This window comes from Canis lupus, chromosome 15 (assembly GCF_011100685.1).
Source record: "Canis lupus familiaris isolate Mischka breed German Shepherd chromosome 15, alternate assembly UU_Cfam_GSD_1.0, whole genome shotgun sequence".
Classification (NCBI taxonomy): Eukaryota; Metazoa; Chordata; class Mammalia; order Carnivora; family Canidae; genus Canis; species Canis lupus.
In genome coordinates, this window is record NC_049236.1 from 4,206,571 (window position 1) to 4,277,483 (window position 70,913).

At 47.0% G+C, this 70,913-nt stretch overlaps 5 long non-coding RNA genes across 8 annotated transcripts; 3 read left to right on the forward strand and 2 right to left on the reverse strand.

Annotated features, from left to right (window-relative positions):
* Positions 1–10,916: 10,916 nt before the first annotated feature.
* LOC102151429 lies at positions 10,917–23,201 on the reverse strand. Of its 4 annotated transcripts, XR_005370137.1 has the most exons (7): positions 23,141–23,201; positions 22,548–22,639; positions 21,987–22,100; positions 20,605–20,707; positions 18,319–18,648; positions 16,614–17,793; positions 10,917–12,003 (listed from the first exon to the last, which is right to left on the reverse strand). It is a non-coding gene; the product is annotated as an uncharacterized LOC102151429 (long non-coding RNA). The 4 variants fall into 4 exon arrangements; XR_005370138.1 differs by lacking the exons at positions 20,605–20,707; positions 21,987–22,100 and having other exon boundaries at positions 16,614–17,073; positions 17,320–17,793; XR_005370135.1 differs by lacking the exons at positions 20,605–20,707; positions 21,987–22,100 and having other exon boundaries at positions 16,733–17,793.
* Positions 23,202–23,287: 86 nt separating this feature from the next.
* LOC119869391 lies at positions 23,288–31,037 on the reverse strand. The gene is made up of 3 exons (XR_005370132.1): positions 30,660–31,037; positions 30,139–30,223; positions 23,288–23,353 (listed from the first exon to the last, which is right to left on the reverse strand). It is a non-coding gene; the product is annotated as an uncharacterized LOC119869391 (long non-coding RNA).
* Positions 31,038–32,226: 1,189 nt separating this feature from the next.
* On the forward strand, positions 32,227–42,216 carry LOC111098952. Its single transcript, XR_005370133.1, has 2 exons — positions 32,227–34,025; positions 41,309–42,216. It is a non-coding gene; the product is annotated as an uncharacterized LOC111098952 (long non-coding RNA).
* Positions 42,217–54,658: 12,442 nt separating this feature from the next.
* Positions 54,659–61,455, forward strand: LOC119869384. The gene is made up of 4 exons (XR_005369884.1): positions 54,659–54,860; positions 59,745–59,811; positions 60,173–60,277; positions 61,357–61,455. It is a non-coding gene; the product is annotated as an uncharacterized LOC119869384 (long non-coding RNA).
* Positions 61,456–62,874: 1,419 nt separating this feature from the next.
* Positions 62,875–68,728, forward strand: LOC102151582. The gene is made up of 2 exons (XR_005369885.1): positions 62,875–62,972; positions 68,462–68,728. It is a non-coding gene; the product is annotated as an uncharacterized LOC102151582 (long non-coding RNA).
* The last annotated feature ends 2,185 nt before the right edge of the window (positions 68,729–70,913 follow it).

Here is a 70,913-nt window from a genome sequence, read left to right on the forward strand (position 1 = left end):
AGTCGGTTAAAAATGGTCTCTGTAGGTTTGGTTTTTGCCTCTGTGGTTGGTCCTGCGGGGTGGAGGGGCACGCAGCTGTGAGAGGAGAGGAACATTGGTGGTGGTGGTGGGGGGTGTTTCTTGTTTAAAAGGGCTTGACTTCGAAATGTCAAATCCTAAACTTCAGCCCTTGGCCCTCTTTTATTCTGTTTCTCTCCTTAAGAGACAATCCAACCCTTGGCTTTAAATACCATCGATATGCTGAAGACCTCAGAATGTTTATCTGGTCCTTTCCTGTGTACCCAGCTCTGGGATCCTGCAATGGTCCCCCACTCCGTGTCTCTACGTGGATGTCTCACAGGCATCTCAAAACTTACAGGCTCAAAATAAAGCTCTGGTTTTTTTGTTTTGTTTTGTTTTGTTTTTTTCCCTCTACCAAACCATGGCCTTCTCTGAGATGCCCCCAGTGATAGCATGCTCATTAGATAGCACTATCCATACGCTTGCTCCACCTGCAAACCCAAGAGTCATTCTGGATTCTTCTTTCCCTCCCTTCTCATAGCAACGGGCAAGTCCAACAGACACCACCTGTAAACTATATCGCCTTTCTAGCTCTTTCTCTCCAAAGTCATTGATATTCCTGTGGCCCTGGCTGTCCTCATCCTCTCCTGAGGCCCCTTGCTAGTTTATCTGCTTCTTGTCTTGGCTCTCCATGGTCCATTATCTACCCAGCAGTCATAGGGATCCTTTGAAAAATAAACAGTTGCACCCCACTCTCCTGCTTATAACCCTCTAGGGGGGCTTGAGGATAAACTCCAAGCCCCTTGTGGTGGCCTCAGGGCCTCATGGGCTCTGGCCCGGCCTACCATTCTGCCCCGATTTCTGCTGTTCCTCTTATTCTCTGGGTTCCTTGAGCTCAGCACACTTATTCCTGTCTTAGACATTTTGCCCTGTGGTTTCTTCACCCTGTAAGACTCCCCCCACCTGTTCCTAACCTGGCTGGAATCCTTCAGATGTTACTTACCTCTTTGGTGAGGACTTGCCAAGGCAGCTGAGCCTAGGCAGGGAGAGAGGAGATGGAAGCCCCTCTCCTTCCTTGAAGAGAGCTGTGGTCTGTCTCCAAACAAATCTCGTGCAAGATGGAATTCTCACCGGACACCCAGGAGCTGAGAGGAAAGGAGGGTGGAATGCCCACTGCTCCTACAGGCCAAGAGCAGCCTGCCATGGCTTTAAGCTCAGTGGTGGGTAGTGAGCCCCCGAGCAGTCTGTGATTACAACCCACTGAACAGACTTTGTCTTGTGACTTGGGGTCCCAGTCCCTGGACAGAAAGCATTGCCATGTGTTGATTTTTACCATTCTTTTTAAGAACTTTCCAAAAACTCTTCCCTGGTTCCCAATCAGACTGTTTCCTGCCACAGAGTTCCTAAAGCGCGTGGGCTCTGATCTTCCTGAGGACAGGAAATGTGCCTTCCTTTTTCTCCTCCATGCTTAGCCCTGTGCTTGGCACATGCCAGGCATTCCATAAGGGAGTAGCAAAGGTCTGCTGGTTGCATGCATGATTGTCCTGTGGCCATAAGGACTTGCCTTGCCTTCATGGACTTGTTTCTTCCCCAGACTGTTAGACACTGAGTGCACTGAGGTCTAGACAAGGGTCCTACCCACCTTTCTGTGCTTCCTCACTGAACATTTAGTGAGCTCTCAGCACATTTCTGTAGAACTGAATTCACCACTGATGGGACTGATCCACAGTCATCTCAGTTTAATGAAAAGGACCCACGGAGATTAACGCCAGGTGCCCGGCTCCCAAAAACCTGACGTCCCAGTGAATAAGGGTGGTGTGTTCTTCTGACATTTTGGGAGGAACAAAGGGGACAGCTAATATGGGACTGAAGTCTCCTTTGGGGTTTTCCTCTGGAGAAAAGAGAGTTTTCCCCTTTTACTGAAGATGCCAAATGAGGCCTGGCATGAAACATGGATTCATATGTTTTTTTGTGTGCAAACAATATATCCATTATAGAACAGTTTTATATTTCCTCATCTGACTTGAAAGGGTGGCGCTTTGTATAAACCACATTGTTTGAGCTGAAAATTGTATTCTACAGATTTCATTTTGATAAGAGAATTCTGGCTTTGTTGCTAACCAACATTTTAAGAAGTCACATAAAGAAGCAATGCCTTGAAAATGCATTTTCTTAGCATGCTAATTCTGGTAGGTATCACCATTCTCCACGGTTATTTAACTTGTTGCATCCAAAACGTTCTTTGTTTCACCAGAAGCATGCACTGGAAAAGGCAATGGTCTTGGCATAAATACCATTTCCCCTCTTTTGTGGTACCTTCTATGAGTGTGTCACACAGACTGTGTCAGTGATGTCAGGTCATCACCATCACCACCATCGCCATTATCATCATCATCATCACCATCATCACCACCATCATATCATCATCATCATTCAAAATCATTGAGACCTTTCTATGTGCCAGGCATCTTGCTAAGCAATCCATATGTGTTTTCTTGTTTAATCCTCACAACAGAGCTTTAGGGGGCACATCCCGTTATTATCATCTCTATTTCACAGATGCAAAATGGAGCTCAGCGGGATTAAACAGCTCGCCCAAGGTTGATAAAGTCTCCTGGGCAATGCAAAGCCTATACTCTTGAGCACTGCACAATACACAATACAGTGATGAACGGCCCCCCCCCATTCCCTGGGGGCTTTTGATCTTCCGAATTAGCTTTGAAAGACATCTTGGCATGATGGAAAGAGCATCCATGTTCAAGTCAGGCAGACCTCAGTCCTAGCCCCAAAGCATTACTATTTATCAGTTAAATGTCCTTGGGCAAGTTGTTTCATTTATCTGAGCTTCATTCTCCTTGTCCTTAAAAGGAAGTAAGAATAAATATTTGTAAAGTACTGAGCAAGTGCCTGCCATACAGTAGTTGCTCAGTAATAATATTTGAATAGTTATTGGTCACTCACCATGCTTGATAACTAAGAACTGAGACTTAAAGCCAGATTAAGAACTTTATCTTCATAGATGATCTCATGAGATCCTCAAAACAGCTCCACGAGATCAGTACTTTCATTTTACCTTCATTGTGAAGATGGATAAATTGTGGCTTAGAGAATTTAAGTTACTCAACAGATACTGATTTTGGGGTCAGATGAAGCTGCATGTGAAACATAACTCTTTCAATTAAACATTTCTTGGAGAAATCCCTTTATCGGTCTGAAGCTCAGTGGGCACACCTAATATATGGATTACCACCTCATTAGGGGGTGGTAGAAATGGAGTGACGTAGGATAGCTAATAAAGATGTTCATTTTTCTCCCCTTTTCTCTCATAGACTCCCTGCTGCATCACTTTCCTCCAAATTCTCATAATATGTTGGTTTCTCTTATGACCCATGTTACCAAGCGCATGCACTATTGTATACAACCTCCTAAGAGGTAGAGGCTCTGTCGTCTTTGTCTTTGGGTCCCTCGCCACATCTCCCACAGAAACTGGCTCATTGCAGGTGTTAACAAACGAATGTGTAAATAAATGAAATAAATGAACGTGTGAATAAAGGAATAAGGTGGCTCCCCCAACGGGAGGCTCCATGGTTGAGCCTTTGATGTGGTGTCATTGGAAGCTTCGTTTGAACTGGCAGCTTTGGCTCATCACAAGGGCAGCGCAGTGGACAGCAACCTGTCTCTTCTTTGCCACAGCTGTCCCCTTACAGCAAGGGGAAGTTCTAGCCAGTTGCTCTCTGATATGAAAGCAGTCATAAAGCCTGGGAGTCCATGTGCCAGAGGAGAAATGATTCACAGTCATTGCACTGTGTAGGAAGGACGAACTGGGAGGCAAACTGCTAGCATGCTCCAGGGTTTGCCTCTCGGTAATGTGAGCTTTGCAGTCTGGCCAGGAGTGAGCTTTTTACCATAAACATTCAGGGCATGCTGCTTATGTTTTAAAAGTGACGTGTTTTAATTTCCAGCCAAAAATACTATATGTTTGGATTGCAGTTTCTCAAGTTGCTAAAAAATTATTCAGAGGAGATGAAAACCTGCCATGCGGTAGAGGAAGCAGCCTGATGTTTAATGCAAAGGCTAAATCAGTTCTCTGGGAAGCACAGCCTTCTCTTTGGGCTAGGCCGTGAAAGTGGACACTGCAGACCTAGGACATTTTCAGTATCCCATGAATTGGTGTCATCTATGGCAAACTTGGGTTCTTTAGGGCAAAAACATCAGAACAACTGGTTTGGAGTTGTTTTCATTCGTTAGGAGTGTAACAGAGAAAATAGGCTAGGATAAGCTGCAGCAACAAACAACTCCCAGAGTCTAATGTCTTATGGCAGCAAGTGGTATTTTCTTGCTCAACTACACATTGCTTATGGGTCAATGAGAAGCTCTTCTTCATGTTTCCTCATAAGAGACCTTGCCAGCTTGATAGAGCAGCCACCATCTTGAACGTCCTCACCGCAGGGCAGAGTTCTGGATGACTCATGGTGGCTGCCAAACAGCTAAGTGCTCTGGCCCAGAAACAGCATGTGTCATCTCTGCTGTCCACTCATTGACCGGGACCGGCCACTTGGCTACATCCAGCCTCAAGAAGCCAGGAAATGGCAATACTATCCTCTCTTGCAAGGAGAAGCTCATGTCAGCAAGCAGCACCAACAAGTTCCATGCTGGGTATTAGTGCACATGAAACCATTGAGAGAAGAGATGAGAGAAATCATAATCATATCTCAGGGGAAGAGAAAACTTGACTCTTAGGTTTTTATAAAATCCATTCTGAGCAGGATACAAGATTTTTTCCCCTCTCTCTCCTTTAACTTCTGAGGAATTGTTTATAAATTCTCTCTGTACTTGAAAAACAACTAAGCCATTAGAGTTGAGATAGATTCTCTGGTGTGTGTGTTTAAGTGTGTGTGTGTGTGTGTGTGTGTGGTGTGTGATACAGTATAGTGTAGACAGTAGGCCAGAGACAGAAAAGTGCTTTATTCTACTGTGTTATGAAACCTTCCCTGAGCCACCCAAGGGCTTAGAAGTTGTTGGGAAGGTGGAGAATGTGCAATGTTCATTCAGTTCTCAGGCTTGGTCTTGAACAGGCTCAGTGTAGATCTTCTAAAACAGAATTCAACAGACCTTCTAGTTGGAAATTGCCTTCTTTCTTCAAGTATTTCAGTGGTGCTGGTTTTCAAGATGATTTCTAGGTTAGACTTTGAGGCAGGCAGGCTCATGCACTGTGCTCTCCCTTCTCAGGAAGAAGAGCTCCGAGGCCAGGTGACCTAAGAAATAATGACAGCGAAAAAAACCATGACCCCTCCCATCTGTCCCTACTTAAGCTCAAATTGGGTCCTCCCAACAAATCTCTACAATAGGTTGAGCATTATTGTCCTCATTCTTCAGAGGACATACCTGAGGCCTGGAGGGATAAGCTCATTTGCTCAAGGTTGCCTGATTAGTAAGGAGCCGAGTCAGGATTTAAACTGGACACGAGTGCCAGTGCTCTTTCCTTTGTGGTCTCCATAGGAACGAGATGCCTATGGTCCCAAGTTCACTGTTATGAGAAAAATTCATATGTTGAAGCCCTAACTCCTAATGGGATGGTATTAGGAGGTGGGGCCTTTGGAAAGAAATCAGATTTAGATAAAATCCATGAGGCTAGAGCCCTCATAATGGGGTTAGTACCTAATAAGAGGAGGAGAGAGATCAGAGCCCTTTTCTCTCTTTACCCTGTAAGCACACAATGAGAAAGCATCTGTCTGTAAGCCAGGAAAAGAGCTCTCACTAGGAACTGAACCCACTAGGACCTTGATCTGGGACTTCGTAGTCTCCAGAACAACAAGAAAGAAATGTCTGCTCTTGAAGCCATTCAATCCATGGTATCTTGTTATAATAGCCCAAGCAGACTAGGACATTCACAAAGTCATAAGCCTTATTAACAAGCTAAATCTTGGGTGCATGTACCAGCTTTTGAGATAACCTCTATCCTCTTCATCCCGCGTTCTTCTATACTGAGATGCCAGTAAAAGTAACACTGGTCTTTATGGGCCTTCACCGACTAGTCCCCAGAGGAAGAGTGATTTATTTGATGGGCAAGTTTCAGAGAAAAAACTGCGCATGCTCAGCTTAGCCATCTCTGTATTTTCTTGGATCTGTGTTCGAGGAGGACACATTCAGGACCTAGTACCAGGTAGGAAGTCTCCTGGGGGTAGGCCCTGCCCCGTGTGGCAGGCATATTGCGGTCAGCCCATTTACTGGATGGGTAAATTGATACCTGAAGTGAGGTGCTGGGAAGCCCACTGTGGCCATAAGTTTAAAGCCACATTCTTTAAATCACCTTCAAAGATGATATTTTGAAAATCCATCGGTGTCCCATGTCTTAGGTCTTGGTTGGTTCCAAACTTCATTAGGGAAGACAGAAAAGGGTGGGGATTAATAATCATTCCAAAAAATCTGACTTAAGAAAATGATCAGTCACATATGAGTGGATGAAGGTTAGTGTTGGATTCCCCAGGCCTTCTGTTTTCTTGCTTTCTTAAGATTGAAAAATGCTGGCTGATTTCCAGGGCTCTGGGAAAAGGCCTGTGTTTTGTTTATGTCTGAATTCCTCATGCTTAATACAGTTTCTGGTCTGTAATAGGCCCATAATAAGTGTTTGTGGAATAAATAAAGTCCACTGTTGGCTCAAGAGGCTAGGTCAGGGCAATGGACAGAGAACATGAGCTGGCTTGGAAATCTTGACACCTGGGTTTTGGAGACTTGGCAAGAGACTAAGACAGCAGCTCCTACGCCCACTCTATGTGCAAGGAGCCACGAAGACCCAATGCACCAACAGACCCTGGTGACAGGCCCGACCCATGCAGGTTTGGCTCAAGTTCAGGCCTATCCTGGTTGGGGGTGGGGGACTCCTTATCAAAGAAACCTTGGTCTAGGGCCCTATTCTGGTCTTGTCAGTAGAGCTGCATCTGGGGCCTGAAGCATGATTCTCCCCACAAAGTCTCTGTCTGATGGGTCCTGGGATTCACGTGACCTGGCCTACCAGGCCTGAAGCCCAAGACTCTCTGGTCAAAGACCTAATTCCTAAAGAAATCTAAAAAATGCGCATCTGTATTTGTTTGAATGCATCCACGCACATTCCGTGTGCATGTGAAAGACATGCATGTACGAACTATGTCAGCATGTTTTTTTCATCCTTCCCTGCAAATCTAAGCCTGTAGGCTTCACTTTTCTTAAAAGTGGTGGCCGTGTTGGGTTTGTGCACAGGATCTGGCATTTGATTAGACTCGGTTCCCAGCTACACATACACACATGTGCATGCATTTCCCCAGCCTATAGCACTCTGGGGTTTTTAGATGCAATCCCATTAGGAGTAATTAACTTGTCCTTCACTGGCTCTGGCGTTGGCCTCTTATTTTAGGATTCCTTGCCTCTTGATTATCCCCAATCCCTCAAATTATTTCTGGATGCCTTACATGTGCCCAAGAACAAATTTTGTCGCTTGAGTATGGTGTCCACCTGTCTCTTCCCTCCCTGCTGTCCACTGCTAGAGGGGTTGGTGACTGAAGCTTTCTGAGCTCAGAGCAGAGTGCCTGACATATAATAGGCACAGTAGGGTTCTTCTGAGAACCAGAACCCGTAGTTGGGTATTCATATATATTAGAAATATATTCATTTCTTCTAAAAAAGATTTATTATAAGAAATTGCCCATGTTACTAAGAAAGCTGAGAAGTCTCCTGAGACCTGTGGGTGGCAAGCTGGGGAGACCCAGGAGAGCCAGCGGTAAAAGTTGCAGTCTGAAGGCAAAAGACCAAAGTCCAGCTCAAGCAGGCAGGCAGGTGAAATTCCGTCTCACTCAGCCTTTTTTGTTCTACTCAGGTAATTGGAGGAGGCCCTCCCATATTAGGGAGGGCAATTTGCTTTGCTCATTCCCCCAAACACTCTCATAGACATACCGGGGATAATATTTGACCAAGTGGAGATGCCTGAGTGGCTCAGCGTTTGAGTGTCTGTCTGCCTTTCGCCCAGGGCGAGATCCTAGTCGGGAATCGAGTCCCACATCGGGCTCCTTGCAGAGAACCTGCTTCCCCCTCTGCCTGTGTCTCTGCTTCTCTCTCTCTCTCTCTCTGTCTCTCATGAATAAATAAAATCTTTGGGGAAAAAAGGAAAAACCTATTTGATCAAGTGTCTGGGCACCTGGTGGCCCAGTCAACTTGACACATAAAATTAATAGTCACAATAGGCAGTCAGTAAATATCATTTAATTAATTAACTAGTTAATATATTAAAGAGTGAAAATATTGCTCCAAGGTTGTTTATCACCACAGGTGCTGCTGATGGTCCTAACGTTGTGCTGGACCAGCCTCACACCGTCCAGAAGCTGATAAGGGGAGGGGGATAGTCTCTCCCTGCCAGTCTCATATCAGAGCATATAGGCCAGCTGGGTGGTTTGTGACGAGCCCTCAGAGGGCTGCCCTGGGCTCCCACCGCCTCACTTAGACCCTCTCCGCACACGGTGCTAGCTTTCTGGTACTGCCCATCCCTCTGGGACTAAAACCTTCAGGGATGAGGCCTGGCTGGGCCCACAGATACAAGCCTGGCCCGGAGACACTGTCCTCCTGAATCCCCTCCCCTCCCCCCACCCCACCCCTCCTTGCCGATCCATCCCTTGCAGGGCTCTGTAATGAGCCCCTTCCACATTAAACTTGTGCTGACCCCTCCCCCCCAAGCTTTCCATAGACACATGTGGAACATGTGAACCCAACACCAGCGAGTCTTTCGGCCTCCAGATCATTTCGCCTGATACTTGTGTCTGCATTTGCTTCAGCACTCCCGAGGTATTTGTGGGCTCTCATCGGAAACCACACCATCAGGCATGTGGGGCTGTTCCCCAGCCTCCAGAAATGGGGGTGAGGTGCTATAGACCAGATGCTCGTGAGCCCCCCAAATTCATAGGTTGAAACCCACCCCCCAATGTGGTGGTATTTGGAGGTGGGCCTTGGAGGCGATTAGATTAGTGGGATTAGATTCCCTAAAGGGGAAACTCCAGGGAGTTCCCTCGCCCTGTCCACCATGTGAAGGGCGACAGGCCGTCTAGGAACCAGGAGGCAGGCTCTCAGTGGACTCTAAATCCCCTGGTGCCTTGATCTTGGACTTCCCAGCCTCCAAACCGGGAGAAATAAATTTCTGTTGTTTTTACACCACTCAGTCTGTGGTATTTTGTTACAGCAGCACCACCTGAGACAGGGTGTTCCTCTGAAGGATGACACTCTGGCCCATGACAGAAAGAGGCAGGATCTGGGGCCTCTGGGGATCCTTTAGCGCTCCCTGTACCTCAAGGCTTGAGTTTACTTTCCATCTTCACCACGTGCTAAATCTTTGAACCTCTGTTTACGTGTGTCCAGAGTAGGGACGCTTGGTCCTGCCTAAGATGGCACGTCTCATTGCTAACTAGCCCTGGCACTAATACCAGCAGTCCCGCTATGATAATAAGAATTATTCTCGATAGCATTTGTAGAGCACTCCTATATGCCAAGTGCTAAGCACTTGACATGGGTTATCTCATTTAAGCCTCTCAGGAACTCTGAAATAGATGCTTTTATTATTCCTATTTTGTCCCTTGTCCCTATGGACAAGGAAGCTGACGCACAGAGAGGTTACGTAACAGCTGAGTGGTGATTCAAGTTGAGACGGTCTGGCTCCAAGGCCTGAGCATTTAAATGTGTCATTTGCGTTCTCTCTCTCTCTCTCCTCTTTCTTCCACCTCTCGGTTCTAGGTTTGCTCTTTTAAACCCCAGAGGCAGCAAATTGAACACCAATAAAAAATAAATTGACAAAAATAAATAAATAAATAAATAAATAAAAGTAAACCCCATAGGCCAATCTTCTCGTTCTCTCCCATGACACTTTTCAGAGTTTTACAAACAGCAGTCATGTCCCCAGATCAATCACCTTTCCGTTTTTAAGAGCTTCAGCCCAGAACCTTCCTCTATTCTTCCCAGATGTGGCTTCCACCACTCCCCGTCAAACTTGTCATCCTCTTCTAGGGCTCTCGCTGCTTATGCCCCTTTCAAATGTAGTGTCCAAAGGGGAGTAGAGGCTCAGGTGACAGATAGGAATAGGACTCTCCCACCCCTTATGTGGGACACTGGGAGACTTGTGTTAATACAGCCTAGGAGCATCTGAGAACTCACATCTAGAATGCAGGCTCATTCTTAGCTCCAAGTCCGTGAAAATCCCCACTGGGAATTTTCTCATTGGCTATGGCTGCTAAGACTCTACTCCCCTGTCTTGTACTTGAGCACTTGTCTTTTTGCAACCTGAGAGCCAGACCTGACAATGGTGTCTATTAAGAATCTTCAACAATGACAGTCCCACTAGGGATTAGACTCACAAATCACAGCAAAGCTTTCCCAGACATCCTGTTTGGAAGCGAATGGTAGTTTTGCACTGGCTTTAGTTGGCAAAGTCATCGGCTTTGTCAATCTCATAAAGCAAAGAGATGCAGAGGAAAAAGATGAGATTTGGAGTCAGAAGACCCGGGTTCTAGTCCCAGGTTTGAGCCGGTTAAACTAGTGACATTTGGCAGGATGCTTCACCTCTCTCTCTATTGGCACATGACCCCATTAACAGGTTAAATTTGCAGGGTCTCAAGATGCACAAACCCTGTACCTAACTCCTGGGATTGAATCCTGCTGTGTGACCTCAGGTTACCTAATCTTTCTTTGACTTGGTTTCCTCCTCATCAAAGTGGGAATACTATTAGCACCTACGTAAGAGCTGTTTTGAGGATCAGCAGAGTTAACAGATGTAAAGCACCGGATCATTACCTGGTATGTAGGAGAAGCAGCATTAAATCACCGCTTATGTTTATTATTTCACAACAATAATAATAGTACAGTAATTGTGCAAGATAAAAGTTCAGTGAGAGTGAACTGTTTTCTGTGTCCATATACTTGTTTATTTATTGAAATTAAATAGCTCAACGTATATGTAATAGGACATGTGACATAACGTATGACCAGAGAACATGAGTCCAATTCTGGGAGTTACACATAAAAAACAAAAACCCCAAAAGCTATTTAGAAGCATATGTGATTGATCAGAGTCACTTTTGTTTGTTTGGGTTTTTCCCCTGCTCACACCTCTCCCTCACTAGGTAAGATTTGCGAGAGACGAGAATATAGAGAGCTATTGCCTTGCCAGGGCAGAGCTTAGGGAAGGCAAGTCTTGTGGGATTTTCCTGCATGGGGGGGAGCAGTTGGCAAGGTGTTGGTGCAGAGAGACAGGAGAGAGGAGGAGGGCTGAGGGAGCCTCCCAGAATTCCCTTTGCTCCAGCAGGGCATCTGGAAGACATTGGGACAGCTGGCCTTGGGGGGCTTGTGGTCCAGGCAAGGAGTGTGCAAAAGTGACCAGTGTGGACAGGATGTGACAATGGCCAACCAGAGACCTCCCGCCTACTGATGGCTTGACAGTTTGCAAGCCCCCAGTACCTGATTTGAACATGATTATACTTCTGCCACAAAGGGGAATAGAGCTGGGACTAGGAGTTAAACTCACTAATAGGAAAATTAAGAAAATAGCATCTCTCAAGTACCTGAGTTTGTTAAGTGAAATGTATACTACTAGTGTGCTCAGTGTAAGCAAAAAGGTTAGAAATTGCTGGCAAATCAAAAAAGAAAAAAAAAATTTAAACCACCCATGATTCAAAATAATTTAAATCACCCACAAACTGCTAATATTTACACACGCACACACACGTGCACACACGCACACACACACACTGATCAGATACCTAGAAGGTCCAGAATCTGACTTATTTTACATTAACAATATTTCTAGGATTTAGATTCTTGACTTCATAGGAACATGGTAATAGAAAAATATATTAGGGTGGAAGATACAGTATACAGTGTGTGGTAAGAACTAAATGCAAAGAACTTTTGATTTAATATAATTATGTCCTGTGACTGTATTGAAGTATTGATTGCAAATACCATCGTGTTGTATCTGCTGAAAATGTCTCTTTTTACCTGAAAATGGAAAAACAATTACATAAATTGTAATAACGCATTACATTACTAAGTACATTACTACTTAGTCATGTAAATGCAAAACTGCATGTTCTTATGAATTTTCACACTAAAAATCAGAATTAGCAACATATTCTTGAGAACATCCTATGATGATAAAAATGTACATTACGTTTTTATTTGCTGGGAAATCCTTCCTGACCTCTGGGTGGAGTTGTGGCAAAAATCACTTGTCAGCAGGATTTTCTGTAACAACTTTTGAGAAACCGCAGCTCTTTTGAAAATCCCCTTCCGTGGTAACCCCTTGCTCCTGGGACACTTTCCTTTCACATTTCCTGCCACTTGGATCTGGAGACCCTTCAACAGGGTGCTAAGGGACCCTCGTCCCAGAAGACAGGATCCTTACTACACTAAGTGGCTTCTTTCCATCTACCTGTGGTGACCTGCTCCGCCCCGTCCAAGCTAGCCTGTCGCATACAGGCCACTCACCAGTCTCCAGGCACCAGTAACTTGCTCATTCATTATTACAGCAGGAGGATTTTAAAAGGTGATTGTAAAATCGTAAAAAAACAAAAAACAAAAAACCTTTTAAAATGAAACCTTCTGTTCTAAGATTGTAGATCTTTCAGTGTTTAGATGCTTCTAGTTTTAGACTCATAGATAACAAATGTTTTACCATCTCTAATATATGTGTATCATAGAGAATACATATATTTTTTCTTTTGTAAACTGATTTTATAACTAAAGAGTATAGCATCCACTTTTTTAAAATATAGCAATATTGTCTTTCTAACTGGTCGCATGGGACTCCATTTATATGAAACCACCAGAGTTTATTTAACCAATCACCTACTGTTGAATATTGTTTCCAGTTCTCATTACCCCCCACCCCCAATTGCAATGAATATCCCTGAACATGTGACTTTGCATGCTATTTGGATTATTTGCTTAGATAACATTTTAAGAAGAGAAGTGGAGGAACCAAATGGTATGTATATTTAAAAAATTATGCCACTTAACTGCTAAATTGTCCCTCAGAGGGGTGATACCAGTTTGCACTTAATCCAGCAGGGCGTGAGAGTATTTCCTTTTTTCTTTGTTTTTCTTTCTTTTTTTTAAGATACAATTTTACTCTTATTTATTATTTTTTTAAAGTTTTTATTTTAATCACCCAGTGCTCATCCCAAGCGTACTCCTTAATCCCCGTTACCTATTTCACTCATCCCCGCCCCCCTCTGGTAACCAACAGTTCATTCTCTATAGCTAAGAGTTTGTTTCTTGGTTTGTATCTCTGTCTCTCTTTTTCCCCTCTTTGCTCATTTGTTTTGTTTCTTAAGTTCCACATATGAATGAAATCACAAATTTGTCTTTCTCTAACAGGCTAACTTCGCTGAACATCGTACTCTACTCCATTCATGTCATTGCAAATGGCAAGATTTCATTTGTTTTTATGACTGATAGTCTGATATATTGAGATTATATATATATATATATATATATATATAATATTATATATGTATATAGTCTGTCAATGGACATGGGCTGCTTCCACAGTTTAGCTATTGTAAATAATTGCTGCTATAAACATAAGGGGGCATGTATCCCTTTGAATTGGTGTTTTTGTATTCTTTGGCCAAATACCCAGTAGGGCAATTGCTGGGTCATAGGGTAGCTCTATTTTTAACTTTTTGAGGAATCTCCATACTGTTTTCCAGAGTGGCTGCACCAGCTTGCATTCCCACCAGCAGTGCACAAGGGCTCTCCTTTCTCTGCATCCTCACCAACAACACCTCTTATGTTTCTTGTGTTGTAGACTTTAGCCATTCTGACAGGTGTGAGGTGGTCAATCTCACTGTAGTTTTGATTTGCATGTCCCTGATGATCAGTGATGTTGAGCATCTTCTCATGTGTCTGCTGGCCGTCTGGATGTCTTCTTTGGAGAAATGTCTGTTCGTATCTTCTGAGACATTTTTAATTGGATTATTTGTTTTTCGGGTGTTGAGTTTTATAAGTCCTTTATATGTTTTGGATACTAACCCTTTATCAGATATGTCATTTGCAAATATCTTCTCCTATTCTGTAGGCTGCCTTTTAGGTTTGTTGCTTGTTTGAGTGTGAGTTTTCATCCACCTTCCCCAATCCTGAGTGCTGCTATTCCTTCTACTCCTTGCTGTGTTGATAGGGAAACATCAAGGTATGACACTCTTGATATAAATTTGTGTTTATTAATTTCTCTTTCTTCTAGTTTAAGAAATGCCTCCTTGTGTCTTTTTTTTTTACCTCCTTGTGTCTTTAGCTCATTTCTTTTCAATAGGGATGCTACTTATTTTCATTTATACAAATGTATGGATATAGGCTTCTTAATTGTCAAATGGGTTTCTTTTTTTTTTTTTTTTCAAATGGGTTTCAAATGTTTTCTGGTTTGTTGTATATTCTTTAATTGTATTTATATTGTGTTTTTGAGATTTTAAATTCTTTTAAAGAATTTTATTAGCTAAAACTTTACTATTTTTTTCACTTACAAATTTGGGGGCAGTTTTGTCATGTTTACTTGGCAAATATATAAAAAGTTTAGAATGATAACTCTGAGCTTCATAAACTTCAACCTCTCCTAAACACTGTGTACCTTAGTTAGGATGTTCTCATTTGCAAGCAAGAGAACTGACTTGCACATTAAAGAGGACCCCTTGACTCACATAAATGAGAAACCAATGGGTAGGTCGTGTAGGCTCCAGAGCTCCACTTCTGTTTCTCAGCTTTTCCCTCACCTCTGTACTCTTCCATGTGTTGGTTCCACTCTCAGGCTGGCTTTCCTCCCCATTGCAAGATGAAAGCCAAGGGAACAGGTGTCTCACTCTTTCTTGCTTATATTTCCAAAGGAAGAAAGAATAACCCTCCTCGCAATGACCAAGGAGAGTCCTAGAGTTTCTCTCTGATTAGATCACCTGAACCAATCTGTGCATACCTGTGGGTGACATGTGCTGATTGGCTGAAGTCTGGTATATGAACCAATCACCATGGAAGGGGATAAGGTGATCCAGATTAACTTAGACCAATCACCCTTGGAGATAAGGGTGGAGTCAAATCTCAGACTATTTCACAATGGAGGATGGGTGGGCTAGATGTTGGAGTGATGATTGTGATGTCTACTTAGTTTGATTCTCCACCCTGGGTGGAGATTGGATATGATTTAGTTATAGGGACTATGGGTTTTGGAGTCAGGCAAACCTAGGTTTGAATCCTGGCTTTATCCAACTTTGACTTCAGGAGTGATAATGCTAACCCCAGTAAGTGTTGTTAAGAGGAGATAAAGATCTTGGGTATGGAAGCCCTGGACAGTGTGCCTGACCCAATGTAATAGCTTTAAAATGGCAGCTATCGACAATGTCCACACTAGCCAAACTATGGAAGGATCTCAGATATCCACCAACAGATGAATCGATAAAGAAGATGTGGTATATGTATATACAATAGAATATTACTCATCCATCAAAAGTTAAAATCTTACCATTTGCAACAACATGGATGAACTAGAGGGTATTATGCTAAGCAAAATAAGTCAATCAGAGAAAGACAACTATCATATGATTTCACTCATATGTGGAATTTAAGAAACAAAACAGAGGATCATGGAGAAGAGAGGGGAAAATAAAATGAGATGAAATCAGAGAGAGAGAGACAAACCATAAGAGACTCTTCACTATAGGAAACAAACTGAGGGTCACTGGAGGGGAGATGGGTGGGGGAGGAGATAACTGGGTGATGGGCATTAAGCAGGGCACCTGATGTAATGAACGCTGGGTGTTATATGCAGCTGATGAATCTCTGACCTCTACCTCTAAAACTAATAATACAATATATGTTAATTAATTGAATTTAAATAAAAAAAAAAAATAGCAGCTAACAACATTTTTGTTTCCTGATTGTCACCAGCTTGAGGGCAGAGAATGAGTACATCTTTGAGGCCTCAGAACTCAGTCAGGTGCTTGGCATGGAGTAGGTCTTTAGAAAAATGAGTGTTTGATTAATGGGTCAACAGGTGTAACTTCTCTTACTTGGGAGGCCGCCACCAACAGAACCCTTCTGTCTCAGGTGTTGTGACCCCCGTGCTGTTTCAGAGTGGAGGGTCCTTCAAGGTTCTATGTCCTTAGAGGTTACAGGAAAAACAGCTCTGGGTGTGAGTAGACTCCTATACAGGGAATGGGTGTAATAACATCCACCTCACAAGGTTATGGTGGAAAGTGAATGAATTAATACAAGTAAAGGGCTTACAACAGTGCCGGGCTCATGGTGGTGAGCCCGGAGGAAGGGCTAGCCATTCATGTCATTACCAAGGGGCAATGGTCATTAAGGACACAGACTCAAGCCTGGGTTCAAATCTCTGATCTGCCACATTCTGTCCACAAGACTTTGAGCAAATCACTTAATCCCCATGTGCTTCCATTTTAGAATCCTTAAAATCAAGGTAATGAGAATAAGATCTATCTCACAGGGTTATGAAAATTAAATGAGTGAAGATGTCTAAAGCAATTCAAAGGGTGCATCTAGTAAACGCTACATATTTAAAACATTTTTTTTACTACTAAAATTGTTTTTCTAAGTATAGCTACCTTGGAAGTGTTCTCCCCAGGGATTAAAGTGCCTCTGATAACCAAGGCCTGTTGAGTGAAGGAGAGCCCTCATTATGTGAGGCTCAGGGGACTGACCGCGAGGGCGGGATGCTCCCCACCTGCTCTGGGTTTCCAGGATGGAGTCTGAGCCGTAACACGTGAGTCCTGATTTGCCATCAGTGTTGCTCGGGTAGTTTCTCTCTCTCCTTCATGTCTCATCCGCCCAGTTGCAAAAGAGTTAGTTGAAGCCAAGGTTTCTTTCAGCCCACCAGGCCTCAAGGCTGTGGCCAAGTTCCCTCCAGGGAAATCGACTGTGGAACACAGGCTGGGGGTGAGCCAAGTCCTAATGCGGTGTCCTTTGAAGGCGAGCCCAGCTTCACCATTTCAAATGCAATATGCTTATTGCTGGTCTGATTTTTATTGGGAAAAAGCAGTGGTGTACTTTCCAGGTCCCTGGGGTCTGAATTAAAATAAAGGAAGTACTTTAAAAAATCAAATCCAAATAGCAGGACTTGGAAGCATGCTGTTAAGCAAGGGTATCACAGACCTCAGAAGCTGCTTCCACACCAGGCCCTGAGACAAAGCCCTGAGGTAATTGCATTCGGAGTTCCCAAAGGCATTGGTAATGGGGGCAAGCTTCTTCTAGAGTCCTGTCTGCATAGCAAAGCAGATCAATTACAAAAGCTACAGCTTATGGGGTACCTACCAAGTGCCGAGTCCTGTGCCGTATAATACACGTCGGTAAGACGGCCACTGTCTTCATTTTGTAGGTGAGGAAACTGAAGATCAGCTTTTTTTTTTTTTTTTTTTTAAAGCAAACAAAATCTTTCCTATATTTACACAAGCAGTAAGTGGCAGAGGTGAGATCTGATCCCAGGGAACTTTTTTTTATATATACCAAAATCTATGTGCTTTCCATTAGGCTAGAGTTTTTTAGATTGCCAACTGAGACAGTAGAGAATCATGAAATCACTTCAGTGGGTTGCAACCAGAGTTGTAAAAAAATGAAATAGTGTAGGATGGAAAATACAACTAGCACTGCACGGGTAAATATAATTAGCATTTAGGGGCACCTGGGTGGCTCATTCGGTTAGGTGTTCAACTCTTGATCTCTACTCAGGTCTTGATCTCACAGTCATGAGTTTGAGCCCCGTGTTGGGCTCCACACTGGGTGTGAAACCTACTTAAAAAAAAAAAGATAATTAATGTTTAATGAAAGACACACACACACACAAACATATGTGTGTAGATATATACATGTGCATAACTATAACATATATGTATGTTCTGGTTGATGATCCCAAAAAGATTTGCTATCGTGGGCCACAGTCAAAAACTTTGAGAAAGCCACGGCTCTAGGACATAACTGCTTTCCAGGTAGGAAGAGCTAACATTTCCTATGATTTTGCTGTGTTTTTGGATTATTTTACATACATGGGCATAATGTGATACTACAAGGCAGACATTCTTGCATCATTTCCTGTTTGCAGATGAGAAGGCTGGGGTTCACAGAGATTAGTCTGCCCAAAGTCACAAAGTCAACAAGCAGCAAAACCTGAATTTGAACTGGATTGCCTGGTGTTTGCATGCCAAGGAGGCCTCTTGGCCAGCAGCACGACACAGTCAAGATGACAGGTCCCGGGAAGTCTGATGCCCATTGGAGCAGCTGGCTCTGTTACCATGTTCTATGGTCTCCATCTCTTACCTCTCTCTGTTTTCATTAGCGGAACAGGCTTGCAGATCTCTATTGAATCCGTAGCTTCAAATTTCTCTCATCCTCCTATATTTTAAATTAATTAACCTCCTAATTATTTAGACATTCATTCACCAACTTGTGTGCAATTCAAATCTATTACACTTCAGGGGATGTGTCTATATCGTGTGTATTCTGCTGCGAATCCCACGCGGTCAGAAGAGAAGTGGAGGGGGAGATTTGTAGAATCAATTTTTAAAAATTCCAATGCATTTCTGAGGCATCTGAAGTGTTGATGAGATAGCCGGGGTTCTTGGGTGCTTGACTTTTAAATTCACATTTCTGAAAAGCGAGATACAAAATTGATTATACAGTATGATCTCAACTGTGTTAAAAATGTATATAGAAAGGATTGGAAGGAGGTGGAAGAGGTGGTTGCCTCTGAGTGGTGGGGTGATGGGTGATCTGATTTTCTACTTTCGCTTTTTTCTCCCCTTCTCATCTCTTGCAGTTGCGAAGGAGCATGGCTTTAAAAATTCACCAAATTAAAACTTAATTTCCTAGGTAGAACATGGAGTTGTATGTAGTTTTAAGAAATGAGTGTAGTTTATAAGTCCAATGTATCGTGCTTTTGGTACAAATTAGGAAGTATCAGAGCAGCTCCCTAGTAGGGTTCAAGGCACGTGGCATGGCGCGTGACATGGTGATGCTGCCGATGTGGCTGCTACCTACACTTTTCCTATGGCTTCACTGATTTGAGGGACAGCTAGGCCAGAGCTTAGATCCTATACCTGACAGTCCCATGGCTAGGGTTAGGACCAGCTACTCCAGAGCAAGCCATTATGGAATCTGACTTCCCACCACGTGGTGCCCTTGCCCCAAGGCTGACCTCTTATCCTGTTCATCTTTGTATTTTTTAAGGCCATGTGTGGGACCTGGCCCAAGAGGGGCAATAGATATTTGAGGAATGAATGTATGTGTTCTTCAACATCTATAGTGAGCACTCATTTGAGGCTCAGGTCAATTTAGAAAGATTTTGTGGGTCTGATTTCTGTATTTATTTTCAATGCGATTGAGTAACTCAGGAAAATAAGAGAGTAGCTTCTTCCAGTGGTTCTCCCGAGCTGCCTTTTGGGGAGATGCCAGTCTCCCTCCAGACCAATGGGCAGGAGGCAGAGTAATGGGGTAGTTAAGCAAATGGACTTTGGATTTAGAATGTCTTTGGTTTCCTAATTTTAAAAAAGGTACTAGTGCTTTACTACCAAGGGTTGGTTAGAAGTTTAAATGAGATAAAGCATGGGAATCTTTTAGAGCAATGCCTGGCACAGCTAAGTGCTCAAAAAATTGTGGATGATGATGATGATGACGATGATGATAATGGTGGCCAGATGATTTCTGGGGGTTCGATGCTGTGATTGGCAGGGCCTGAGTCCCCCCTACAGTGGAGGTGGTGATGACACCTGAGCCCAATGAACTGAGAATTGAGGAGGAGTGGCTTTCTGGGGAAAACCAGCAGGGCCACACCTGAAGATGGATGAAATGGTTGTGGGGGTGGGGCTGGGGATTGGATATGCAAGTTCATTCTTGTGGAAAGAAGAGAACATGGAATTTCAAAGCAGCAGCAGATCAATCTTTGAGTTCCCACTCTTCCATGTCCTGCCTAAGTGAGTCACTTAGAATTCTGAGCCTCGGAACCTTCTGATCAGGCTCCTCATCCACCAGTGGCCCCGTCTTCTAGAGTCTTCACTCTAATTCCTTACCCTGGTGTACAAGGCTTTTCCCCATCCGAGCCTGGGTCTCCCTCCTTCACATGGAGTCATTTTCAATTTCCATAATGTTTCTTGAATTTCACACCCCTGTGCCTTTGTATACACCGGTTCTTTCAACTAGAATTCATATTTACTCTTTGTACACTAGGAGTCCCTGCTCTTTCTTTGAGGTAATGATGCTTCACACTTATGGAGGACTTGCTATATGCCAGGTGTGCTTTTAAGCACTTTGCATAGGTTATGTATTTAATACTCACAGCCAAACTAGGAGCTAGGTTATCCTTATTTTATGGATGGGGAAACTGAGGCAAAGATCATTTAAGTAATTTGCCCAAGTTCACACAACTAGTAGGCTACAGAACTGAGTCTCAAACCCATATAATATAGCTGTAGAATGTCCTCTTTAGGCACCAACTGCACTGCCTGGCTGGCTTTAAAACATTGTTGAAAGTCAAGGCCAGTCACAGGAGACCCCCATTTGGCTCCCAGACCCTCCATCAGAAGGGAGCAACAAATTTCAATTATTGACCTTAACTCTGAGTGAAAACTTCCATCCAACGGCAGCAATACATCGACTGAACCGAAAGAGGATCATGTTTGTCATGCAGCCTTGTCTGCTTGGACTGTCCTACCTGAAATGCACAATGAGTCAATATGTTTTCATAATCTTGGAATTATCTTGTGGTAAGCACATTGCATTATATCACAAATGCATTACAATCAGATGTTAAGTACAAACACCTCAAATATACCAGAATTCTGTAACTTCGAATTTATATATTGATTTTAATATACCATAGCCTTAAAAATAGAAGTGATGTGGGCCTTTGGGACTCTGGGAGAGCCCTGTTTAAATGATTCTCTGCCTTACTCATTCCTCTTCACCACAATAGCAAGGTGGGCATTTCTAAGTTGCTACTTAACATGTCATATTGGGCTTGATTTTCTGGAGTGCCTAAAGGTGTAGACTTGACAAACAGACTGCTTGGGTTCAAATCCTGCCTCTGACATTTACTAGCTGAGAGAATGGGGAAGGTAGTTAACCTTTCCGGACCTCAGTTTTATTATCAGTAAAATAAGGATGATTGCCATGCCTACTTCATAAAACTGTTGTGAGGATTAAATGAGTTATTACTAATGAGGTGCTCAGGTGGTGCCTGGCATATAGAAGAGCTCAGACATATTAGCTGTTATTAGGACGAGCATGATGATGTCTGCTTTTCTCTCTTGGAGTTGTACTCTTTGAGAGCAAGAGCTGCATTTTATTTTTCTCTGTATCCACAGAGCATCCCAAGAGTTGGGCCCAGAATAGGTGCTCCCAAAATGTCTGTGAAAGAAATGAATGAATACCTCTGTAAAAGTGGGCCGACTGTACCTAGACCCCAGTGTTATGGGGAAGATCAAAAGAAAGAAACCATATTAAAATACCCTATAAATTGTTAAGTATGGGAAGGATGTTCCTTTCCTCTCTTATTCCATCTTTTTTCCATTCTTCCAGGCTCAGGCCTCCTTGACAATTGTAATTACCTAATTCACAGGGCTGCAAAGGGACAGCACTGGATGGTCAGTGCTAACCAACTATTGCCCAACAGGTGGGTGCTGACTAATCACTACCAGGTGGGCAGGAGCTGGCCAATCTCTAGCCTGGGTGGATTATTCTGATGAGTTATTAGTGCAAATGGATGCTGACCAGTGCCTTTGAGATGAGGGCATCTGAAGCAGTGAGACCCAGACTCAGACCTGCCTATGACTCACTTGGTGCCTCCAGGGAGGCCCAGGCCCTGTGCTCAGGACCTGGGGGCCCCCAGGAGTGAAGGGACCTGGTTTCCCCTCAGCCTGGGGCTTGGCCATACTTGAGTTGAGGTTGCCTCTAAGGAGGAGGGGTTGCCAAGGAGACTGGCATTCTCTTACCCAGTGTGATTTGTGGGAGTTATCACCCTGCTTCATCTTCATTAAAAGCCTAATTTTGTCACAGTGTCACTGGCACTCCCATTCCTCTTCTGTTTATGGTATCTTGGGCTTCCCCTGCCCAAGAAGGGAGATAGAAATCACCAGATTGTTTGGTCCTGTTTAGCCCAGAACCGAGTTCTGTGTGGAGGTGAATCCCTGTTAGATCTGGTCCTGATCCATGATGTGCTGGAGCCGGGAGGGGCTAGAGGAGCATGGGTTAGCCTTCACCGTGGACCATGAATTCCTGGGGTGCTTGTTTATTGTACCCTCTTGAGTTATGTTTCTTTTCTTTTTTTTTTTTTAAGATTTTATTTATTTGAAAGAGAGAGAATGAGAGAGAAAACGAGAGGGGGGAGGGTCAGAGGAAGAAGCAGACTCCCTGCTAAGCAAGTAGCCCAATGCAGGGTTTGATCCTGGGACCCCGGGATCATGACCAGAACCAAAGGCAGAGGCTTGACCGACTGAGCCACCCAGGCGCCCCTTGAGCTATGTTTCTAACTATATCTGTCTGCCTCCTCTTACCTGCTCTTTCTCTCATGGTGGGTGGTGTTCACAGCTCCATTTTCTTTGTCCTGGAGACAATGTCAGCAGGGATCCACAGCTGGCATCAGATCCTGCTTAGGAAACAAACCTGTGAGATCCCACCAGCTCTGATAAACCTGGTTGGGTTGGAGGGTACTTGTGGCCCCCCTGTGGCTTGGGAAAAGTCTGTTTCAATTTGTGACCTCCCTTCTGACTTGCCCCCCCCAACATCTTGTTTTGTTTGTTTGTTTATTCAAATCTCAGAGAATTGTTTGGAATAGTTTATCCCTTGGGTTACTGGTTCTGAGAACCCACTGCAAGCCTGGGGTGGGCACTCAGCTTGAGAGGGTGAAGGGACAGACTGCCCCTGCGAGCCTGGAGGCTGCTGTCTAGAGGGAGAGACAGTGACAACACACAGGTTCTAGCAAAGAGCTAGAGGAACAAATAGTTTGTTAGGAGAATCCCGGACAGAGTGACTATTGCGGAAGAAAGAGCTAGAAGTTGGGGAGACTGTGCAGGGATAGACATCTGTGAACTACACTTTGAAAGACAAGGAGAATTTGAATAAGAAAAGAATGGGAAGTAGAGCTTACCAGAATAATAATTTTTAAAAACAGGAAGAAGGGGTGCCTGGGTGGCTTAGCTGGTTGAGCATCTGCTTTCGACTCAGGTCATGATCTCAGGGTCCTGGGGTGGAGCCCCACATTGGGGTCTCTGCTCAGCAGGAAGTCTGCTTCTCCCTCTGCCTCTGCCTGCCGCTCCCCTGCTTGTGCTCTCTCTCTTTCTCTCACTTGCTCATTTTCTCTCTTAAATAAATAAACAAACAAACAAACAGAAGGAAGGAAGGAAGGACAATTATGGGCTCTTCTCATCATTATTTGCAAAGTACAGTGTTTGGCATGCTGATGGATTCAGCAGCACCAGGCTGGGTCCCTATCTTTGAGGACAGGTTGAGGAAGAAGGGGCGACGGCTTGACACAGGGCCAGCCGTGCTGGTGCTATAATCATGGCACAAATGAAATATTTTGGGACCATGGAGAAGGGAGATGATCACATGTCACAAGATAGTTGGCATTTGGCTCAATTTCTCTTTTTAGTTTCTGCTTAGTTCATGATTTCCTGGAAAATGCCATCCCCCTCCCCTTCCTCCATCCCCCAATCTTCCTACCACCATCTTTGCTACAAATGGATCGGAAGGCAATTAGTCCATCTCACGCTGAGGATAATAGCTACCACTTATGGACTGGCTGTTGTACGTGGTCCCTTATTAAACCCTCCGTTCCATGGCATTGGCTATCTATTGCCGCATAACGAGCTACCCCCCACCCCCATTCAGTGGTCTGAAGCCATAACTTATTCCCTCCTAGTTTCTGGTTGGGAATCTGCAGGTGGCTTCCCTGAGGCCTCCAGCTCAGGTGTCTCACAAGCTCTGGTTAGAGGTTGGCCAGACTGTAGTCATACTAAGGCTTGACTTGGAGAGGGGACTGCTTCCAAGTTCATGGATAGGGTTGTTGGCAGGATTCTTGGCCGCCCTCCGTTCCTTGTCCTGTGCACAGCTCCGCAGGGCAGCCCACACAAGGGGGAAGAGCCAGGGAGGGGAGGCAAGCAAGACCTAACTGTGACCTGATCTCAGAAGCCACATGCCATCACTTCTCCCATAGTCTCTTCATTAGAGTCAAGTCACTTGGTACAGCTTCTGCTCAAGAGAAGAACGTTACCCCAGGGCGTGAGCACCTACAGGTTGGGCTCTTTGGGAGCCGTTTTAGAAACTCACTACCACAACCGATCGCTATGGCAGAGGCTCTCTCCATTTTTGGTAAAGGAACCTGAAACTCCGAGGCCTTGCTCAGGCCCACACACTGAATGGCAGAACCAGAATCTGGACAGTCTTTCTCCAAAGCCTGCCTCATCCCGCTGTATCCCGCTGCCTCCTGTGGCTGGCTAACATCTCCTGGGACCAACTAGCTGACATCCTGCCCCCAGCATCACCTGTTCAGGTGGCTCCATTGACAGCTGCCCAGTCTCATACTGGGGCTTAGACTTGCCACAAGCCCGCATGGCTTTCCAATCCTCCCTGACCCTGAAGGTATTTCTTTCCATTCCGGTTTTAGACAGCAGTGAGGTACAGGAAAGGCCAAATATTCAATGCCCCCTGAGCAGCTCCTTTCCTGAAAGCCTCTGCACTAACTGCCCAGGGTCTTGTTGAAAGCACTTGAGTGAGAACATGCACCTTGCAGTAATGTACTTTTTCCACAGATGATTAATCAGGAGCGTCCCCGGATGGTTTGGCACAGATGGAGGGAAGGGAGAGAGCCAGATCGTAAATCCAAATAAATTTATAGCCTCACCATCCATCCCATTATTATATCAGGCAGGCTGTGTTTCCTTTTAGAGCTTGAAGATCTAGAAGAGGTTTTGCATATTGAGCGCTCAGTACCGAGAGATGAAACCCACCAGGCAGGCTTTGGATGGAGGGAGGGTAACCAAGGGGACATTGTTAGGGATGAACTTTCAGGATCTCGCCTTGGTGGAAAGCGCAGCCTTCTTTACAGAAGGTTCATGTGAGACTCTTAAGGCACTTCACATGGCTGCCTTAATGTACTCCTTCCTTGCTTCCTATCTTTGCTCCGTTTTGAATCTACTGTCTCTCTATCTGCGTTTGTCCTGATGCACCTTGTCCATGGTAGGTAGCTGGTAGCTTTCATTTCCGGGAACATGTAACTGTCTCCTACATGAACCTAAAGAGCCATCTTTCCATCAGTTCCAGCTCAGCTATTTCTCTTCCCCGAAGCCTGGCCTGATAGAACCAGCTCTCTGTCCCTGCAGCTGTTCAGATCCTTTGTGCTTTAGTTGGACTATCTGACCAGGAGGTGTTGTGCATTGATTTGCTATTTCGCATCTAAGGCTTTAAAATTATTGAAGAGATGTCCTGATGAGACGGTGGTAGTTCTGCATCTGTTCTTGGTCCTTGCCCTGCTTTCTGGGTTTGCTCTGCATGGACCTTGCACCCTCTTGTTAGCTTTGTTTTCCTCTGTGTGCAAGGTAGAGAGCAGTAAACCATCTCCATGTCAGGATGAGTGAAGAAGACAGACCAGTTTCTTGGTAAAAGGGACATTGGAACCAGATCTCAGTGTAAAAGTTGTGCTGTTTCCAGTACTGTCACTTTTGTAGGATGGTGAAAAAAAAAAAACAAAAAAACACTTACTTTGCTCTGCTGCTTCCTTGCTACCTTCTGAACCTAACTTTGCTTATCTCTATAATGAGACTATTTATTACTGTCCTGCTTACCTCACAGGGGTAAGGTGGGAATCACAAGAAATAGTGGATAGAAACCACCCTATGATATGATGTTCATGGTGATATAACACCATAGGGTTGTTAGCAGTGGCTCATTCATAAAGCACTGTATACTATAGGATTATAGTATCACCCCCATTTATACAAGTGTCAAGTATTGCCACTTTATTTTCACATTTGTTCAGAAGAGTACATTAAAATCCATTGTCTCTCAGAGTATAAAAAGCATGTAAGGGGATGCCTGGGTGGCTCAGTGGTTAAGTGTCTGCTTTTGGCTCAGGTTGTGACCCGGGGGTCCTGAGATCGAGTCCCACAGGGAGCCTGCTTCTCCCTCTGCCTGTGTGTCTGCCTCTCTCTGTGTGTCTTTCATGAATAAATAAGCAAAATCTTAAAAATATGTATAAAAAGCATGTAAGACTTTGATAAGGGTTCCAAGACCATCCAGTGGGGAAAGCACGGTCGGTTCAACAAATGGTGCTGGGAAAACTGGACAGCCACTGCAAAAGAATGAAGTCATATCCTTACCTTATGCCATATGCAAAATTAACTCAAAATGGGCTAGAGACCTAAGTATAAGACCTAGAACTATAGAACATTTTGACGAAACCCCAGAGGAAAACTTTTATAACATTGGATTTGGCGATGATTTCTTGGATACAGGACCAAAAGCATAGCAACAAAGCAAAAACCAGACAAACTGGGCTTCACCAAAACTGAAAAGTTTTTGTCTGTTAAAGAATGCTTTTGAGAGTACGAAAAGACAAAAAGACAACCTATGGGAATGTGAGAAAATATTTGCAGATCATAGATGTGATTAATATCCAGAATATATAAAGAACTCCTACAACTCAACAACAATGAAAAAATCTACTTCAAACGTGGGCAAAGGACTTGAATAGACATTTCTTCAAACAAGACATATAAATGGCCAACAAGCACAAGAAAAGATGCTCAACATCTTAATCAGGGAAATGCAAATCAAAACCATAATGAGATTGCACTTCACACAAATTAGGATGGCTATAATACAAAAAGGGGGAAATAACCAATGTTGATGAGGATGTCGAGAAGTTAGAAACCAGTGGAAATAGAAAATAGTGCAGCTGTTGTGGAAAACATTATGGAGGTTCCCCCCAAAATTAAATAGAGAGTTACCACGTGACCTAGCCATTTCATTTTTAGGTATATACCCAAAAGAATTGAACGCAAAGACTTGAACAGTTACTTGCACACTGATGTTCATAGCAACATTATTCACAACAGTCAAAAGGTGGAGACAGCTCAAATGACATCGAAGACAACCAGCAACAGAGGGTACATGTGTTACAGGCTCATAATAGAACACCATTCAGCTTTAAAAAGGAATGACATTCTGACACATGCTACAACACGCATGAACCTTGAAAACATTATGCCAAGTGAAATAAGTCAAATACAAATTGATAAGTATTGTATGATCCCACCTATAGGAGGTACTTGGAACAGGCAAATCCTAGAGACAGTAGGATAGAGGTTTCCAGTGGAAGGAGGGGGAAATGGGAAGTTACTGTCTAGTGGGTACAGAGTCTCTGTCTGGGATGATGAGAAATTTCTGGAAATGGATGGTGGTGATCCCTGTACAACACTGGGAATGTACTTAATGCCACTGAATTGTACCCTTCACAATGATTAAAATGGTAAAATCTCTATATTTTACTACAGTAAAAACTTTTTTTTAAAAAAGAGGCACCTGGGTGGCTCAGCTGATTAATCATCAGCCTTCAGCTCAGGTCATGATCTTGGGGTCCTGGGATTGAGCCCCACTTTGGGCTCCCTGCTCAGTTGGGAGTCTGCTGCTGCTTCTTCCTCTGCTCCTCCCTACTGCTCATTCTCTTTCTCGCCTTTAAGTAAATAAATAATCTTAAAAAAAAAAAAACACCATTTTTAAAAAAAAGCATGTTAAACATTAACTAGATCCTAATTTGACTTTTTGTTACAATATAACTTTTATTTTTTTATATTTAAAAGTATAACAGTTCCTCAGAGAAAAAATGGAAAAGGCCAATAAAGCTAAGTCACAAGGGGAAAATTAGAACATTCCTTACCCTAGGTATAGCCACATTTAAAACCTTAGTATCCTTCCAGACCATCTCTCTGCCCATCCCATTTTCCTTCTATTTCCCTCATGATGTACTTCTGTGCCCTTCCATTCTTCAGGAGCTTTGAGGCCACTTCCCTTTCTAAGTTCTCATCTAAATCAGAGTTTGGTTGTAGCCATCCAGTGGGTGGAAAAACATTTTCTAAAACCAAGCGAGGTGATAAAACACTGAAAAGAAGCCAAGAAATATGTGATCAGAACACTCCAATTCATGCTGAGACCATTTGGAAGTCGTGCTGGAAAGGCCGACTTTCAGCACACTGTGCCCAGAAGTCTCTGAAGATGTGTGGCCAAAGGAAAGATCTCCAGTGTCCACTAGAGTCCATATCACAGAAGAAAAATGTATACACATATTTTAGCTCCCACCTGTCCTCCATTCTAGCCTCTTTATTGGGTTGTAGGGACAACCTACAACCTAGCTGTGTTCTTGGTCAACATGTTATTTGCAGAAACTGAGATTCCTTGTCCTCCCAAGCAGGAGCACCCCTTAATGCTACCCTTACCTTTTGAGTTATACATAGGGTGCTACCTAGCTAATTGCAGAGTGTGAATTTCTGTTCTTTTCTATTTACCATAATATTAAAGGTAAACTGATGACTTCCTTTTCAAGGAGAAAAATAAGCCTTTCTGCTCAGTAGAGGGTATTCTTCCTGTTGAGCATCACAGGGGCTGCCAAAGTAGGTAGACTCTGGACAAGGTTCCTTTTCAGGGAGCTTTGCCCTCCATGGTCCTAGATCTGCTGCTTCATTTGGTTGCTCAGAAGCAAACCAAATGCTGGAGCTTGGATTTTACTTAGAAAAAGAAGAAGTGAAAGGGAGCCTGGTTTCTAAGGGCAAGGCAGCTATGCTGCTGATTTGGCATTATTCCCCCCAGGGCTGTCTGCCCCACTTCTCAAGCATAGTTTCAATAATACAGTGAGAACCTAAATCCAGATTTCTATTTTTATTACCTTAGGTTTCCTTAAGCACATCCCATAATTTCCATTTCCTCTTGGCTGTTTGTCTCCATTCCACATAGTGTTGTCTGCCTGTGTTCCCGGGCCATGGAGGCCACTCGGGGTAGCTTCCCTTTGCTTCTATTGTTCTTCCCTAAATCTTGCCCTGTGTGGGTCTTCTGGGAGCCAGCACACAGCTTGGTGTGTTTCTTCTCCTGGGGAACATTCCAGATGGTCCTCAAGTTTACCCTGATCCTCTCAATGCTTCTGCGCAGCTCTTAAAGCTTTTGTAATGCTTTCCCCAAATAGTTCTTAAAGATTCATTAATTAACTCACTCATTCAACAAATATTTATAAAGCACTTACATTCCAGGGCCTCTGTTAAGCACAGGATGTATTTGTGAAGGAGAAAATCCCTATCCCTGAATTCAGTTGAATTGAAGAGATAGTTAGGTTTCCCCCTCTCTCCACGATAAATCTTTTTTTTTAAGATTTTATTTATTTATTTATTCATGAGAAATACACACACACACAGAGGCAGAGACATAGGCAGAGAGAGAAGCAGAGAGAGAAACAGGCTCCACGCAGGGACCCCGGGATCACGCCCTGGGCCAAAGGCAGGCACTCAACCTCTGAGCCACCCAGGCGTCCCTCTACAATAAATCTTTGTGATGATCTGAGACTGTGAGTATCATCTCAGTGTCTTGAGAGCAGAGAATGCGTGCGGATTACCCTTCTTTCCCTTCCTTCTTTGCTCCCAAGACATCATGACCCTGCTTAGCCTCCCAACCTCTCTGAGCACCGGTTAAATGTTGGTGTTCATCAAGATCCTATCCTAGGTTCTCTCCTTTTATCATAACACGTTCTGTTTCTTCTTTTTAAAGTCTTTCTAGATGGCTCCCCCCCCCCCCCCCCGGACTCCAGTTATCACTGAATATTGATGAACTATCCCTCCATGTCTCCAGGTGGGACTGCTCTCTCCAGCTCCCTCTGCCACATATCCCCGGCTTCCTGGGTATGTGTCCCCCACACACTTGCAGTTGGGCATGTGGAAGCCTTCCTCTTTCTCCCAAACCTGTTTCCCCGATCTCCCTCCTCCTTCCTCAGACCAGAAACCTGGAATTTCAGCAACTTGTCTAAGAATGTTCCATTAGGTACACCCCTTCCGCCTGTTCCTACCCTGCAACTGAGAAGTCAATTCCTAGCTTTCTGTATTATCTCACCTCCTCTTAAGATGCTTATTGCCACCCTCTCACATGGTCGAGGCCAGTGGCTTCCAAACTGTTTTACTCGTCCTTTTGGAGCCTTCTGAAGTTGGAATGGAAGAGGATATTAAGCAGGCAGGATGAGGAGCTTCTCATCCATAATTTAAACAGAGCAATTATGTGCTTATCTGTTGTGCATATTGTTTGAAGAACTTTGAGTGGCTAAAGATTTGAAAACTGTTGGTCTTAAATCTTTCTCATTTGTTTCCTGGCTTTCTGCAGGGCTATAGTTGATCATGTTCTTTCACTCATCTACTGCAGGGTCCTTAACCTTTTTTTGACTGATGATGCCATCACCCCAAGAGGGGTGATGTTGGCACTTCCTGCTGTTAGGTGTGAGCACCTGGTGTACCATAAAGCAACCAGAATGCAAGCGAATGAGTGGTGCTATTGTGAGCACAATCTTGGATCCACTGTAATTTATGAAAATAAATAAATCCTCTTTGGCCTTTACCTATTATCTGTGATAAATGACTTACCACATATCCCATGTACCATCCCCACTCTGCTCTAACCCACTCGCCATGCAATTGCCACCTCCACATGTGGGAAATATCACTCCCTCCTCTGCTTAACACCCTTCAGTGGCTCCCAGTTGGTTCTCAAATAGGTTTGAAGCTTCTAAGTGTGGCTGGCAAGTTCTGCTGTGATCCAACCCTCACTAGTCTTTCTAGTTCAGCTCTCACTCCACTGCTCCGTGTGCTGGCCAGGCCCGCTGAGCATGCTTCCAGGCTGGCCGGGCTTCTGGGCTCAGATGCTCCTCCTGCCCATCACTTCTTCCCCCTTCTCCTCTCCTTCAGCCTGCATGTTCAACTCCATTTTTTTTTTTTTAGTTAAAATAGTTTTATTTCTCTCAGTAAGTACCACTTGTGTGCTCTATCACCCTCTCCTTCCTTTCTTGTTGAGTAGCAAGGATAGACTGGATGGGCCCCTGGAGCTTATTCCAATTTGCTGGGTTTGGTGCGTGAGACACAGACTAGCAGTCAGTATAGGCTCCTCAAGCTGGGGTAGCTGTAGTGGGTTGAATAGTGTCATTCCAAAATTCATGTTCCCCTGGAACCTCAGAATGTGGCCTTGTTTAGAAATTGAGTCTTTGCAGATTTAAGTTATGATGAGGTCATACTAGATTAGGGGAGGCCCTAATCTGACAACTGCTGTTCTTATAAGAAAGCTGTGTGAACACACACAGGGATGAAGATGATGTGACAACAGAGGCAGAGACTAGAGTGATGCATTTATAAGCCAAGGAATGCTAAGGATTGCCAGCAGCTACCAGAAGCTGAGAACAGGCAGGGAAAGATCCTTTCCTATCCACCCTCAGAGGGAGCATGGCCCTGTCCCTTTGGGTTTGGATTTCTAATGTCCGTAAATGCGAGGGAGTAAATTTGTTGTTTTAAGCTACCAGCTGTTATGGCAACCCTAGGAAGCGTATGCAGTGATTTTCCCCTTGCTACCTCCATGATGCTTATGTGAGTAGAACCTTCCTTCTGGAGTTGAATCACTGGACAAGTGGAGGAGAGGCGGGGGGGGGGACAAGGTTGTTGAGGGCATTAGTGCCCTCCCATGCCTCTCTACACCCCTGTGGAGATTTTAGTCCTGTGGGATGGTCCATGGTGTGCTCAGGGTGCAAGATGGATGGGTTCTGGTTGGCCTCAGGAATATGCCCCATCTTTCTCCCATAGTCTCAGAGGAAATACTCCAAGGTGAGGGTGTACAGAGCCTGAGCTTTCTACCTTAGGCCCCGACATCCCCATGGTGGGCTCCCTGGATAGTTGGCAGCTTTAGCTTGTGAGCTCACTGAGCTTTGGGGAGGATTTGTCATGGCCTCAGGGGTTGGCTCAGTAGATAAGTAGAGTCTGGAGTTTGGGGCCTGTGCCTGCTGGTACCGTTTGATGCTGAGGGAGATACTGCATCTGCAGTGTGAGGTCCTCCTGTTCTCTGCCAAGGCATGTCCTCACTAAGGCTGTTCCTCTTGATGCAGGAAAGACACGCTGCACATCTCAAGGTGCCCTTGTGGGTCCCGGGCCCCTGGCCTGTCTCCTCTGCGAAGACTGCATCTGGGTGGGTGTCACTGACCCAGCCCCGGCTTGTGAGAGTCTTTCCTTCAAACTGGAATAAGCTCTGGGGGCCCACCCACGGCTACCATTATGATGTCACGGGAAGGCGCAGCGGCAGGAGGAGGGGGGAATAGATTCATGAGGTCATCTAGCCCAAAGCCCTCTTTGCTATTCCATGCCACCAGGATGGCAGAGGTTGGCACATGTCTCTGGCAGCCAAGCCCTTGAATACCCAAGGCCACACAGCGGCAAAGTCGGGGATAAGCTCCCTGGGCTGATGCCCAGCTGCTCATCTGGGAAGTTCTACTGGGCTCTCACTTCTAATCAGCAAACCCAGACTCCTCCTCACCTTAAGGACTATCAGACCAAGCTTCTCTTGGGATCCTTGAAGTCGGCTGATAACCAAAGTGAAGTGATGACTCATGTCATATTTAAGCAAGACTCCGGGTGTGCGTGTGAGTGGGGATTGCTCAAAATCATGTTGAGGTGCTGCTGATTGCATCAAAGCCTCTACCAGGGGGAGGGCGGGAGAGAGAAAAGGGAGCTGTGGATTTTGATACGAAAAGGGAGCAACCACCTGAGAAACTTTAGAGAGAAGGATGCTCTGCGGTCATGGTTGGTTTTGTTTTCATAGCCTTGGGAGCAAACTCTGTTTTCAAAGTCCTTCAGGGACAGAAAGTAAGAGAGACTTATGCAATGACCAAATAAAGTTCCCAAAGTCAACATGGATCAGTGAGGACCAGAGAGGAAGAAGAGCCAATAAGGTGGCCCGGTCCCTGCCGCTTCCCCTGCTTGGCGGGGGTTAGCACATTGTCAACTGCCTGCTCGACCCTGATCAGAAAACCCCCAAAGGGTGACCATGTGGCCAATCTGTTAGAAGAGTCTTTGGGATCTCACCCATGCAATTTTGTCCACTCCAGCCCACAGCTGGATTTACTTCTTTCTGCTTCAAAATCACCATGCCCCTTGTAACAAAAGCCAGAGTCAAACAGCGTAGTTTGTAACCTGGTTCCCTTCTGCATTGGGGGAGAGGTATGCAAGATGTGGGGAGTGGGCCAAACGTGGTCCCACGTCTCTCTTCTACCTCAAACAGAGATGAATTATATGGTAACTTCACGCTGTTGGCGATGGGAGCACCCCCCTCCTCCTCGAGAGCAAACTTTCCCCAATTTTTCAGGAAAAGATACACTGTGGCAGATTAGAATTTGGTCTAAGGGGCAAGGTATTTGATGTCACCCCTGGCCAAAGCCTAGCCCCCGATTCCATCTGATACCCCGAAAGCCTCACACATGCAGCCTCTTAGAGACTCTTACAGGCAGATTAGGAACAATCTGATGGACATGCTCTAGGGCCACGTGAAGGAGGTCAAAGATAAAGCCTGCTGAAAAGCCCATGTCTCCAGAAGCTCCAGGCCAAAGAGAGGTACTAAGACTTTGTTTCCATGGAGCAGAGCTGGGAGGGACAGCTCTGGGACAAAGAACACAAATACTGGACTTGAAATAAAATTCTGGGTTCAAAGCCCAGCTCTCCCATGCATTGTGTGACCTTGGGCAAATCCTGTCACTGAAGTTTTCTCATAGTGAAATGGAAGTAATCCCTCCATTAAAAATGGTTAGAAGGACCATATGGCATGTTTGAGTGTCGTAAAGGCTATGCAAGGGTGGGCCTCAAATATGAGATACCAAACGGCGGTGCCCGTGTTCACGTCACAAACTGTTGGCCATGACACCTGGGTGGCTGTGAATGTTGGGTTTAATCAGAAGATCTTCTCTTTTCTGAGAGCAAAAGGTCTAGGAGAATTTTTTTTTTTTTTTTTTTTTTTTTTTACTTACAGGTGACTGGGGATACTCTTTCTTAGGACTTCCTAGCTAACACGTCTTCTTACATTGCCATTGACCAAAGGTCTTCGGGGGTGACTCTTCCTACCCACTTGAGCCTTTGGTTCTTCGTCCCTGAAGTGAAGGGGGCGGAGAGCCTTCCTCAGTGGTCCATCTCCACCTTAAAGCTGTAGGACTCCACACACCCAGAGGAAAGCTTTAGACTGTGTCAAATAGCCTCCTGAAGTACAAGCTGCATATCAGGGAGGATGCTGGGCATGGAAGGAGGCCCTCAAAGCGTCTGGCTTTCTCACAAGCTGGAGGGCACCCATGCCCAGGTAACCGGCACTGCACGGAAGACACGTGCCCAGCACGTCGGGGTGCCAGCAGAATGCTAAGGGAGTTAGGAGAAGGGTGGCGTCCCCCAGGCTTGGGGGGCAGAAGGGAGGGAGTAGTGGGGACCGTGGCACCGAGATGGCCTGGCCCAGGGAGAAGGCCCCGCAGGTGCAGTGCACCCCATGGAGCCAACTGCTTGCATCAAGGCTTAGAGGCAGGAAACGGGAGGTGGCTCACAGTCTTGACCAGAAGAAAAAGGACTAGATGCTGAGGTTGAAGAGTTGCTATTGTGTTCGGGGTACAGCACCCGACCCCGTGGTAACTGGTACATGTTTCTGAATTAGTTAGCCTGAGTTTCTCACTTTGGGGGCCCCCCACCCGCGCCTGATGGCAAGTGTGCTTGAGGCCCAGCTGAATCCTGGTAGGACCGGGTGCCCACACCCTGCGCCAGGGCCCCCGGGGGGAGGCACCTTTTCCGTGTGGGCCCTGCCACTTGCCATTCGCTTCACACACTGACATTGTGACATGTCAGCGCCTGGCCTGCTAGCACAGGGTGACAAGGGAGGGCGCCCAAAGGCGGTGCCCCACTCCTGAGCTGGCTCGGGGCCAGGGCGGCCTTGTCGGGCTCCTCTCCCTGGGGTGGCAGGAAGGCAGCTAGTTGGCCGGTCTGGCTCCTCGGAGCGCTTGCAAACCAGCATCTCTCCAAATGTCAGGGAGGAGAGTTTATGACTTCGTCCTTTTATGATGCGCCTTGAAGGCCAATTATTTCTAGAGCTAATAATCCCGACACCTCATTGAATTAGGCATTGGAAAGAGAAGGTGTACACTTTAAAATCCACGAAATTACAAATGCATTGAGTGACTCAGTGTTCTGGATAGATGCTTTATAGTCTGCGGTCATTATTATTATTATTAATATTAATAAGCACTTATTCTCACACACGCATACGCCCATGGGGCCCTGGGCAGAGCTCACAGAGGACATAGCCTCTGTCCTCAGGGATCCCGAGGAGGCTGCCTCTAAGAAGTCGCAGTAAATCACACGAGTATTGTAACTGTCAAGGTTTTAAACACCTAAAAATCAGCACCATCATTAGCAATCAGTAATCACTGTTATAGAAGAATAAATCTTGTAATCTCCAAATTACCTGTTTGCACCAATTAGAGTTCAACTGATGAAACATACCAATCAAAGGGGAATTTACTGGAGGCACCCAGGCTTATCTAGGTTTAAAAAAAAAAAAAAAAAAACAGGAACCTGCCAAGCTCCCAAACTGTTGTGTCTTAGCTCAGTCTCCGTTAGGGTGGGTTTTCTGGAAGCGGAGCTGACAAAGCCTTACACAAGTACTCCTAGGTGTGGGGGGGAGCTGTTTTTCATTTATTTGTTTATTTTTTCCCCTGCCTGGCTACAAAAAGGAGGTGAGGTAGGTCACACTAAAGACACAGACCTCATAAGACAGCTTTACAAAAATATTAAGAGGAAAATTGGAAATCTTTGGGGTGGAGGTGAGGGGCACAGGGCTCCAGTGTCGTTGAGCTTCCCCAAATCTTTGTGAGTCCCATTCAAAGCACTGGGCTGGGCCCTGCGGGACTGGAAGGAGAAGCAGTCCCTCCTGTTGCCCGTGAGGAGCTCCCAGCCTGGGGTCGACACAAACTTCCATTGAGGTCTGAGGGGCCCAGGGGCAGTGCGCAGAGGCACCGCGTGTGTTGTGTAGCTCTCAGCGCACAGTGGAAGAAAGCAGGTACCTGTAGAGGTAGATTTCCAAAACACAAAATAAAACAAAACAATTGAAGGGGCCCAGTGTGAAAAAATCTCAGTGTTTTTACCCATCTCCTGGGAATGGTCTCCATGTGGTTACTTCCTGGCTGCCCTTAGACGAAGGAGATGAAAACGTGGACCCTGTGAGCCAGTTGACTCTGGCGCTTCGGAAAACCTTGACTCGGTGTTTGCAACTGAGGCAAACCCAGGGAGCAAGGGGCCGGGAAGAGGTGGGGAATGCGATGGGTGCTGCAGGTGACCTGGCAGGAAAAGCGGTGCCCTAGGAGATGTGGCTCAGGAATCAGGACATGAAGGTGTTGTTTAAACCTGCAGCCTGCATGCGGCCCTGTGCTGAGTGCCAGGCTTCCCCTGAGGGCACCTCGACACGCTCTGCTATTGCCATAGTCCCAGCATCCCCATCCTTGCTGTTCCCTGGATCTTGGTCACATCGCCATGTCCCCAGCCCCTACCTGGCTTTGTGGCTTGCCCTCTGCGGTTCTGCATCTCCAGGAAATGATACCACTGTCCTATTAGGGCTCTCTTTATATTTTCTTTGTGTTTTTGTTTTAAGGCTACTATGTGTTCACTCTGCGTTGTGCCTTCGAATGTGGGAAGATTGTTCTAATGGCAGGAGTGTTTACGTGGTACCTGAGAGTATCTCCACGTGATGCCCTCTGTCTGTAGGCAGCCTCGGCGAGGACCCCCATCGCCACCCCCCGCCCCCTCATCTCCTAGTATTCATGCTCTTGTGTAGTCCTCTCCCACACTGACTCAGGGTTGTTCTGTGTGACCGGCAGGAGAATACCGTGTTAAGCACTGTGCCGGGTAGGTGCTGTGGCTGGACAGGCATGGTCTTTGGCCTCATGGAGCTTAGGGAGCTGGGAGTCTCTAGTGAGGAAAGCATGGGCTTCAGAGCTACATGGAACTGGCTGAATTTTGGCTTCATCACTTGGCGGTGTGACTTTGAGCCAGTTATGTGATCTCTCTGAGCCTCTGTTTCCTCGTCTTTGAATCAAAGTAATATCCTCCTTAGAGAGTTTGGTGAGGATGACATGGGACGATGTGCATAAAGTATTTTCCACGGTTCCACGTTTGGGTGGCTCCTCCATAAACGTTACTTTCCTCCAGCGGTGCTGGTGCTGAGAGTCTGGAAATGAAGGAGAGGTCCACTCTGCCTCCGGGAGGGGGGCTCAAAATCGAGCAGAGGGGACAGAGGGTACCCCCTGAAGTTCAAAGCAGGCTGTGACAAACGCTGTAATAGGGGTGGACTGGGCAACGTGAACCCAAGGGGAGGCATAGAGAAGGCTTTGTAGAACCTGGATGACATTCTAACAAAGCCCTGGAGGGTAAGGAGAATTTTCATCAGTGGCATAGGGCAAGAGACTTGCAAGTGGGGGAAGAAAATCCTGAGAAGTCACGAGGGCTAAAACCTTCTGGCAAAAGAAATGGTGGAAGGACACTAGCTCTTGGTCAGATGGCCTCCCTGGAGTGGCCCATGACCTCTTCATCGACAGGTCTTGCTGTCGATGCAGCTGCTGAGCCGGAGAGCAAGCGTTCCTTCCAGCTCCCAAATGGCACAAGGGCAGGAGTCCCCCTTGATTCATCACCAATGTCCAGCCCCTGACACATAGTAGGCGCTCAATAAACATTTATTAAATAAGCAGGTATAATTTTATGCATAAACAGCTTGTCCCAAATGAGAAAAATCAAGGAGTCATTTCCCTGGGGTCCAAGTGTCGTGGCACTTACCCCGACTCTGTTTTGTCAAAGTCCTGTCATGCTGTTCCTTCGGTTTCCTGGTGGGGCTTCCTAATTCTTCCTCACATCCCCGAGTCTCGCTGTGGGATCCTACTCAATCTTTAAAGCTACTGGCATTTCCCTGGCAATTCCTTCAGCCCTCTGCACCCTGTCATCGGTCCAGTGGGGGCAGACCCAGCTACCCTGGAAGGAGCTTTGCATATTTTCCTTCACTGAACTCCCATTTTGCTTTTGACATCTCCATGAATGCAATGAAACCAGAGCTCAACAGAATGTCGGAAGCCCTTGGCTCCTTTGCCACAAGACGGGCCTGCCTCGTGATGAAATTGTGCAGTGAGGGGGGCCCCACCCCCACCCTATTTTGACTCTGCTCCCTTTCCCCAGGCCTAAGCTTAAGACTCTCCTGCTGTTTTCTTCTCCCCTTAGTACATCACCCCTGGGGCTTACCCTGCACCAGCCTTTCCAAATCACCCTTGTTCTTTCCAAGCTCACCCTGGGTTCCATTCCCCCTTGAGATCTGTGGCTCCTCTGTTTTTGGTATAATTCAGTCCACAGTTGATGCCCATCCGATGCCTAGATGAGTACTAAGCTCTTAGGGTGCGAGAGTAAAATGCAATTCTTGGCTCCCGATCTAGCTTTCTAGGATGAGAGTCCCCGAGATGACAAACCCAACTATGCAGAATGATTAAAGGACAGTCTTGCTCAGGTAATAGACTCTGCATGCTACCAGGAGCTTTTTGAAGTCACTGACTTACCTTCAAAGCATCCTCTTTGTTAAAAACAACCTTTAAAATTTTTTTTTCAGGACGCCTGGGTGGCTCAGCGGTTGAGCCTCTGCCTTCAGCTCAGGGCGTGATCCTGGAGTCCCAGGATCCAGTCCCACGTTGGGCTCCCTGCATGGAGCCTGCTTCTCCCTCTGCCTGTGTCTCTGCCTCTCTCTCTCTCTCTATGTCTCTCATGAATAAATAAATAAAAATCTTAGAAAAAAATAAATAAAATCTTTTCTTTCCTCTTGACCTTAAATAAAAGCAGGAGGGCAGGACTGACCAACTGTAGAAACCTTGGAGACAGAAAGCCTAAGTAAGTAGGGGACCAACTTGTTGATGATCTCACTACCCAGCGGCAAGCCAGTGTTGGCATATTTTTCCTGTCTTTTTTTTTTCCCTGTGCACTTGAGATCCCGTGTTGATATAATTTTGCATACCTCTTTTGTTAGTGAGCACTATATCCCAATCATTTTGCAGTGTTATAAAACACACTGAAGAGTGATTCTAATGGTAGGAGTTTGTCAGCAAGTGGGAGTGCTGGATTTATTTGGCACAGAGACTTGGGGCAGCCTCTCTAATAACACTCGGCGGCTTCCAGGACAAGCCCTGCCTCCCTGCAAATGCCTCGATGGCATATTTGTAACTCGGCGGTTTTGCTCAGCCCTTCTCTGAGGAAACAGCATCCTGTGCCGGAAGGTGTGAGCCTCTCCAGGCTTTGGCTTCTCCCCTTCCCACCGCCCCCCCCCCCCGCCGTCCCCCGCCCCAATTTCCTTCGTCTCCAGTGAGTGATAATATCTTTCATTTGAGCTTCTCTCCCTGCCTCCGATGACTGCCTCCCCTGATGAATTCTCTCTGGGTGACTTTGGCATTTGCATATTTCCTCGCTTGGATATTCTGAGATGTTGGAACCAGAGAGCAGGGTGATGCGATCAGGTATTTAGCTGAATGAGGCTTTCTCAGGAACTGCACAAATATTTGGAGTCGGGTGTGTGCCAATAGGCAATTAATTGAAATGTGGACACAGCAAGCTCCTGGAGGAAGGAAACTGAAATTGAGAAATTAGCTGCGGGAAGCGAGGCTCCGCAAGATACAAAACAGTATATGGGAATTTCCTTTACCTCAAAGTGAAGTTGATTTGGTAGAGAAAGAGAGGGGGAAAAAAACCCCAAAACAACCCAAACCAAAACAAAGAACAAGTGCAGGACCAAGGTGGACCCCCACATTACCAGAGCTGGAAGGCGCTTTGAGAGAATACCTGTCTGACCCCCTTGGAGGTGGAGGCCAGCCCAAGGCCGGCAGCGAGTTGGGGGGAATTCAGGGCCAGGAGCAGGATGTCCTGACTCCAGCCCAGGGCCCTTTCCATTCTATGAGTCGACTGTCTACCTGGAGACCCAGATTAGCATATCAGGAGCAAAAGGGCAAGGCCTGCGACCAGTGACCTTGCGAATACATTTAGTAAAACCCATGACAAAACCAAGGTTCTCGCTGACTGCAGCTCAAGCCCAAGCCTGGAAGCACATCTGGCCAACCTTTACGGAGCACATCTGGCCAACCTTTACGGAGCTCCTGCGCCAGGTCTGGCTGTCGGCTAAGTCCTGGGAATGGAGGTGATGACAGACGGGGTCCCCGCTGCACGCGGTGGGACGTTGCCCGGCTCCCAGGAGGGGCCCCGCTCCTCACTATCATCTTCAAGAAGATGAAGCTTCGGTGTCCATCTACATGTCTCTGTAGATGTCTGAAAATCTCCTGAAGATAAGAAGAGTGAAGTAGAAGAAGAGTGTAAGACGTATAGGAAGAGGGAGGCTCTGGCCGTGACATTGCTTTAGGATTCAGATTGTCTCCGAGCCGCCTGAAAATCACCTTTTCATCGTTCGGGTGTATATTTCGTTGTTCAGGACCAGAGGGGATCAGTTTTAGGTTCCCCCTAGAACGTGGTTCTCAAAGCGTGGTCCCTGAACAACAAGGCATCAGCACCACCCGGGGAACTTGTTAGAAATGCAGATTCTCAGGTCCTACCTCAGGGCGACTCAATCAGAGACTCTGGCAGGGCCCAGCAATCTGTTTTAACAAGCCCTCCAGGGGATTCTGATGCACGGTGAAGCTGGAACACCACTGCCCTAGAAAATATGATTTGGAAATCCGGGCTGCTGAATTCCAGCACCAGGGAGGTAATCTATTTTTTATTATTGGACCCTTAAGAATAAACTCTCTTCATTTCAGAATACCCAGGTGAGCTGTTTCTATACATTGCTGAGTGTTAAGCAGGAAAAAATGTCCAAATAATTCTTCAAAATGTAACTGACCAGCCCAGTCAGACACAATCCGGGTAACCTGTCATATTTCCAGTAAGCACAAGATTTGCATACTTTCAAGTTGCAGAGAATAACTGAATAAGTTAATTGATTGCTTAATCTGTTATTTTTAGAGCATCACTTCCTTACCTCATGCGAAAGTTTATTCCAAATTCAAATGGGAACATTTTATTACCCCAAAATGTTTTCCTATATACTTGAGCACGTTACTAAGGAAACCAGTTGCAACATTGCAGTGATATTGTTGCTCTAACAAATTAACGATTCAGCAATGTATATGCCATACTATAATGTTTCTTCTTCTTTTTTTTTTCCTCTCTAGAAAATTTCACACTTATTGAATTTATACATTTCTAACCCGGGACATTGGAAGCAACGCTGGAAGGAGAAATCGTATCCCAGAGTGACAGCGGAGGTTTCCCTGGGATGTGTTTTGTGCTGTTTGAGCACAGGCAGCAGGAGGTGATTTTTTTCCCCCAGCATCAGGAACTCCTCTGCGCAGAAAAGCTGAGGGACACCGAGCAAGCCTCTCACGGGGACACTTGGGTGTTTAGTGAACAGCAACTAAAACTGGCTGCGTTGGTGCAAAGTGTGTGCCGATCACACGTTTAAGGACTCAGAGGACATCAAGGCACGAGATCACTCGAGCGAGCAGGCGACTGAGATGACACCGGCTGATGGGGGGGGGGGGTGAACAGCACAGTGGGAGGCCTCCTGCTTTTTCTGCCTTGGTGGGGGGAGGCGAGGTTATTAATGATGGGATGGATTAGAACAGATGGGTATTTTTGACACATTTCCCCATGTTGTTATTTTCCAATATCCCATCTTCCCACCACCTAGTCATGTGCCTTTCTCTTGGTTAAGAGTGAAAGCATGTGACTTTTTAAAGGGAAACCTCAGGAAGGGAGAGTAGAAATGAAGACGTGACCGTATTGCTCAGAAGGCACACTCCGCAGATCTGGAAAGTCCTCCCAAAGCCTCTGCTGGGAGGCGACAGGGAGAAGCCACCGCAGGCACGTGTGACTTTGGACACTGTGTTCTAAGGCAAGCCCTGCGACCCATCCCACTGGCTCAGTCCCAACCTCGGAGCATCCACCACTCGCTTCCTGATTACCTTTCTGCAGCCCAGAGATTTGCATTGTAAATGCTGTTTGTTAGGCCCCTGAAATAATATTAATCACTGTAAAACAATTATGTTGCATAATTTGTACATAAAAAAGAAAGAATGAACCTTTGGCTTGAATTAATATTTCCTCGTTGGTGGCTTTCTCATCCCCACACATAAGGAGACCCTCGTCTGCCCTTCTAGGTGCGAATGGCTTTGGGAAAAGGAAGGTATCTATCTTCGTGCAACTTCTTGAAATGATGCACGGTGTCCAGAGCTGGGTAGCCTATGTGATTTTGGGTGAAACAGCCAGGGACCCTGGGGAAATGGACACCCCCGCACCCATCACAAGGCACATCTTGCAAAGAGAGGGGACCGCACCATGGGGCTGGATGAAGGGAAGCTCTGGGAAGCGGAGCAACAGAGTAGCGAGGCTCTGTGCCCGGGTCTCTGCTGGTTCACCCTTGTGTCCATCTGGGGGTAAATAGCCATTAGTGAACAGAAGCCTAGGGGAGTTGGGATCCACCCTTCTCACACCCACTGGTGTGGGTTGAATGGTGGCTCTTGACAATGTATGTCCTCGTACTAATCTCTGGAACCTGTGAACATGACTTTATTTCAACAAATGGTCTTTCCAGATGCAATTAAGTTAAAGATCTTGAGATTAGATCATCTTATATTATCCAGCTGGGCCCTTCATCCAAGCATAAGCATCCTCCTATGAGACAGAAGGAAGAGAATCACGGGAAGAGGAGAAGAGCAGACCCCGGGAAGATAGAGGCAAACAATGCAGCCGTAAGCCGAGGGATGGCCGGAGCCCCAGAAGCTCAAACAGGCAAGGAAGGATCTCCCCTCCAGCCTTCTGAGAGGCCATGGCCCCGACTGACCTTGCTTTCAGATTTCTGGACTCCAGACCTAGGAGAGAGGGGATTTCTGTTGTGTTAAGCCACTAAGTTCATAGTAATTTGTTACAAGAGCCCCAGGAGCCAACACACACCCCATGCCCTCCCCCTTCCCATGACCTCTCAAGGTGATTCACTGGTTCTTGTTTTTGAGTTTACGGTAACATTCTCTGGAGCCCCTGCTGAAGGGCCCCTAGACCACATCCAAGCTTGTCGGTTGGCTCTACTGTGCTGCATCCAGGCCCGGGTGACTTCTCCCAGGAAGATTTTCCTTCCAGGGAAGTCAGATACCAGGCATTGAGCAGAGAATCTCAACGTTGACTCACTCTGACATACAATTTCGGACTGGAAATAGGGCCTGCAGGTGAGGCGGGATGGGACAGGGCTCTGTGGCCACCATTTTGGACTCTGCTTCTTTACCAAGTCTCATGGGCTCATGACCAGATTTAGCACCCACAGGCAAGGACGACGTTCATTTTAAAAATAAGAGGATGCTATGCCGAGCACATATGTGCCAGGTGCTGTGTTAAAAATTATACATTTGTTATTTCACTTATCCTCACAGCAGTCTTGGAGGTGTGTGGGGTGGTTATCCTGATTTTATAGATGAGGAAACTGAGGCCCAGGGACATGAGGTTATACTCCAAAACTCAGGAAGCTGATAATTTGCAGAGCCAGCCTTTGAACCCGGGGTGTCTTTGACCCCACAGCTCATACCCTCAAGCACCTTACTACTACTTTTCTCTTAGAAACGCAGCCTGGTGCAGGCACGTCCCTCTGTGCCTGTTCTGGGCCCTGACCCTCAAAAGAATATGAATATTTTTGCGTTTGAGGCCATTTGGCTTGGATACTTTGTGCGCATTGCATATTTTCTTTCTGTAGGCCCTCAGAGGGCATCTGGGGACAGATTCCAACTTGAACTCTACCCTCCAAAAGGTGCTTTGTGATGTGGTTGGGCTCTGCCTTCATGCTAAAGCTCACATACCAGCAAGCTCTAAGAATTTTCACTGTCTGGCCCCCATCTGCCTCCCCAGCCTCAGCTCTCTTAAGCCCCGCCTCTCCACTTTTGTAGATGACCTCACAACTGTTCTAAGCTACTTTCATTTTCTCTGTGTCTCATCCTCTCAATGGACTCCTGTCCTTTGAGCAAATTGTTTCTTCTGCTTGGAATTCAATCTCCTTACTGCCCCCTCCACTGGTCACCCCATCTCTATGCTTCGACAATTTTACTTACTTAGCTCTATTCATCCTCTAGGTCCCAGATTAGAAGTCAACCATTCCAAGAAGCCTTCCTGGATCATCTAAGCTTAGCCAGGTACCTCTGTTGGCACTCTCAAGGCATCCTTGACCTCCCCACCTATCACGTTGTATGATAATTTTTATTTGTATCCTTCACCTTGCTGCGGGTTGAGGCCAGGAAGTGGGCTGCCTCAGTCACCATTGTATCCCTGGCATCCAGCCCAGCGCCTGGCATAGAATAGGTATTCAATAAGTACTTGCGAAGAAAATGGAGTTTAGAATGCCAGAGATGACTTCCTGGATCATTAGGCTCAGAGTTATGTCATTGATTAGGACATTGAAGAATGTTATATTAAAGGGCATAGCTACTTGACCAGTTGTCAACCTCAAAGGTTAAGAATGTTCTCAGAATATTCTAGATCATTTCACAAATTCCCACCCACAGCTTCATCCAAATCATTTAGACACATTTTAGCATGGAAGGAGATGGCATTATTTGTTGTCTTCAGTTCATTTCCTCTTCGCAACTATATTTTTAGTATGCCCACTTAGAGTAATAAATTGCAAATTGTTGACCACCCAGTGCATAAGGTAACTATTTGTTTGTTTGTTTTTGAAAGAGAGAGAGCGAGCAAACATACACACATGTGTACATGCAAGCAGGGGTGGAGCAGAGGGAGAGGGAGAAAATTTTAAGCAGGCTCCATGCTCAGCAAGGAGCTTGACACTGGGCTGGATCTCATGACTCAGAGATTATGACCTGAGCTGAAATCAAGAGTTGGTGGCTTAACTGAGCCACCCAGACACCCTGGTAACAGTTTCTAGGCTGTTTCTAAATTGATTCCTCCAAGTGTCAAAAGAAACTCCTAATTCAAGTACCTAAGATGGGCTGAGTGTTGCCTTTTACTAAGGTCCCTGTGAGATATTAGAAAAACATATATTGGTCTCTGCCCCTGGTTCCTGGCACAGAACTCCCAAGATCCTTGCACTTTCTTAAGTGATGAGAGCACTAGGAGCATCTTTTGTTCTACTGAGGAGGCTCTGGGTGGGCCCCTGGGTGTCTCCTGGATGGGGCTGGTCACCAGAAAGACCAAGCCTCTATTTGAAACTTGGAATTTTCGGCTCCCTACCCTCCTGAGAGGAAAGAGGGGCTGGAAATGGAGTTAATAATTGATCATGCCATAAAATCCTAAAAGTATGGGGTTCAGAGAGCCTCCAGGCTGGCAAGCACACCAGTACTGGGAGGTACACACCCCAGCTCCACAGGAACAGAAGCTCCTGTACTCAGGACCCTCCTAGACCTCACCCAATGTTTTTTTCATCTGTGTCCTTTATTATACCCTTTACCAAAAAAAAAGTTTATTTATTTATTTATATAGAAAGAGTGTGTGAGCAGGTGGGGAGGGGCAGCGGGCAAGGGAGAGAGAAAATCTCAAGCAGACTCTGCATTGAGCATAGAGCCTGACATGAGGCTCGCTCTCATGACCCTGAGATCATGACCTGAGCCAAAATCAGAAGTCATATGTTTAACCAACTGAGCCACCCAGGGGCCCCTTCATACCCTTTAATAAACTGGCATATGTAACTAAGTGCTTCCCTGAGCTCTATGAGCTTTTTAGAAAATCAATTGAACCCAAGGAGGGGGTTGTTGGAAACTCTGATCTGTAGGTGCTTAGTCAGAAGCACATTGATAACCCAGGCTCATGTCTGGAGTGTGCATGTGGGAGGAGGGAGGGACAGGCTGGTGGGACTGAGCCCTTACCCTGTGGGGTCTGACACTATATCCAGGTGGACAGTGTAAGAATTGGGTCAAATTGTAGGACCCCCATCCAGCGTCAGAGACGCGTTTGTTGTGGGAGGAAAAGCCCCACATATCCAGTGACTGAAGAGTCAGAAGTGCTGCGTGTGGAGTGAAGGAAGGCCCTCAAGACAGACACACAGGAGGGAAGAACTAGGTCTTTCCCTGCCCCGGAAGAGGAAAACCATGTCTCTCATTTACATCTTCCTGGTGACCATGGATTTAGCACCTGTCCCTTCTGTGTCTTCTGATCATGCTGAGTAGGAGTGATTTTACTCTGTCCCCTGCTCTTCTTTTGCTCAACAAGAAGCCATTGGCACCATCTTTTAGATTCTTTCTGGCCTTCATTCGGGATTGCAGAGCCTGGTTGGATGTGCTGGGCTTTGAGAGTGGTCAGATCTGGTGACTTAAAGACCAATGCTTTGTGGCCAGTGCCAGAGAAAGAGCACCAGATAAAGGGTCAGAGAACCTGGGCTCCCACCTGGCTCTTCCTTGTGGCTTCTCTTAGTCAATGTTTGCTGAAGTATCATGTCCTGGTTGCTGGGTAGTTCTGTATCCCCTGCCTTTTGAAGACCTCTCCTTGATTTTTTTTTGAATTGTCTTTCCCCTCCCATCTTAAAACCAGTAAGAACAAAGGTCAGTCTCAGTGGCATTGTTGGAATGGAAAGGCCCATTCCAATTTTCTGGCTTCTTGTCTGTAGTCCTGCCTTCAATCGATACCAAAATATCCTTGCAAACAGAGAAAATGGGAAGTCCAAAATGGAAGCTAATGGCCATAGACTCCAAGGATGGTTGAGTCAGAGGAAGGGAAGGAAGGCGAGGAAGGAGGAAGGGGAGGGGAGGGACAAGAGCGAGGGAGAGCGGGAATAAAATGGAGTTACAGGGCTAATCATTGGACTCCATTCCATGACTCCTTTCCCTAGTTGTGTTTTCCCAGTGGGAGGAGTTCTATGTTCACCTGGTAAATTCAGATTGAGAAGCTGGGATCCTCAATAACCTCCCTCCATCCTTGTTTAACTTGGGCTTGTTGCAGCAGCCCTGTCTGGGGTGTTGGTGTGAGCCCAGGGTCCCCCTACTCCTGACCGCTGAGGCTGACCTGGACCACCCCCTGGAGCTCTGACAATTGGGTCAGAACAGCTCCCACAGCAGTCTCTGCAAAACCAGCCTCCCACACCCAGGCCCATCAGGTCTGGCTTGCGACAGAGCTGGCTTGTTATTTTGGAAGGTAAAATGGTGGTTCTCCGTGGGAGGCTCTAATTCACCAAATGATGGCAGAGGCCAGGTCGGCCTATGAGGTGTCAGGGATGTGGAAGGAAGGAGGCAGCAGGAGATACTGGCTCGTGTGCAAGTCCGGCCTCTCTGGGGTCTCACTGATTGGGGAAGGTTTGCTCTCTGGGTCTTCACAGGGCTACTTCAGAGGCTTGAGGACAGTTCTGATTTCCCCTTTAAATCAAACCTGGGGGGTGGAGGACCTGGGGGGGTGGGGAGCTGACTGGGCTAGTTCTTGGGCACTGGGGGTCGCTCTTGGCCCACTGAAAGGCCAGAGCAGGGCCCTTCTTGGGCTCTAGAGGAGACTTTAAGGCATTGCCTTTGGCTAGCCACAGACAGTTACCCAGGGCCCTCGGTCCAGGTCCAAGCTATGCCAGACCCCAACGCTGAAGGCTGGGGCATTTGTGGTTTCTGCCCAGAATCAGGGCAGACACGCTCAGGCTATGCCAAGTCCTTGTGGTTTTATAAAGAGATATTCAAGGTAGAGGAGGCCAGTCTGTCTTTCCGGTCTTGGGGGAGTCTTTCTTCTTCCTCTCCTAACACTACCTTAGCAGTACTACAAGACCCACCACTTCTTACCAGGACGATTGCGACAGCCACCTAATGGGTCTTTCTGGGCCTGGTTTCTTCTTCTGTACTTCCTCGGCTATGTGGTCAGCGACATCTATTGAATGTCAACTATAGGCACCGAGTTAGTTACTGGTGATACAGAAATGCACGAGACCCAGGCCCTGAGCCCCAGAAGCCCATGGTCTGTAGGGAAGAGAGATGGTGACAAATAGTGACAACAAGCTGTCTTTAGTGTTGCAACAGCGGTGAGCTCATGCTGCTTTGGAAGCATAAAGCAAGTCACAACAAACCAAACTGGTGACATGGGAGCTGAGCTGTAGAAGGCAAGTAGGCGTTTGCCTGACAACGAGGTAGGAAGGGGTTTTAGGCAGAGAGTATCCAGGTGTACTGACCTGGAGGTGTGTGTGGTGCCTCCGGGATGGTGGATGGGGGAGCTCATGCTGGACAAGCAGCCAGGCAGCGATCGGATTGGCCAGGGCCGTGCGGACGCCCTACTGAGCTGGCTAGAATTTTTGCCAAAACCCAAAATAAATCGCTTTACTTCCTGCTTATGAACCTTACACAGTCACGGGGCAGAGTGCACGCTCCGTATTGTGTGGTTTTCGTGCTCTCAACCCTTTCCACCTTGCCTTCCCCATATCCGCTTGTGGAACTCTGACCCATCCTTAAACAACTTCAATCCAACCCCCTCTGTGAAGTTTTTCCAGGTTCTTCCAAATGAACATGATCTTGCCTTCTTCGAACCCTCAGAGCATCGAGTGCCCCTGAGGACGTCTCCTTCCCTTAGTTTGTATTTAAGTCTGATGTGCTTGCTTTTTTTTTTTTTTCCCCCTCCCTAGGGACCTGCCCAGCCTGGCACATAGCGGTGGTCAAAGGTTTGCTATCGTAAGACTGTGCGTTTGATGCCTGGTAAGGTTGGACGGGGCCTCCCCCTGAAGAAGATCCGTTCACATTCTCAGCCCCGGTACTGCTACTTGTGAATGTGACCTTATTTTAGAAAAAGGGTCTTTGCAGATGGAATCGAGTTAAGTAGAGGTCACAGTGGAGTAATGTGGGCCCTACTCCAATAGGACTGGTGTCCTTGTAAGAAGAGGACAGGGAACAGACATAACAGAGGAAAGCTGGCCTTGGGAGGGCGGAGGCCGGGGTCGGAATGATGCTGCCTGGCGCCCAGAACGACGAGGCCACCAGAAGCTGGAGGAGGCAAGGAAGGATCCTTCTTCCAAGGCTCCTTCTCTCCAGCGTGGTCATGGGCCCACCAACCCCTTGATCTCAGACTTCTGGCCTCCAGCACTGAGAGGCAATACATGTCCGTTGCTTTGTGGTACTCTGTTAGGGCAGCTCCAGCAAACTCAGGGGATGCCCTTGTCCCCGTGCTTCTCTCCCCTCCTCGTTGGGCCACAGTGTTGCTCCCTGGCTTTCTGGGCCCGGACTCGTCCGCCTCGGCCTGGTGCCTCCAGCTGAGTTCCTCCCTGACTCACCCACACTGCGGCCACCAGCACACCCATCCCTTTGCCCCTTGTCAAGGCCCCTCCTCCCGGGAGCTGGCCAATCTGCTGTGCCATCATTTGTTCTTGTGTTCCCTTGGGGAATAGATCTGGATTTTAACCTGGGCCTTCTGGAGACAAAACGCACACTCCTGGGAGTGGTGCTGAGTGTGGGCCTGTCACAGCATCACCGAAGGGCGGGGTAGAGAGGCCCTGCCGTACAGGTGGGAAGACTGAAGCGCAGACATTTATGGAGCACCCGTGCCAGGCACTGGGCTGGGTGTGGATGTGGATGTGCACTGGTAATTAAAGAAAAAAAGACAAACAACACCTGCCCTCACGGATCTTATCATCTGGTGGGGGAGGAGGCCACTAGCTATCAATCAAAGCGTCACCTCATTAGATGCAAAATTACAACTACGATCAATATTTATGAGGGAGAGGGGTACATAGTGCCCATGACATCGGGACGGACACCGGGACATTGGACGGTTCTGTGGGCGAGAGATTTTGGTTTGGAATGGACGTCGAGGTGCTTCTGCAGTCATACCTCTGCTTTCCTGGGTGGGCACTACCCCCTGCCTATGGGGGAGGCTCTCTGCAGGCAATGAAAGAAATCATCTCTAAGTATACTCCCCAAAGCTGCGAAAATCCCAAAGAAAAGGATCGCACATTTCTTAATTTATTTATGCCTTTATTCATTCATTTATGTATACATTCAACAAACCTTCATGAACCTTCCACGTACCGGGCACCGGCTAAGTGCTATAGACGCACACGCTTGTCCTTGCTCTCAAAGAGCACACAGTCTAGGTGAAGAAGACAGACACACGGACAAGCAGGTCCCCGGCACATAGCAGGCGCTCTCGGAGACCCTGTCCTGGAGAGGACATCCGAAACGGACCAGTTGCTTCTCCAAGGCCACAAGTCGCGGTTGCCACCGGGGGCAGGCCAAAGAATTCCAGTTTCCTTTTCTTTTACTTTACATGTCTTTAGTATGAACTAGTGCAACGCCTTTCGGGTGAGATCCCTTTCCAGGGAACTGGGCTGTCTTTGATTAACACCAAAACCTCATTTTTCACTTTCAACTGGTTCCCCTCCCCTTCCCCCCTCCACTTTAACATCAGAGTTCTCAAGATGTTCTTTGTTTCTGTTGCAAAGTGTGTGTGTGTGTGTGTGTGTGTGTGTGTGTGTGTGTGTGTGTGTGTTGGAGGTGGGGGCTACAAAAAGGCGAGGTGTCTTTTCAGAGGCATCGAGTTGCTGGCAGACACTGAAAATAAGGTTTTCAAGTTCACATGCTTATGCTTTAGAAGAGACGGAGAAGGAAAAGCTCAGTGGCAAGGAAAAATCCAGACTTGTGTCCTGTTCGGCATCTAGGAAGCGTCCTGAGACCTGCCTTCAGCATTCTGATGAAAAAGCCTCCCTGCCCGGTGGGTGCCTGCCTCCCGTCCTCTTCCCCTCCCCCAGCGGGGGCCTGATTTTACCAGGTGGGTGCTCCAGGGGGAGGAGCCTTTTGTTCAAGCCTCCTGCCTGAATGAGAAACCTGCTTTCCCCGGGTTCGCAGGGCCCCTATGATCAGGGCAGATTAATCCCAAGAGGTAGTCGGTGCACAATTAACATTTTTGCCTCTTATTTTAATTAAGAAGGGCCAGGGGATAGGGTGTTAGCATGTCTAATGGGATCGCGTGGCATGTGCCGCCTGCCAGAGGAGTTTCAGTTATTAGCACTTGTTGAAGACTTTCTAGATAATTAAATACCACATTAATCATTGCTCTAAGTGGACACCGAATTGGATTTCTCATCCTGACTCCTCCTATGCAGGAGGCAAAGTGGCTCCGGGGGCCCGGTGGTCCCCTGGCACGCAGGCAGGAGCTCACCCCACGCGTGCCCACTCTCAGCGGTTTTGTGGAAAAGAAAAGCTTCTCCTAGACGTTCGCCTTCGTTGTTCTGACAGCTGAAGCTCTCTTCACAGGCACATTAACATGACCTCATTAGTTTCTGCATCTACTCTTCTAACCACATAAAACGGAGTGCAGTAGGAGCCAATCATGCTAATTACATCAGATCGGTTTGCATATTCATAAACCATTTTCTGTTTTATGGACAGCAAAAATAAACACAGTATCTCTTTAATAATTTTAAGTGGGTCACTTTCAGGACTGTATCTGTTTTAAATAAATTATCATATTGTTAAAGGCCACAGTCAAAAGCTATTTTTTGAGCAGCCTGGGAGGTGGGGGTGGGGGGCAGGCCATGTAGTGGGGGGGGGGCGGCGCCGGGGAGTCAACAGGATTAACCAATTGGTCAATTTCCAAGGTCTCTTCTGCCAAAGAAAAATCCAGACTTGAAAAACCGCCCTGGTGTAGTGAACAGGTGCTGTGCAGCCTCTTACTAATGACAAAATATATTCTTGTCAGAACTATGAGATTATCCAAATCACAAGTCTTCAGCAGTGGGAGTGAAACCCAGTAACATACCGACTCCTGTGTCTTCTTGGAAGTGTTTAATTTTAGGGGCCAAGCTTGACATTCTGGCTTTTCTCAGGCGGAGTAAAAAAAAAAAAAAAAAAAGCATGGAAACAATTAGAAGCGGGGAGCCTGGCTGGCTCAGTCGGTGGAGTGTGCGACTCTTGATCTTGGGGTCCTGAGTTCGAGCCCTGTGTGGGGCATAGAGGTTACGTAAAAACAACAACCAAACAATCAGAAGTAGGAGTCAAACCTGCAGACGCGGACCTTTCCACCGCCCTCCTTGCGCCCTAACAATCCTGGGACCCAACAAGCCCACCCAAGGTCCCGTGATCTGTGGGGATCCTTCCCATCCAGGGCCTGTAACTCCTGACAAGGGAACTGAGTCACAGATGTCCTTCACTTTGAGGGGATAAAAGCCCTAAGCAAGAAAGAGATACAAGATTTTTCAGAGACAGAGAGAGAGAGCAAGTAATCAACCCAGTTAGGGACTGTTTTCAAGACTAGTCACCGACATAGTTACACGAGACAATTGATTTGATAATTACGAATCATTCCTATTCATTCCTTAAATTAGGTCCAGAGAACTAACATTGCCCTAATCCAGTTGGGAGCCACATGTATTTTTAAGGTAATAACACAACATTTCTTTATTTAAAAACCATCCTGTGATCTAGGCATGGCACCGATACAAGCTGATCTTTTCCATCACGCGTAATGGAGAGGTTGTTGCACACTTACGCACAGTTGCAACGCCACATTTATTTCGAGCTCTGGCTCTTCCTTCCTTTTCTCTTTGTTGTAAACACTCCTGGGAGAATTAATGTGGCATTTCTTAGTGGTAGTTCAGGCTATCCCCATCTTGTTGTTGTTTTTGAAATGCTGCTTCCGATTGAGTGGGCGTAGAAGCTGGAAAAGGCTCTCGTTTTCCATAATGCGTAGGTCCCTGACTCAGAGCTTCTTGAGGACCTTCTGCTCAACCTCCAAAAAGGTTTGCATTTATTCACCTTCACCTTGGCTCCTGCCGAGGTTGGTAGACTGAGCGCAGATGGCTGCCCCGTGTTATTATGTGAACCGGAGTTGAAGCTTTTGTGTGTCAGCTGCACTGATTTCGAAATACCCTATTATTTGTGCAATATACCTTGGAATTACAGTTTATAATTTCATGAAACCCTAACATATCTGAATGTTTACAAGTTCTATCCCTTGGGGAAATATATAGTGTTCATTTCTTTTGTTTAGTCTATTTAAAGGAGGACTAGATACAAAGCAGGAGTGATTGACAAATTAATGCTCTCAGCTCCTACTCAAAAGTACTTGAATTATTAGTACAAAAAGCATGTTACAAACTGTAATAATTTTAACTCCATTTCATTGCTAAAAGCTAATAATAATGAAAACAAATGAAAATAGTAATGCAATCTAACGCTAGCCAGAATGGAAGCAGTCACAGAAGTTGGGACTCTGCAATCAGATAATTAGTTCCATTAAAACTCAGGAACGGGTAAGTCTGTTCATTTATTTTGGATTCAGTTCTGTGGGGGAAGAACGAGAGGAAAAAGAATGGCCCCTGTGCAACATAAATCAGCCCTAACCTTCCTTCTTTCGTCCTTCTTCCCTCCACAGCCGAGGGACTGCATTTCCAGGGTGACGGCTACACTCCCACAGCGGAGGACAAGGAGCAGAGCTAATGGGTGGCACCAGCGGATGGAAAGTCACTGCTGATTGCAATTAGAACAAAGGAGTCTGGGAGGCTCGAGTCCCACCTGCAGACTGTCTCAGCCATCTCTGGGGAAGGGGAGGAAGTGTGTGTGCCAGGGAGAGGCTCAGGAGCAGCCCTGAGCGGAGAAAACCGGTTATCAGGAAATGGGGCGTATTAGGATTCTCCAGAGAAACAGAACCAATAAGACAGATGGATACAGATATATATATATATAATTGTTTTATAGATACTTGTAACATTTATAATTTATAATATTTATATTTCTATCCATCTATCTATTGAGAGATTGATTATTAGGTATTGGATCATGTGATTATGGAAGCCAAGAAGTCCTGACACCTGCAGTCAGCACTCTGGAGGCCCAGGAGAGCTGGTGGTATAAGTTTCCGTCCAAGTCCGAGGGACCGAACACCTGCAAGCCAATGGCATAAGTTTGAGTCTGAGGGCGGGAAGAGGCTGATGTCCCAGCTCGGCAGTGCGCAAGCGGAGTTCCTTCTTACTCAGCCTTGTTGTTCAATTCAGGTCTTCAGTTGATTGGGTGAGGCCCACCCACACGGGGGAGGGCAATCTGCTTTACTCTGCCGGTCTGAATATTAATCTCCTCCAGAAACACCCTCACAGGCCCATCCAGAATGTCTGACCAGATATCTGGGCACCCCGTGGCCCAGTCAAGTTGACACATAAAATTAACTAGGGATCACACTTGGGATCCTCTAATCTGAATTCGTCTTGTCAGTGTATCCATGATTATCTGCGGATGCAAAACAAACCACTCAGTGTGGTTCTTCTGGTCTGGGCTGTTAGGCCGATCCCTGCTGAGCTCACCCATGCGGGTGCCGTCAGTGCGTAGGTTGGCCATGGTCGAACGATCCAGGATGGGCTCATTTATGTGCCGGGGGCGGGGGGGGGGGGGCGGTCAGCAGGCTGTCAGCTGCGGGAAGGGGCCGTGCACCTCTCATCACCCAGCAGGCTAGCCAGGGCATCTTTCCGGGTGGCGGTCACAGGCTTCCAGGTGCAAGCACTTTTCAGGTCTCAGCTGGCATCACAGTAGTTATTGTCCCCTTGGCCAACGCCAGTCACGTGGATAAGCCTTGAGTCAGTGCGGTAGGGAAACGCTCAAGGGCGTAGCTGCCGGGAGGTGTGAACAAGTCAGAGGCCATCCTGCCACAGCCTGTCGCAGTCGGCGTCCGGGTCCCCTAGAGGTGCTCTCTGACACGGGCATGGCCGGGTGGACGTGGGCAGACACACAAGTTCTGCATGGTTTAATTTGGCGGTCTCTTTTGTAGATGCCTACCCACCGCCCCCCATCTTTAAATGTGAGTATTCTCAAAGCTTCTGTCCTCAGCTCCCCGTAATAAGGATTGTGTCGGGACACTAACCTACAGGCCCAACCTGGAATCTGAAATATCAGATCAGATTACCACCAGAGTAGAGTGTGCACATGAGTCTCACTGTCCTTTGCGGGGAGATCCTGCAACGTGGTGTGGTCTAGGCCTGCAAGGAGTGTCTTCTAAACTCCCTGACAGCGGAAGCGTCAAATATATCTTAGGAAGTGATAAAAGGAGCTGTATTTGCCCGACAAATTATTGTCAATGACTTCAAGAATGAAAATCCTGTCAGGTCAGGTCATCCAACAGGAAACTCTTCCCTGTTTCGGACCACAGCTGGGTGTCTCCTTGGTGACTGTACTTCAGGAAAGGCACCTGAGGGACAGCCAGAGAGAAATCACTGTGACCATTTAGGGAGGAGCTGGAGCTCCTCCATCTTGGGGGCAAAGGATGGGGTGGGAGGAGCTGGGATGTTGCTGCCATGCGGACTAGGCCAGGAGGTGGCTGGTGGGAAATACTCGGTGACGAGCACCACCGGGAGTCATGGGACCACTGGGCCCGCTGGGAACCAGACCAGCCCTGTGTTCTTGGGAGAATGATGCCTTTCCAAGATGTGGAACGTTTGGGCCAAGACGCTTCAGGACCCTTGTGGCCCCCAAACTCCTCCACAGCCTGGTGGCCTGCTTTGGCTGGGCTGGTCACCGGGTGTCCTTCTGGTGATGGGTTTGCCATCCGCACAGAGCCAGCAGCGGCCCAGACAGCCAGTCTCCTGGTCTCTCCTTGTCTGTTGTGTTGCTTCTGCCTTTGGAATTAAAATATTGTGCAGAAATGCAAGTTTATTGTTATCAATCCCATCTCGTGAAACTTGACAAATGTATTCTTATGCAGATAATTAAGAGATAATGTCAACCGAACAAAGCTTTGTCACTGAAATAATGGCTTCCCGCTGTGAAGTTTACGCCTCAGCAAAGTCAAGGTGTTTGTTCCCGAACTATAACTCTTTATCCCTCTGACAACTGTCTGTGACATCCTCCTTCATCCCCTTCCCCCTCCTCCCCAAGTCAGGGGAAGAGCGGAGCCAATGTCTGGGGACACCAGGTGGGGATGAGAAGTCTCTTCCTTCAAGGGTACTGGCCTGGGGACGGAACTCCGGCCTTCCAACACAGGCTTCCACGCTTCTGCTCTGGGGGAGTCAACTCAGATAAGGAGGAGCCCCTCCTCATGCTGCCTTTATTTCCCCTTTTCCAGTATGTAAAGAATAACTCTTGCCCCGATTCCAAAGTTGAATGGGATGCATCTGATGGCATTTGGGGAATGTAGACTATTAACAGGATATACACAGAATGTAGTCGTCGGGTCTCACTTCTGAGAGCAAATACACAAATGAGCTCATAGAATAAGTAAAAATTGGGGGCGTCTGGGTGGCTCAGTAGGTTGAGCGTCCAACTCTTGATTTTGGCTCAGGTCACGATCTCGGGTGGTGGGATTGAGCCCCAGGTCGGGCTCTGCACTCACCACGGAGTCTTCTTGTCTCTCTCCCTCAGCTTCTCCAACTCTCTCTCTCTCTCTCTCTCAAATTTTGCAAACTCTTAAAAAAAAAAAAAGAACTTAAAATTTATTTTTAAGGGCATTAGGATTGGACATGGATTAAAGAAAGCTTGTGTCACACGCGCTGTGTCGCACTGTTATTCTGCGTGGTCCGATAAGGTGTGAAGTAAGCACATTATCTCCAGCACAAGGGTCAGAAACAGTCCCAGGCCTACCCAGGCGCTGCTATAGGAGGCTGGTGTGCGCACTTCACTAAAGAAGTGAAAACTGTGACCTCCCTAGAGCAGGTGTGAAGGGGGTGATGCTTCTAGAGGGGTGGGCTAGTGGTCCTGCTGGAAGGAGGCAGGAGGTCTTAGCGCAGAGCTGCTTCTCGCGTCAGCAGGGTAGGGATCGCTATCTCCAGTGTCTTGGACAGATGGGAGGAATGTAGTCAAGTTTCCAAGTTCATCTGCTCCAAATACTTTGTAGGATTTTATTCCTAGGTGTTCTTTTATTATACCAATTAGAATTTCATTATCATAGGCCACGAGGGAAGAGGAAAACCCCCATCTCTGCTTGGATGTTCTGGTGTTTTTTACAGCAGAACCTGACAACAGGCAAGAAAAGGGGAAGGCAGAAGGTGGCGAGTGGAGGAGACCTGGGGTCTAGTCCCTGCTCTGTCTCTCACTCCCTGGGTGGCCTTGGGCGAGCCATGGGAACTAGGTCTTTACAAGGAGGGAGCACCGGCTGGTTTCTAAAGCATCTCCTAAATTCCATATTTTATTACCCCGATCCTCAGGACTACAGATGACCACCTAGGAGCATTGTGCTACTGATTGCATGCTCGAAATAGGTTTTTAGAATCCTATCAAAATGCATTTTTCGGGATCCCTGGGTGGCGCAGCGGTTTGGCGCCTGCCTTTGGCCCAGGGCGCGACCCTGGAGACCCGGGATCGAATCCCACGTCAGGCTCCCGGTGCATGGAGCCTGCTTCTCCCTCTGCCTGTGTCTCTGCCTCTCTCTCTCTCTCTCTATCATAAATAAAAAAAAATGCATTTTTCCTTAAATTTACATTTCTCCCCACATCTGTCATATGTATGATTAATCGTTGGAAAAGAAGCCATAATTCCTGAAAGTTGATTACTAGAAAGGATTCCTTTATTTAAGGAGAAAGAGTCATGGGTGATTTCTCTTAATTTCTTAGCTTTTCCTCATTTTTTTCTTAATTCAAGATGAGGAGGGGGAATGGCAATCAATAATCTGGACTGAGATGAACTTATCTCTGTATCGTGAAGCTTCCTGTGTGAGCATTAACTCTGGAGACCAGAGGTTATAGTTTATAGTGTTGCTCTTTGAACACTAAACTTCACCAGGGTCAATGCTTAGAATAATTATGTTCGGGAAAGATACGGTGAGGAAAATTGCACACCTATCACATGTAGGCATGATTGAGAATTATCTTTTTAGGTTTTTATTCTGTGGCAGGAAGGATAGGGCGTCATAAGGCGATCTGGAGTTTTCAGGAAGAATTATTTATGTTCTCTTAAGTTAGCTTCCTCTATATTGCAGAAAGAAGTACGTCCTGTGGAGATGGAAAAAATGCTGAGAAATATCTCAACCGAAACTGGGGGTAGAGGTTGAAAAGAACCTCTAATTTCCTACATAATAAAATGGGAGAAAGGAAGAGGGGATGCTCCTGGAAGGTAAAAAAAAAAAAAAGAGAGAGAGAGAGAGAGAGAAGAGAGGAAGAGAGCAGAAGGCAGGGGTAGGATGGGGAGGGGAAACGAGATGATGGAAGTAAGTGGCAGTCTATTAAGAAAAAGATTTTTATTCATTTTTTGCAAGTTTAAAAAAAAAGATTTTATTTATTTATTCATGACAGACACACAGAGAGGCAGAGGGAGAAGTAGCTCCCTGCAAGGAGCCTGATGCAGGACTTGATCCCAGGAACCTGGGGTCATGCCCTGAGCCAAAGGCAGATGCTCAATCACTGAGTTACCCAGGCGTCCCAAGAAAAAGATTTTTAATAACAAATTACAGTTTGTTATAATTATAACAAATAATTGGGATATAAGTCCATTTCCATGACCTCAAAACCTTTAATGAAATCTCTTGTATACATGCAGGTAGGTCTTTAGCGAGTGAGGTTGTGTGTCTTTCTTTCTTTCTTTCTTTCTTTCTTTCTTTCTTTCTTTCTTTCTTCTCTTTCTTTTTTTTTTTTCCTGCTATTACTATTTGTTGGCTTAGTTTCCATGGGGAAGGATGGCAAGTCATAAGCTTGCCTTGAATTGACACTCCTCATTTTGTCCCTGGGCTGGAGGAGGAAGAACCAATTGGTGAGTTTGGAAGTGGAACCTGGCTTATCGCTCAGCCTCTTTCCCCCACCTCATTTTGGGAGCTGTCTCAGGGGTGAACCTGCGCATGGGCAGCCCTAGCAGTAAAAGCTGGGGTGACAGCTTTTCAGCCATCTTTGTGACTGAGTGGGGTCAGCTGCCCAATCCCGGGTTTCAATACCAGAAAGCCCATCATCACCTGGGGACAAGTCACATCCTCCAGAACCAATCTTATCAGTAGGAAAGCCAACAGCTCCCCCCTGCCTGGCTGTGTCTCTTTCAATTGGTCAAGAACTCAGGCGGCCAGGACAGAGGGATGCTGGTTGTCCCTTAACTCCACATGCACCAGCCTAGATGTTAGATGATACTAAATGTGTGTGGAATGAGAGAGCGAGCCAGTGAATCATTGGATTACAGGTACCTGTCTGCGAACAAAGCGGTACAGACAAATGAATTCACGAGAGGTTAATATGATGTGGAATCGTATGAGGTTGCTGTTTCTGCAGGTTGCAAACAGTTGAATATTGGCAATTTCATATAGTTTAACCTAATAATCCTCCCGTCCCAGAAGGACAGTGAAGATCCTTTCTGAGCTCCCGGGAGGCAGGTGGGGAGGGGGTCATCCTAAAATAACCAACTTCCAGCTACCGGCTGACTGGTGGGTGCAGGCCCCTGCCTGGAGTTCTGAATCTCCACCTGGGGCACATGGTGGTACTTGTTTCCTACCATCTGGAACCAACCGTCACCCGCCACTGTACTGCGGTTCCACCCAGAACCCAAAGAGGCCTTCCCCTTGCCCCGTACTCTCCCCACTCAGAACCCCGTGAGCAGCAGTAATGGGGCCCCTCGAGGCCCCCAGAATATCTTACTACTTCCAGGTCAAATGGCCAGTTCGATCCACTCCCTCAGCCTCAGGGATCTTGTCCAAAGCCACACAGCTGAGCAGTGGTGGAGCTGGGATTCTGGCCAGGGCTCCAGAGCCCACTAGGTTGGACGTCTCTCTCTCTTCCAGGCAGAAATCCTTTGAGGTTGCATGACTCAAGAACTGAAATCCGAGGATCATCATTTGCTCCCCAAAGGTATTTTATCAACCAGCATTGCCTTAAGATAAACATTTCTTTCTGATAGTCTCTTAATTCTTCGGGTTGGAAGGACAAGAAAGACTCAGAATCAACAAATTGAAAGCACTACATACTCTTAGTATTAATTCGAGGAGCAGAATGAAACATTATGTGGAATTCCGTACGGAACTTGACGTGCTATAAAGTCACCAATAAATGTGGAGACAAGTGGAGATGACGGCTGGCCCAAAGGCAGCTTGGGGGTGGGGGGGATGCCCCGACCTCCAAGCCAGGGCTTTGGCCTCAGCCTCCCACTTACCACAAAGACTCTCCTTGAGCAAACTTTCTTCTGGCTCCTCTGAGTCTCCTTTTCAACTAGGTCTTGACCTTGGCGCTCCAAGTCTGTCCCCAAATAGCTGAAGTTTTGCAAGAATCCTGCTAAAGTGCATTTAGAGAGAATTCTCCACCCTCGAGAGCTGATCAGGTAGGTTCTCTAGCCCCCACTGTTGGGCGTTTTGCAAGGATTCCCTGCCCACCGACGCCCTCCCTCTCCTCCTTGGCTCTAAATCCCCAGCTACCTTTGCAGTGTTTGCGGAGTTCAGCCCCACGTCTCTCTCCTATTGCAATAGCATTGAATAAAGGCCTCTTTACTGCTCGCTTTCAACAAGTAGCAGCATAATTTTTCCCCACTACCCCACATACGGCCCCACTGACCTTGAGCAAGTCCTTTGACCTCTTTGCACTTCACGTTCCTCCCCCCTCCGTCAAAGAGGAGCGATGCTTCTTGTTCGGGAACTCTCCCCAAGCCTCTGGGAGAAGTAGATGAGATGAGGAGTATACATAATCTGTGTAAACTGTCAAATATTGAGCGAACCAATGCATTATCTTTGAGACAACCGACAAGAACCACGTCTACGTGTCGCTCTACCAAGGGCCTTCCCCAGGCTGTGGTGGGGTGGGGGGAGGCCTCCGGGAAGGATCTGGCAAAGTGGGAATTAAGGTGAACTATGCCAGTGCACCAAACTACACGCAGGGTGCTTGGAAACCTCCCGTACCCTCTCAACATGCAAACTGTTGTCGTTCCCAAACCAAGAAAGATTTCACTGCCTCTGAAAAGCGAGGTGTGATTGCACATTTCCCACACGGCTTCTGACTGCACGCACCACGCAGCCTGCTAATGGAGTGGGCGTGCGTGTGTCTGTGCGTGTGTGAGTGTGTGTTTGTACTTGGACAGGGTGTCTGTGAAATCTAAAGGGCCATATCGTACTCTCTGCAGCTCAGAACAGCCAGCGCCGTCTGGGGAGCTCCATCCCCTACTGACGCCCTAGAAGTTGTAGCAGAGAGCATTCTGGAATCAGCATGGGAATGTGTGCAGGGTGGGTTGGTGGGGAGGTTTGCTGGCTTTCCCCAGCTTTCAGGGCCGGTAGCCAAGCAGAAGCTTGCCATTCGGGTTAGCTCTCCCAGGGGACAGTCCTCCAGCCAGGAGGCACTTTGGTGAAATCGCTTTAAGAACAGTGACATGAGAGGCTTTTGTTTTATTACTATTATTATTGTCACCGTTAGGTGTAAGCAGTCCTCGCGGACGTGAGTGTCGGCAACTGCTGTGTCCCACTCCCTCAAGGATTTATAACTAAGACTGATTTAAGAATCTGAGATAGAGACAAGGTGAGTCTTCCTTTCTTCCTTCTTTCCCTTCCCTGTGTCCACCTGTTCTCTCTCTTTTCTCCTGGAAAACTCTCACACACACACACACACACACACACACACACACATTGATGTCATGTTCCTTCTTTAGGAATGACCCAAACCATATCTGGGTTTTAAACTGGGACAAGGCTTGGAACTTGAGCTAATTCAGCTATTCCTAGGTATGTTCAAGAACCAGAAGAGAGAGCCAAAAAGGGTTCATGAGCCAAGGCTTGGCGATGGGAAGAGAAGGCGCCAGCGCTGGGGCTGGGGCAAGATTCAAGGGCGGGAGCACAGCCCCCCTCAGCCCCACTGGCATCGTGGGGGGTGGCAGGCCTTTGTATCCAGGGTTGAGGACCCTGGGAAACACCAGTTACTCGGCCGGAGGCAGAGGCGGCCGAGGGGGCTTTAGACATGCTAATTTGCTTGAGGGTTTGGAGTTGATTGACAGGCAGCAGGACAATAAACCCGGAAAGGTGAAGGGACCCGGCTGCAGCGGAGGCTGGGGGCCCCCAGGGTGGAGGAGCGAGGTTTCTAAGTTTATATTCCCGCAAAGCGGATGATTTGGTCCTAACTCAGGTATCTGCAGCCAGAACTCCGCAAATAAGAACTAATTTAGACTTTCTCAAACCAGGGGGTCCACGGCTGAGCTTCAAGGAGGTCCCTGAAATGAGATGCAACATTTTATGTGCGGGTGAATTTTTCTGGAGGGGGGAGGCCTGGTTTTCCTGAGATTGTCAAAGGCATTTGTGACTCCAAAAGGCTTAAAAACGCCAATCTGTTTCAAAACCGCAGGAGCCCAGGTCCCTAGGGAGCGAGCAGGCTATCTCGGGGAGGAACGGGCCTGAATTGCCAAGTCCAGATGGGTGTGAAGCCCCCCAACACCTCATTAAATCTCCCCCTCGCCCTATCCCCAGTATCCTAATTGCCAGTTCCCCTGTCATCTTTTTAGTGCTTATGGCATTTGACATCTTGGCTACTCCTCCTTACAAACTCTCCCTTCCCTGTTTTGGTGACACTAATCTGGACTTCTTTTTGCTTCTCTGATTTTTGTGGTTCACCCTTTAAATGTCAGCCTTCTCTAGGGCTCCCTTCTGTGCTCTCTCCTGTTGACCCCTTACCCCTGCTCTCCGTGGCCTTGTCCCTAACCCCACTCCCTCGAAATTCCGTTATCATGGCAGCTGTAACCTACTCTCACTGTTTGCCCATCTGCCCTGTCCGATCTTGCCACATTTTAATCCCAATAATATTAAAAATTCGGCTCCTCAACCACACCAGCTGCATCTCAAGGGCTCCTTAGACACATGTAGCTAGTGACTGCCCATACCGGTAGGTTATAGAACATTGCCATCGTTGGAGAAAATCCTATTGGCCAGCACTGGTCTAGCTACTCCTCTGTGACCTCAGCCTGTGTCATCTCCACCAGGGAGCCTCTCCAGCTTAGATTAGAGCCCCTGCCCCTCTAGGAGGTCACCTTCACAGCTTCTTACATGGTAATACAATATTCATTGACTTCTCTGAATGCTTCACTGTCCTATAGGTTTCCTAAGGAGGGGGGAACCATACTTACTTCCTTGCCTCAGTATCCCCAGCACCCAGCAGTGTCTGCAGTAATTAGGTGCTCAATAAGCATTTATTGAATGAGTGTGTGGGAAGTGGAGCCGAGCAGCAAGGGGGTGGCCCTCTCAGTGGTCCTCTCCTGGGGCCAGTTCACTGGTGGGGTGTGCTGGTTACAGTGGCTGCTGTGGGGAAGAGATGAGCTGTTAGCCCAGGAGTGGAGGGGGAAGGAAAGAGGTCTTTATAACCTCTTGTCTGGTGCTCTGGAGGTGGCCAAAGGCAAGTGTTGAGCACTTTGGGTTTCCTGTGCATATAATCATGATCTGAGACTCAAGCCTGCGTGGCTTCCTGTCTCCCACCTCCACAATTCATGACGCTCAGAGAGTCATGGAGTCTTAGAATCGGAAGGGACCTTAAAAGTAATGCAACTCACGCCTTTCCCCATGAATTCATCTCCTCTGCAGCAGGGGCCTCCATGTGATCACATCCAGTGGCAGGGAACAAACTCTTCCTCCTGCGTCAGGCTATTTTATTTGCAAGCAGCTCTTTTGGTGGAAAGTGTTTTTTGTTTTTTTTTTTTTTAATATTGAACTGCAATCTGCCTCCTTATATCTGCATCCCTGGCTCCGGCCCTACCCCCGATGCATGAAGAATATATCTGTCCCTCTTCTATAGTTAAAAGCAACCTGTGGGTGCAGGCATTTGTCTCTTCATGCAAGGACCCCTGGCATTTCTAGGTTGGGCACCTCATGGGTAGTTAATTTTTATTAAGCCAATTATTTCACAGCTTCCTACTTCCTTACTAATTCACACAGAGATGTAAATTAGCAAACATTTCTTGTCATGGAAAAGCAATATAATATCTTTTACCTCTTAAATGCTTTTTGTGTATAAGAGCTGAGGTCTTTTTTGGGGGGGGCTGAGATGCATGTTCACGGAGGGAGCTGAAATGACAAGTGAGTCATTCCCCTTTGACAGGGACCCTGGGATGGAGAGTAGACGTGGAATGGAAAATCAACATTGCCCAAGTGGAGGCAGGTGCGTCGACACCTCCTGGTTGATACGTCGTTATTTATAGGATATAATACTGATCTGTGACATCCATAATAATAGCAACAACAATACTAACTAACCTCCACTATGGGTTCTCTGGAGGCCAGGCAGGGCTCTGAGCACTCTCTATAGATTTTATTTTTCAGCAGTCCTATGCGATAGGTCCTATTATTACCCCCACGTTGCAGATGAGAAAGTGGAGGCACACAGAGGGAATGTTCTCGAGCTTGGTTAGCTAGTTTTCTTCTTCTCTCCTTCTTCATGTGGTTTCCTAGCCTTGCCACGTGCATGAAACGTACCACACTCTCACAGACGGCACTGACCTTCAGCAGACAATGTGCGGGTCCCCAAATCCTCACAGCACCCCTGGAGGGTGGAGTTTATTAGATCCGTTGAATGGATGAGAAAATCAAGGCTCAGAGCAATGAGACTGTCCATCATGGAGCTTCTGAGGACTGGAACTCCGGCGAGAATTCAAAACTCCCAACCTGGTGCTCTTGCCTTTGTTTGACCCCTCTCCAAACAAAAGTGGGGTGATGCGATCGTTTACAGCATGCTTTGCACCTGCATTTCCTCCCCTTTCTAAGGCAGTAGGACAGACACCGTCTCCCCGTTGACCTAAGTGTGCTAAGGTGGTGCTGAGGCTGGGTCTAGAACACGGGCTTTCTTCCAGCTTCCTGCCCAGAAATTTCTGAAGACCTACTTGAGAACCAGCAAGGCAGAGTGTGCTCCCGGGAGTCTCCAGAGAAGTCTCTAGTGAGGGCCTTACTGTGGTAGAAGGCACACCCAAGGCCTCCTGAGCAGCACTGGGGGTAAAGAGATTTCAGAGTTCCTCCCTTGACTGCTTGTCATCTCAGCCCTTTAGACCTGCCCCCCGACCCCCACTCCATGCTCTCTTGCCCCAGGCCTGGCCTCATGGGCTCATGCTCTTCTGTAATCCTACAGGAGGTCTCCACATAGAGGATTCCCCACAGAGCAGGAAGGATGGCTGGATGGAAGAGGGCTTTGAGATGCCTGAGGCCTTCTCTTACCCCCAACGCCCGGTGCACATGGACAAGTAATTTATGGTCTTGTGCTTTAAGTCACTCAGAGCTAAAACAAAGCCCATAATTTGCCGTTCTCACAGAGCTGCCAGGGGCTTCTAATGAGATAATACATTCATTTGCTCATTCATTTGCTCATTCATTCATTCATTCATTCATTCAACAAATATGTATAGAGTCAGCTAAGTGCCAAGCACTCTGGGGGTGCTGAGGATACATCAGGGAACAAGACAAAAGACAGGCCTCATGTCATGGTGCTTCCGCTCTAGAAGGGGCTACAGACACAAAGCACAGAAAAAAGGAAAAATAAAGCAGGTTGGGGGATTTAGTGTGACAGGGCTGCTGCTTTATACAAGATGGTCAGAGAAGACTTCTGTGAGGAGGTTACATTTGAGCAAAGAGCTAAAGGAAGCGAGAGAGCCAGCCACATGACCTGGGAGAAAATTGTTTCAGCCAGAGAAGAGCAGGTGCAAAGATCCCAAAACAGGAGCATGTTCGACCTGCTAGGAGCCCCAAGAGGTCAGGGTGGCCCAAGTGGAATCAAGGAAGGTGGGAAAGGGAGGGGATGACATCAGAGATAGCCTGAGGCCTGATCACTAGGGGTTGCAGAGCTCAGATGATCTGAATGTAGGGATGGTCTGAGGCCCGAGCCACTTCCTGAACCCTGGGTCCCAGCCACTCTGGCCAGCCCAGGCTAGAGCTCAGAAGACTATGTCTAACGATGGCTGGGGCCGTTGGGCTGATTTGAAACCTAGGTTGGCTCCTGGATGTGGATGTAGCCACAGCAACCAGTTCATACAGGGAATCAGGGTCCACTTCCAAGTAGGACTCAGGGATATGGCTCAGGAATCCCAGTGGGGCATGGGTGGAAACAAGCTGACACCAGGTCCAGCTCCTGTGGCCCCAAGACAGTCACTGCAGCCGCTCTGTCCCAGGCGACAGAGGCCTCCTCTGGCACAGCCGTGCTTGGTGGGTGGGTAGGGCTCTTGCCCACTCTGGTTGCATTGTAGGACCACAGAATGAGTGGAAGAAACTTTCCTTAGAATCTGAAGGTACAATGTGGCCAAATCTGATGAAAGAGCTCAATGGTGTATGTGTGTCTGCTCGTGGGAGGAGGGGAGGGGCAGTCCCTGCTCATTGCCCGGTTCCTGGAATCCTGGACTGAGCCCCATGCTTCTGACTCAGTGCCTTTGGCCTCCTTGTCTGTGCTGGCTTTCCAGGCAGGCTTATTTGTAATTTCCCCATCCTCCCATCCTGAGGGGGCTCAGCAGATCTAGAACTCACGTGCCCCAGCAAATCCTGGAAAATCAGGGATGCATGGGCACCCTGGTGAGGCACCTGCAGGCAGTCCATCCTGGGAACCGCTGGCAGGAACCTTGAGAGGGGCCTCAAGAGTTAGGCTGATGGGAAAAATAAAAATAAAAAAAAAATAAAAGAGGCTGATGGGCATTCTGGAGCTCCATGAAATACCTAGGACCTCTTGCTCTGACCACAGAAATCTTATCGTGTGTGATATTTTAGTTTACAGAACCTTTCAGATGCACATTTTAAAAAACCTTGAAGCATATATAATTCACACATAAAATTCATTCTTTTCAAGTAAAAGATTCAGTGGTTTTCGGTATAGTCACAAAGACGTGCACCTGGCACTGCCATGTAAGGACAGGGAGCTTTCCCTCACCCCAAAGGGAAGCCCTGCATCCTTCAGCAGCCACCCCTCCCCTCCAGCCCCTGGCAACTGCTATTCTACTTTATGTTCCTATGGATTTGCCTATTCTGAGCATTTCATAGAAGTAGAAGCCTACACTATGTGCCCTTTTGTGTCTGGCTCAGCCCGTCCCAGTATTTCATCCCCGTTTATGGTTGAATAACCTTCCATTGTGCGACTTAGACGACGTTTGGTTTATCCATTCATCAGCTGATGGATATTTGGGTTGGTTTACACTTTTTGGTGATTACAATCAACACTGCTGCAGACATTCACATACAAGTTTCTGTGTGGACACTTTTTCAATTCTCCCGGGGGCAATTGCTAGATCATGTGGTAAACTCTGACCTTTTGAGGAGCCACCAAACTGTTTTCCGTAATGGCTGCACCATTTTACATTTGTACCAGCCATGCAAGAAGGGTTCCGATTTCTCTACATCCCCTGCAACACTTTCCATTGTCTGATTTTTTGATGACAGCCATCCTGGCGGGCGTGAAGTGGTGTTTCACTATGGTTCTGATTTGCATTTCCTTAATGACTAATGACGTTGAGCATCTTTTCATTTGCTTACCGGTCATTTGTAGATCTTCTTTGCAGAAATGTCTATTGAAGTCCTTCGTGCATTTCAACCCAATTTGATGGGTTGTCTTCTTATTGTTGGGTTGTAAGAGTTCTCTATATACTCTGGATATTAGGCCCTTATCAGATACAAGATTTATAAGTATTCTCACCCATTCTGTCGGTTGTTTTTTTTACTTTGATAGTGAACTTTGCAGCGTAAAAGTTTCCAGTTTCTATCAAGCCCAATTTATTTACCTTTTCTTTTGTTGTTTGCGATTTTTAGTGTCATATCTAAGAAACTATCACCTGATCCAAGGTCACAAAGATTTACATCTATGCTTTCTTCTACGAGTTTTACAGTTTTAGCTCTTATGGTTATGTCTGATTTATTTCAAGGTAATTTTTGTGGATGATGTGAGGTAGGGGTCCAGATTAATTCATTTTATTTTATTTTATTTTACTTTATTTATTCACAAGAGGCAAGAGAGACAGAGAGAGGCAGAGACACAGGCAGAGGGAGAAGCAGGCTCCATGCAGGGAGCCCAACGTGGGACCCAATCCCAGGAGCCTGGGATCACGCCCTGAACCAAAGGCAGACGCTCAACCACTGAGCCACCCAGGTGTCCCCAGATTTATTCTTTGGCATGTGCATATCTAGGTTTCCAGCACTGTTTGTTAAAAAGACATTTTTGCCCATCAAATTGTCTTGGCACCACTGTCCAAATCCCATTGACTCGTGCACAGGTTTAAAGATGTTGGTTGGTTCCTCACCTAATTATGAATTAACTTTTGGGGATCAAAATTATCCTGTGACTTTGTATGCCCAGCATGTAACCCTGGCCCTGGCACAGAGTAGGTACATAATAAATGTTGACTTTAATCAAATTGAATACGCCTGCGAGATAGGCCTATTCAGACACACTTTGAGCCCTTCTATATTGAGAGAGCTCCATAAAATGGAGAGAGGTGATTTTTTTTTTTCCCTCTGGTTCCTGCTCTACAACTGACCCTGTTGAGCATCACCAATTCTACCAACTACATTTCTGATTTATCTTGTAGTTGTGATTCTGTTTCTGCCTCCTGGGGACTCAGCAAGCAGGCAAGCCTGAGCTCCTTCTTTAGACCTGAGGAATTTACTCTGAAGCTCTGATCCACATCCTTGGTAAGGATGCACAGTGCTGCTGGCTGGTGTGTACATCTCTCTGTGGGTTACTGGGGTGGCCTTTTATGTTCAACCTTGTATGTACACGGGTGCTTTCCAGCATTCCCAGACCCTGCCTTGACAACACAATGTGATGACATTAAAGATAGGCTTGCAAAGTAAAACATGCTGGTACTCTCACTCCCCAGAACAAGTGTTTTCATTCTGCTGTGGCCCTTTCCAGTCCTTGGCCGCACACGGACATAGTTTTTTTCTTTTTTCTTTTCCAATATAGTACAAATACAATTTGTGGCTTGATCTTTCACTTTATTTTCATAACATTTCCCTGACTTCACTTGGCCTTCGTATGACACATTTGTAAGACTTCACTGTGCATAAATGTTCAATCAATCCCCTTTATTGAACATTTAGGCTATTAAGAAACAGACTTTATTTTATTTTATTTTTTCTATTTATTTTTTTTAAAGATTTTATTTATTTATTCATGAGAGACACACAGAGAGAGTGGCCGAGACATAGGCAGAGAGAAGCAGGCTCCATGCAGGGAGCCCAATGCAGGGCTCGATCCCAGGACCCCAGGGTCACGCCCTGAGCCAAAGGCAGGGGCTCAACCGCAGAGTCCCCCAGGTGTCCCAAGAAACAGATTTTATTTATTTTTTTTATTTTATTTTTTTTCCAAGAAACAGATTTTAAAATACAAAAGTAAAAATAAGCAGTGCCCCACTCTCCAGGACCATAGCTCTTATTCACGTAAACCCTGCAAGACTTGTGGGGGGCGGTGTCAGGCCGAATGATCAAACCAGCTCTGCTGATTCCAGGAAGGACGTGTCCAAACAGTCATCTGAAACCTCAGCGTCTCCAGCGACTAGGAGATCCAGGCGGTTTGCTCACGTGGCCTCAACCCTTCCAACTCCTTGCAACTCGGTCAGGGCCACTGGTGCTGCTGTAAGGGAATCGTGAGAACCCGAGCTGCATGCAAAAAAGGGAAGGCTAGCACACTAACGGGGGCTAGGGAGAAGGGCGAGCAAGGAGCCGCGCCTATGGTGGAGGGAACTTTGCCCACAAGTCCCGGTGGCATCACGGAATGATCACTTGGCACTTTGAAGAAAACCTTAAAGGAGACAGAAGTGACCCTAGGAGTGCAGCTCGTGTGCAAGGTTAGCCACCTGCCTGGCGCAGAGCACAGGACCAGGTCCCGGGGCAAGCGGATCCCGAGAGAGACTACTACACCTACCCCATTCCCAGGAGAAGTTTCTGGAAGCCAGGGAGCAAAAACACACGCAGAACGACACTGTTGGCCTGACAGTGAAACTCATGGCTTCTTCACCCGCAGCCCCCCACGTCCCCCCCCCAACCATCCCCCTGAGTGGGGTTCCCCTGGAGCTGGGAGGCCCCCAGAGCAGCCACTGTGCCCCGGCAATTAAACAAGAATGCTCCGAGCTGACAATTCCACTGTGAAAGTTTTCAAATAGTGTTTGGAATGTTTACATAATTGTTCAAAAGAGGCTTTTTCAATGTACCTGTTTACACTCTTTACTTTTGGAAATTCTTTCAGCAATCAGGCCTTGGAGGGCTCTCAGCCTGTACTTGCCGCCCCTGATTGCGACGGAGCAATGAAAGGCCTGTCAGAGAGTCGCTGGGAAAACGTCCCCTAACAAACGCCCTCTAATGAGGGGGTGCTGGGAGCAGAGGGGACGCGCGGGGGGGCCCGGGAGCCGTAAGGTCATGGTTTTGTTGTGGGGCTTGTTGGCAAAGGGAGCTTCAGACACCCTGCCTTTGTGTGCAAATTTCCCACCAGGGCCAAGCGACTTTCCACAATTTAATTAAGTCGCTTTAGAGTCCCCGGGGTTGGCCTAACAAGCTAGTCTTCGTGAATGAAAGACTTGTCCGCAGCGGTGGGGCCCGGCTGGAGACGAGCCGGCAGCAGTTACGGCTGGCTCCGGCCGACGCAGCTGCTCACACGACTGTCCGGGCGCTGGGGCCCGCCGGCCTCCTGGGACCCGTGTCACCTCGCCATCCGCGTGCCAGGGCTCGCCACCCGGTCAGCCCAGCCGGGCCTGGCAAAGAGGCGTTTCCATGGCTAGTATTGTGCCCGACGGCAGTGACAGCCCTGCCGGGAATCAGGCCTGCGGCCTCCACAGAGACAGACTTGGGGGGCCGTGGGTGGGGGGAGCCAGAGTGAGGAACCCCGGGGCTGGGAGGTGGGGACCCTCGGTGGAGAGCCGCTGGGGACACACCGCTGCCCAGACGCACCCACGCTGGGGCACTGGAGCTGCTCAGCTGCCTCGGCCCTGGGTCACACATCCTTTCTGATCGGGGCCAGCCTTCCAGAAAGGCTGCTCTGCAGGG